This window comes from Hyperoodon ampullatus, assembly GCF_949752795.1.
Source record: "Hyperoodon ampullatus genome assembly, chromosome: 1".
Classification (NCBI taxonomy): domain Eukaryota; kingdom Metazoa; phylum Chordata; class Mammalia; order Artiodactyla; family Ziphiidae; genus Hyperoodon; species Hyperoodon ampullatus.
In genome coordinates this window covers 229897818-229969250 of record NC_136914.1, presented here as the reverse complement: position 1 = coordinate 229969250, position 71433 = coordinate 229897818, and the positions used below count along the sequence as shown (strand labels likewise).

Here is a 71433-nt window from a genome sequence, read left to right as displayed (position 1 = left end):
CATGGCCACCGGTGGGTGTGTCACTTAATATGCTGATATAGTAAATTCAGCATGTGATGAGACTCAGGGTCTGTTTCAGGTCACATTTGTTGCCATCTTGGTCCCAGCTGGTTCCATCTGTTTGTTTGTTTCTGGCTTCCTTTCTTACCTCTGGACCCCTTAACTTAAATACTTAGGTGAAATCCTGCTGAAGTTGGGGGGTGGAGGACAGCCCTGTGAAAGGTGGGTCCACGGGTTTTGAGCAAGGCCTGGAGCAGCTCTGACAACAAGAGGAGGCTGAGACGGGCAGTCAGTCTGACGCCCGCACTGGGGCCTGTGGTCGGCATGCGGAGGTGGTCAGCCACCAGGGGCACGTGTCAGGGAAGGTTCTCGGTGTTTACATAGAAGATGTGAACATGGGTCCAGATGCAGAGCTGCCTGCGGACGCTGGTATAGAAACCCCTGATTCTTTCCTGAGAAAATTTCTGGGCGGTCATTCAGACAACAGGGCAAACAGTTTGCTCTGGAGGCTCTTGTAGAGAAGTGGGGACTTAGCCACAGGGGCTCAGCCTGCATAACCCCAGAAGCCCCCCCAGGACAGCCCCAGAACTGCTTCTGGAATGGCAAGAAGTGAGTCTTCCACCTGCTAGACGTGGAGGAGAGGGCTGGGGTCTGCAGGGCCGCCCTCACCTTCAGGGACTGGCTGGAGGCTCACAGGACTTGGCACATGCTCGTGGCTTGCGTCCTCACAGCTGAGATGGGTCACAGCACGCAGTAGGTGTAACCTCGAGGCAAGTGCTCACGCTGAGTGTCCCGTTAGTGACACAGCATGGTAGGATGCTGACTTTCTCCTCGAGCAGAGTGACTTCAGGTACGAGGTCCTTGAAGAATTCTGAGCAGAGTGTTTTCTCATGGCAGCTCAGACGACGGCCATGATGAAGACTTCCATGTCACGTCAGACTGGCCACAAATGTGGTCCTGAGGCTGTTCGAGGGCTCTGGAAATGTAACTCTCCTTAAGGAATGTGCAGTGTGTTGCCCTTCACTCAGCACACACAGAGGGCCTCCGAGGGACTGACCTATGGGCCTCGAGGTTGCTCAGCAGGCCCACAGGGGTCTGGAGGTACTCAGTGATCTTGGAGGAAAAATGATGCACATCCAAGGGGCCTAGGAGTCCTGAAAAGGGTATTTCCTCTAAAATAAAGCAAAACAGTGACTAAGACCTCATGGAAAGAGCTACATGCCTCCCTTCCTGCACGGCTACTCAGGGCCTTTCCTCGAGGTCACTACTCACATTGAGTCTCCCTTTAGCTCTACAGCATGGCAGGATGAGCTCCACCCCGGCCATGGAAGCACCCGGTTTAGCTAGAGAAAACTCATTTTCTTCCCACAGCCATGCCTACAGTGGCTAGAGGCTTGTCAACAACAGTGAATTTCAGGTAGCTTCAAGGCAGCATGAATGCAGCTTTCAAAATGGGAAAGCAAGGCTAGTTCCATCAGGCCCCCATTTCCATGAGCACACGCAGCAAACATCCCTGTGGTTTCTAACAAGTCAAAAGAGACACAGGTTACCCAGTGGTTCATTCCCTGAATCAACTCCTCGAAGCAGGGTTTTCTGCGTCTAGAGAACTGCCTCAACGAAGGAGCGTCCTAGCTAGGCCTCCAGGCCTGTGGCTCTTCAAAAGCCTGCAGTGTTACACAAGGAACTGCGCTTTAGATGCAGTCGGAACGCAAGCCGACTTTCTCCTGGAGGCAGGGTGACTTCAGGCAAGAGGTCCTCGATGGAATGTGACGCCGAGGGTTTTTCTCAGTGCCGCTCAGACCAGGGCAATGAGTCAGGTTTCCACAGCACGTTGGACCTGCCAGAACGGTGTTCGGGAAACTGGGAGTGCTGGGGATTTCAACCTGTCCCAAGAAAGAGTGCAGTGTGTTGCCCTACACTAGGCATACACAGAGTGGCTTCGAAGGGCTACGGGACTGGATGTTGCTTAGCAACTAAGTCCCTAATGCTGATCCAACAAAGGCCCTGATGCTGCTCCTACATCAGGCCCTGACAGTGTCCTCAGCTAAGGGCCTGATGCTAGGCTTCACTCAGGACCTGTTGCTCTCCCTAAGTCAGGCACTGACGCTGTCCCTACCCGAAACCCTGACACTGGTTCTAAACAAGGCCCAGATACTCTCAGTAACTAAGGTCTTGACACTATCCCTAAGTCATTTCCTGACACAATACCTAAACTTTACCCTAACCCTGTCCCTAACAACTGTCCTGCCTCTTAAGCTAACTGAAGCCCTTATGCTGTGAATACCTCCGGCCCTGAATTTAGTCCCAATGCTGTGACACTGTCCCTAACTAAGGCCTAGATGCTCGTCCTAAATCTGGCCCTGACACTGTCCCTAACTAAGGCCCTAACACTATTCCTAACTCAGGCCCTGACACTCTACCTAACAGAGGCCCAGATGCTAGTCCTAACTAAGGCCTTGATACTGTCCATAACTAAGGCCCTGCTGCCGTCAATATCTAATGTCCTGACACTATCCTGAGCTCATTTCCTGACCCATCTCTTACCAAGATCCTGAAACTGTCCCTAAGTAAGCCCTGACGCTGTCCCTAAGTGAGGCCCTGAGGCTGTCCCTAACAGAGGCCCTGAGATTGTCTTTAACGAAGACCCTAATGCTGATCCTACAGAGGCAATTATACTACTCCTAAGTCATGCCGTGACACTGTCCCTAACTCAAGCCCTAGAGATAGGCCTCACTTAGGCCCTGTTGCTGTACCTTAGTTAGGTTCTGACGCTGTCCCTACATCAAGCCCTGACACTGGTCCTGATTAAGGCCCTGACGCTGGTCGTAACTAAGGCCCTGATGCTCTCAATAACTAAGGTCTTCAGGCTCTCCCTAGCTCATTTCCTGACACTATCCCTGGCCTAGAACCTGACTCTGTCCCGAGCTTATTTCCTGCCTCTTATCCTCACTGAGGCCCTAATCCTCTCCCTAACTAAGGCCCAGACTAGTCCTAACTAAGGCCCTGACACTGTCTCTAACTAAGGCCCTGAATCTGTCCCTAATATAGGCCCTGCTGCTGGCAATAACTAAAATCTGGACAATATCCTGAGCTAATATCGTGACCCATTTCTACCCAAGGTCCTGACACTGTCCCTAAGAAAGCCCTGTCGCTGTCCCTAAGTGAAGGCCTGAGGCTGTGCCTAACTCAGGCCCTATAGCTATGCTTAACAGAGGCCTTGACTCTGTGACTACCTCAGGCCCTGATCAGGTCTTTAACTAAGACCCTAATGCTGATTCAACAACGGGCCTGATGCTGCTCCTACATCATGCCCTGACAGAGTCCCCAGCTAAGGGCCTGATGCTAGGCTTCACTCAGGCCCTGTTGCTCTCCCTAAGTCAGGCACAGATGCTGTCCCTACCTGAAGCCCTGACACTGGTCCTAAATAAGGCCCTGATACTCTCAGTAACTAAGGTCTTGACACTATACCTAGGTCATTTCCTGACAGGATCCCTAAACTTTACCCTAACCCTGTCCCTAGCAACTGTCCTGCCTCTTATGCTAACTGAAGACCTTATGCTGTATTTAACTCAGGCCCTGAATTTAGTCCCAAGGCCGTGACATTGTCCCTAACTAAGGCCTAGATGCTCGTCCTAAATCTGGCCCAGAACTGTCCCTCACTAAGGCCCTAACACTATTCCTAACTCAGGCCATGACACAGTACATTACAGAGGCTCTGATGCTAGTCCTAATGCAGGCCCCGACACTGTGCCTAACTAAGGCCCTGCTGCCATCAATATATAAAGTCCTGACATTATTCTGAGCTAATATCCTCACTCATGTCTTACTAAGGTCCTGAAAATGACCCAAAGTAAGCCCTGATGCTGTCACTAACTAAGGCCGTGAAATTAGTCCCGAGGCCGAGAACCTGTCCCTAACTGAGGCCTGGAGGCTCGTCCGAACTCAGGCCCTGACACTACACCCAACTCAGTCCCTGACACTGTACCTAACAAAGGCTCTGATGCTCGTCCTAAGTGAGGCCCTGACACTGTCTCTAAGGCCCTGCGACCGTCAATATCTAAAGTCCTGACATTATCCTGAGATAATATTGTCAGCCATGTCTTACCAAGGTCCTAAAACTGTCCCTAACCCTAACCCTAACCCCAACCCTAAATCTAACCCTAACCCTAAACCCTAACCCTAACCCCAACCCTAACCCTAAACCCTAACCCCTAACCCGTACCCTAACCCTAAACCCTAACCCTAAACCCATACCCTAACCCTAAACCCGTACCCTAACCCTAACCTGTACCCTAACCCTAAACCCGTACCCTAATCCTAACCTGTACCCTAACCCTAACCCCTATCCTAAACGCTAATCCTTACCCTTAAATTAATTTTTTTTGTATTTTAAAAAATATTTTTCTGGGGTTAAAACAAATTAGCTGAAAAACAAAATTAAACAGAAAGTAACCTGAGTGTCCCTCAAAAAACTAAGTCTCAAATACTTGGTACTTCTGTTCTATGTACTGTTCTGTAGCCTATAAAATGTGTGAGAGCTAAATCTGTTGTTCTACAGTGAGAAAGATGGTGTTCCAGATGTAAGGAACACCTGGATAAAATGAGAAAGCTACACATAATGCTGGTCATTTCAGGGAGTGGGAAAGGATGGCAGGTGGTAAAATATTATCTTTTCCTTTAATCTTTTTAAATTTCATTTTTTACAAAGAACTTGAATTATAACTGTACTTTGAATAAGTAACAATGGAAATTTAAAAGAAAAAAATATATATTGTGTGTTTAATTACATTTCATAGAATTATTATCCCTGAATCATAATTGTTAGTACACCAGTATAGAGATTATTTCTTAATATTTAGGTGAGAACCATTTCCTTCTGTTTTTGAAAATAATTCTGTACACTCATTTCCAGTAATTGCACTCTTCCCCAAATCGAAGGTTTAACAACGGAGATGCAAGCAGAATAATCATGAAAACACAAAGCAATACAACAGCAACAGAAAAGTTCTAACTTCCAATAACAGCTCAATTTAGAAGAGGGTTTATATCTTCAGAACAAAAGCATTCCTCCTTGACTTTCTAACCAGTCAAAATCTGTGTATTCTACAGAAAATCTGTGATGTTATTCCCATAAAACTACACTTTACTGCTTCTGCCTCCATTAGATTTCCTAAGCACTAGTGTTTTAAGGTACCGGTTAAAAACAAAATCCTGATGTGATTTATTTATAATGTGTGTGTTCTTTGTCTTATCCTAGTGTCTAAAGTCTTCTCCTTGGCTGGACCCCAAATAATATTCCTTTACGTGCTAAGTGATATCTGGAGAGTGGGAGAGGTTTAATAAATACCCTAACCCTAAAGCATACCCTAACCCATACCCTAACCCGTACCCTAATCCTAACCTATACCCTAACCCATACCCATGCCCTAACCCTAACCCGTATCCTAAACCTTACCCGTACCCTAACACTAACCCGTACCCTAACCCTAACGCTAACCTGTACCCTACCCTAACCCTATTCCGTACCCTAACCTGTACCCTAACACTAACCCATACCCTAAACTATACCCTAACCCTAACCTGTACCCTAATCCATACCCTAACTCTAACCCGTAGCCATACCCTAACCTGTACCCTAACCCATACCCTAACCCTAAACCCTAATCCTAACCCAACCCTAAACCCTAAGCCTTATACCTAACTCTAACCTTTAACCCTTAACCCTAACCCTAATCCTAAACCTTAACCCCAATCCTAACCCTAACCCTTAATCCCTAACCGTAACCCTAACCCTGGAGACGTGCAGGAAGCCGGGCTGGCCCAGCTGGCCAGAGTAGGAGTTGGAGGGTTCCCAGCAGGTGAAATCACCATGCAGGATAAATCCCTTAGACTTGCCATAGGCCAAGGGCGAGTCTCAGGGCAACCCGCCCCTCTCTGGTCCTGCTTGGAGAGACCTCGCCAGGGGCCCTTGGCTACTTGTGAGAAGCGCGCAGGAGTGAGCTTTACACCAGCAGGCATTTTGTAAAATTGGAGGGGATAGGCTCGGGCCTGTTCTCAAAGCCTTTACTCAAAGGCGAGCCCTTCCTGCGGCCACCAGGTTAGGGGGCTCCGCGACTGTGCCGAACAGCTCTGGTGTCAGTCGTACTTCCCTCCTCCACCCACCCCCACCAAGCCCCTGTCCCCTTACCTGCGGTCCGCGGCCCTCCGCTCCGCGCTCGGATGCCGCTGAGGTGCCAGGGACCCACGGGAGGGGTCGTTCCCAGCCGCCGCGCGCTGGCTTTCTAGACCAGCGCCGGCTCACCGGGGGCGGACGGCAAGGAGCCCCGCGGACGCCCCGTGCCACGTGCGCTCTGGCCAGGACGCCCACTTCTGGAAGAGGCGCGGACGGCCGGCGCGCTCAGGTGAGCCGCAGCCAATGCCGAGCAAGACCCGCCCCGCCGGCGCCGCGTCCGCGCGGCACAGCACGGTCTCAGCACTCCGGGAATGGGCGCCTGGGGCCGGGCGTCTCCTCTCCTAAAAGCGCGAGGCAGGAAGCGGCGCCCCTGCGAGGCCGCTAGCGATGCCCCGGCGCGCGGGCCCCTGCGGCGCGCAGACCGCTCCAGGCTGGACTCACCGAGACCAAGGCCGCCAGCAGGAGCGCTTGGCAGGACCCGGCTTGGGCGGGGGAGCTGCAGGCCCCCGCAAACAACCCAATTCTTTTAAATGGAAAAAGGACTTGAAAAGACCCTTCTCCAGATAAGACATACAAATGGTCAACAAACACCTGAACAGATGTTAAGCATCGTTAGTCACGATGGAAACGCACATTAATACCACAACGCCATACCCCTCCACAAACACTAGAAGGCCTATAATCAAGAAAATTAAAAATAACGAATTTTGACAAAAATGTAGAGAAATTGATACAGTTTCCCATGCAGAAAATGAATCGGTCCTGGAGATGGATGGTGAGAATATTTGTACAACAATGTGAAGGTAGTTAATGCCACAGAACTGTATACTCAGAATGGTTTGAATGGTAAATGTTATTTTTAATAACAATGAAACAAATGAATGAAGCACTGATGATACATGTTAGAACATGGATGAACATTGAAAACATTCTAAGTCAAAGAGGTCATGCAGAAAATGTCACCCAGATCATACTCATCTCATGTGCTTTAAATCCATAAAGGTTTCGAAAATGAGGGAAAGTCTCAGTAATGGTTTCAGAAAAAGAAAACTGGATCACAATGGGAAAAGACATTTCCATACAGTTGGGGAAACGGTGAATGTTAAAGTGGGCCAGTGGGTAGGATTATAAGGTGGAAACATAAAATTTCCTCTTTGGGGCTTTATGTGCTGGTTCCCTGGGAGAGGAGCCCCGTATTGGGTAAAACACAATGGAGTATTTTATGGGAGGTGGTGTGTTTTGTACTGCAACTTACAGTTTTTTTGTACACTTGAAATTACTGGGAAGTAAATTACTTTTCAAATGAATCATGTCAAAACTATGCCCCCCAAAATGCAGAGACGACATCAAACTTCATTATAGAGGCCAAGCCTTAACCAGATGCGATTCAGCTAAAGTGGTGACGCTCATCATTCTTGTAGGAATCCACACGTTATTAAGAGGCACTGTGGGAAGATTATATTAGGAGCCACTATGTCTTGGGTGCTGTGGATGACCTGGTTGTAGTAGAAACAGTGGGATATCTGAATTCTAGTTTTCCACATCAAACCACCAAAAAACTGTTAGAACTAATAAATGAATTCAGTAAAGCTGAAATCAATACACAGGGTACGGGGCTTCCCTGGTGGCGCAGTGGTTGAGAGTCCGCCTGCCGATGCAGGGGACATGGGTTCGTGCCCCGGTCCAGGAAGATTCCACATGCCGCGGAGTGGTTGGGCCCGTGAGCCATGGCCGCTGAGCCTGTGCATCCAGAGCCTGTACTCTGCAACGGGAGAGACCACAACAGTGAGAGGCCCACATACCACACACACACACAAAAATACACAGGGTACAAGATACAAAGGGTACAAAATCAATACACGGGCTTCCCTGGAGGCACAGTGGTTGAGAGTCCGCCTGCCGATGCAGGGGACACGGGTTCGTGCCCCGGTCTGGGAAGATCACACATGCCACGGAGCAGCTGGGCCCGTGAGCCATGGCCGCTGAGCCTGCGCATCCGGAGCCTGTGCTCCGCAATGGGAGAGGCCACATCAGTGAGAGGCCCGCACACCGCAAAAAGGGGAAAAATGATCAATACACAAAAATCAGTTGTCTTTCTATACACTAATAATGTGCCATCAGAAAGAGAAGTTAAGAAACAATCCCATTTACAATTACATCCAAAAAGTACCTAGGAATAAATTTAACTGAGAAGGTGAAAGCACACCTGAAAACTGTAAGACACTGATGGAAGAAACTGAACAAACACAAATAAATGGAAAGATATCCAGTGCTCATGTTTGCAAAGAATATTCTTAAAATGTCCATTCTACCCAAAGCAATGTTCAAATGCAAAGTAAGCCTGGTCAAAACTCCAACGGCATTTTTCACAGAAACAGAACAAACATTCCTAACATTTGTGTGGAAACACAAAGGCCCCTAAATAGCCAAAGGGATTCTGAGAAAGGAAAACAGGCTGGAGGCATCTCGCTCCCTGACTTCACACTACATTATGAAGCTACAGTTACCAATAAAGTGTGTAATTGGCACAAAAACACACTCACACGCCAGAGGAACAGAATAGATAGCCCAGAAATAAACCTACAGGTGTGTGATCAGTTGATTCACAAGAAAGGAGCCAAGAACATACACCAGGAAAAGGACAGTCCCCTCAAAAAACGGTGCTGGGAAAACTGGACACCACACACCAGACAACAACACTGCACTCTGTCTACACCATACACAAAAACTGGCTAAAAAGCCAGTTTTCCACATCAAGCCCTTCCTCTCCTGGGTCCTCTAAAGACAGACACCCTCAGCGGTCAGCCATGCACAGGAACCTTCTCCTCACTTTTCCACACTTTTTCCCTCACGAGCATCACCTCCCAGCAGGTCCTGAGGAGACCAGGCTTCCATTACTGTGGCCTCGATGCCTGTCCTACTGGAGCTGGGGCCGTCAGCATGGCCTCGGCCCCGCATGTTCCAGAAGCCAAGGCTCCAGTGGGTCCTGAGGAGACCCAGCTCTTCTCAGCTGCTCTGGCAGAGCCAAGTCCGCAGTCAGAGCGGGTGTTCCCACGGAGGATCAGGGAGGCGGGCTGGCGTCCCCGCCAGCCAATGCAAATGTGCCGACCAAGCCTCCCTCACAGGTCAGCAGAGGCCCCGCCCCCTGAGAGCAGTTCTGCTGAATCCATTAAACTGCAGAAATTCAAACTGAAATACAGCCAAATATCCCATGACTTCTCCAAAATAGTTAAGTAACAATTAACTGGAAACCATATGAAATGAAATGACTGCAGACACAAACTTTAAAACTTACACCAAATTCATTCAAATTTATTCACAGACATTCAAAATGCAAAACTATCAAAATTATAGAGAAACATAGAAGAAAATCTACATGACCTTGGGTTTGGTCTGTAGATCATGAACTTTGAGATTTAACACACAACACAAAAACCCAATCCCCAACACAAAATAAATAATATTGTGGACTTTATAAAATTAAAGATTTCTACTCTGAAAGACCTTATTCGGAAAGTCAAAAGACAAGCCATAAGCTGGGAGAAAAATATTTGCAAACCTCATATCCAATAAAGGATTTGGACTCAAAATAGACAAAGACCTCTGAAACAACCCTATAAAAATGTGGGTAAGGATCTGAACACACACACAGCCAAAAAAGATATACAGATAGTAAAAAGCAAACAAAAATATACTCAACATTATATACCATTAGGGAATTACAAATTAAAATCATGAGATATCACACCACACCTATTAGGAATGCTTAACTCCAAAAATGTGACAATACCAATTGCTAGAGGGTGAGGAACAACAGGAACTCTCCCTCCTTGCTTTTGGGATGCCTGTACAGTCACTTTGTAAGACAGTTTGGCAGTTTTCCTTTCCAAAGCTAAACAAGTCTCACCTTGGGATCCAACAATCATGCTTTGAAAATCTATGTCCAAATGCAAACAAGGATGCAATTATGCACAGCAGCACTATTCATAATGGCTAAAAACGTGAAGAAATCAGGATATCCTTCAATAGATGCATGCAAAGCAAATTGGGGTACATCTATGTCAAGATGACTAGAATATGCCACCCCAAAATATGTCTCTCTGACATAAGGATTATCTCAGTCTGCTTTTAAAAAAAAAGGAATCTGAATCCCTGTTTGTGAGTTATAGGAGCCTCAGGAACTGAGGATGGGGTCCCTGAGGATAGGCACGAGATACAAGATTATAGGCATTGGGGCTTCCCTGGTGGTGCAGTGGTTGAGAGTCCGCCTGCCAATGCAGGGAACACGGGTTCGTGCCCCGGTCTGGGAAGATCCCACATGCCGCAGAGCGACTGGGCCCGTGAGCCATGGCTGCTGAGCCTGCGCATCTGGAGCCTGTGCTCCGCAACAGGAGAGGCCACAACAGTGAGAGGCCCGCGTACCGCAAAAAAAAAAAAAAAAAAAAAGATTATAAGCATAACACGACTGCATTCTTCTTTTCTTATTTTATTTTATTTATTTATTTTTGGCTGCACTGGGTCTTCGTTGCTGTGTGCAGGCTTTCTCTAGTTGCGGCAAGCGGGGGCTACTCTGCATTGCGGTGCATGTGCTTCTCACTGCAGTGGCTTCTCTTGTTGCAGAGCATGGGCTCTAGGCGCGCGGGCTTCAGTAATTGTGGCTTGTGGGCTCTAGAGTGCAGGCTCAGTAGTTGTGGCGCACGGGCTTAGTTGTTTCGCAGCATGTGGGATCTTCCCTGACCAGGGCATGAACCCATGTCCCCTGCATTGGCAGCCGGATTCTTAACCACTGCGCCACCAGGGAAGCCCGACTGCATTCTTCTTAAACGAGCCTGACCTACACTCACACGAGATGGTTTTCTCTTGTATGCACACTGACATAGGCACCTTCAGTCTGAACTGCAGACCTTTGGCTTCACCACCTCCACTGACAGCATTAGCTTCACCTGCTGTGAACCACCTCCTATACGATTTCCAGAACCAGAAAGCATCGAAGAGCTCATGCTCACGTGTAATCATGTTTCACAGGACCAGAGACTGTGCACTAGCGTCTGGGCAACTGTTGCTGTCCTTCCTTGATGGCAGGAAGCTCTTCCACTTGCTAAAATAGCAACTGTGCTGTTGGTGGTAAACTCAAGGCTCTGGCTTTGGGCATCGGGTCCTCACATCAGAGACTGGCCCTGATTGCCCTTGTGCCTCAAAAGGCACACAGACTTCATTTGTGACTCTGGGAGGTGGGAGCCCAGGAGTCACACCTTGCCCCTGGCCACATTAATCACCCATCCTTGAAGAATAAAATTGCTCATTTTCCAGTCTTTTCTCTCTCCTTTCCAAAGAGCAGAGACCGAACACTGGGTGGTAAGGAAACTCTAGCTTAGTGAAGCAGTAGGAGTTTCAAGGGTTATTCCATGTCACACAATCCACAGTTGGCAAGCTTTCTGGAGGACACAGGGCTGAGCCCTAAGCTCACGTGGCTCACGTGAGACCACGCGGCCCCAGTGAGAAACTGCACGTTGGGAGGCCCAGCGGCCCCCATATCCTTGAGTCTTAACGAGTATGAGTGTCAAAAGTTTATTACAACTGGAAGGCCAAAGAATTGTGGGGTAACAGTCTGCTGTTTGTATGTTGTGGCCAGGGCCACACTCAGTGTTTGGAGGGTTATTACTTCTCTTGGCAGGCTATGAGGCTGTGAGGGAAGAGACACTTCTCTCAATCACATGGATGTAGGGAATTGAACCACCCAGGGGGCTGTCTATGCTGTCCAGGTAGCTATTCAATTGCACAGTAACATGGTCAGCTCACTGACTGGCAACAAGTGTTTGACAGGGCCCAGGCTGGCCTGAGCTAGAGGACTGCAAATGCCTGCCTGGATGGTTGAAGGTCAAGGGCTGTCCTGGCTAAGACCTGACTGTCTACCGCTGGCCACTTGAATAGGACAAAGGACCTATTCAGTCTCAGGAGGGCCCAACCAGCCTTCAAGTATGCAGCACGTGGGGGCTGGCAGGGCGCTACCCCCAGTCCTATATAGATCCACACGTGTCTTCTGAGTGCTCTGTGTGTCAGGGCTGTGCTGGAACCTGGGGCTGCCCAGACAGAGTGGGCATACAGAGGGTGGGAGGACAGAGGGACACCCTGTGGGACTTCTGGGCCTTCCACAACACTTGACTGAGTAGAGTTAGATTTGAAACCATCAGTGACCAGAGTAGACATTTCATTCTTCTATCAGAGCCCAGTACTGGGGTACAGAAAATCAATGGTTCAGCTTACCTTCCTGACTCATGTGTAAACCTGGGCCACTCCTGCCCTTCGTGGCCTCACAAAGATGGAGAGTGAGGAGGGGGAAGAGGACCAGTTATGGTTAAACCTAACTCTAACCCTAATCCTCTAACACCCTAATCTATAACCCTAATCCCCTGATATATAACCTTAAACTGTAAAAACCCTAGCCCCAGACCCCTAGACTGCGGACCCTGACTCCCTAAGCTCTAAATCTTAACCCTCCAAACCTCTCTAATCCTGACCCATAACCCTAAACTCTGACCCCGACCCCAGCCCTAAACTCTAGCCTAGCAGTGACCCTGATCCCCAACACTGACACTGACCCTGGATTTTGAGCCAGAGCCCAACCCTAACCCTAGGGGTTAGGGTCCTTAACCCTGACCCTAACCCCTAACCCCAGGCAGTCTGTACAAGACGGGTTCTGGCTTCAAGGGTCATTTGAACCTTTGGTCTGTCCATATCTTGCATGTATCAGTTCATTCCCAAAGAAGTAGCCCCAGTAGCAAGGAGATCATGGTCCATTCTGCCATAGTTTGGGTCAGTAGTCCCTGACTTGAACCATGATCTTGGGCGGGAATGGCCATGGTCTCGAATCTCTAATTCCTATCCCTGTCCCTGACCTTGATGCTGATCCTAACAATGAACAGTGACTCTGAATCTGGCCTCTGACATTGACTCTTGACCCTTTCCCTGACCTTGGTCCCCAATCAGACTTTTGCTTGGACCCCGAATCCTAATTCTTACTCTGTGACTTTTCACAACCTTATCCATATCATGAGAGCTATGGATTTTTAGACAGCATATTCACATTGATGTGACAGTTCAAGCTTTGAAAACTTCAGAAGGGTGCATGTGGTAGCGGTGACAGCCTTTGTAAAGGCTTAAGGTGGGTTTGAGCCTATTTATCTTGAGGAAGGAGGCTGGTGGCTTGAGCAGAGTGAGTGAGGGGGAGCCCAGCCAGGTTGTCCTTTGACAGGATTACATGAAATAATCTCCTACCATGACGGGAACAGGAACTGTTCCGGCACAGGAAGCCCTCTTTATATGTTAGTTCTTGTTTGCTATTACTATTCCTAGACTACAGATGAGGAAAACTGACGGCAGCTCTTAGAGCAAGACTTTGCACAGGAAGTGCTCAAAACTGCTCCTCACACTTCGCTGTTACTGTCGTGATTGGATCCCGGTCAACAGGTGAGGAAGACGAGGGGTGGGATGTCTTGAAACAGGATTTGTGCACAGTGAACACTCAGATGCCCAGACTCAGGCTGGTAACTGTCATCTGCACCGCCTGCAACCAGGTCCACCGGCCTCCCCCAAAACGTGAATTCTGCCCCATCCAGCGCCGGCAGAGAGCCTGGCTGAACCTCCCCTCCACATGCAGCCCTGAGGTCCACCACGGTCCTTCCAGACCCACAGAGGAACGCGGCAGTTCTCCACCCACAGCCCGCCCTACAGACCCGACATCGTCCACCCTTCGGCCCCGCCTCCCTTGAGAATGTGTCACGCTAGGCAGGGCCAGCCTCGGGATCACGTTGGGAAGAATCAGGGTCTCGCTGCACCCTTGCGCTCTCCTCCGCGTCCAGCCGAGAAGAGCGACCAAGATGAGTCAGGTGGGGCCAACTCACGGCCTCGGTCCAGAACGCCCACGCGGAGGTTTTGGGTAAACCGGAAACCTCGCCTAAGCGTGCAGAGACGGAAATCAAACTCGACTCCCGCCCACCAGGCTCTGGCCCACTAGCCGCAACGCGGGTGACGTCACGTGGGGCGGGCTCTAGGGAGGCCTCTACACTCTCGCAGGTCACCGGCTCCTCAACCGGCCAATCGCAAGCCTGGAAGACCAGGCGCCGCCCTCGCCTGCTCTGCGCTGAATCTGCACCGGGAGGTCTCAAGCATGCGCACTGGCGCTTGCCCAACTGTCTACTCCGCGGCCCGCTCTCGAAGGGATTCGGCGCGGGGCGCACTGCGCAGGCGTGCTGAGGGAGCCCCGCCCCCGGCGCGGGTTCCGTCTAATCCAAGCTGAGGCGCCAAACTGAGAGGCAATGGCTGGGCGCTCGGGGCCTTCGAGCGCGGAGCAGGCGGGAGCCGTGGGCCGGGCTGACGAAGCCGGAGGTAGAGCCGGGGCCGGCGGCGGCCTCTGTCGAGGCCTACGGCGGGAGCCGGGCGATAGAGGGCTGGGCGGGCAGGGAGCGCACGCGGGCGCCGCCTCGAGTCAGGGCGGACGTGGGGAAAAACGACTTCCGTCCCCTCCGGGAGGGTGTCGCGGCTCTGCCGGCAGCCGCGAGGACTCACCCACAGGCCCCCGTCCTATCACTCACCTCTCGCTGGCCTCGTTTGCCCCATCTGCGCCGCTTAAGTAGCTAAAAGTAGGCAGAGGACATCCTTTCAACTTGATATCACACTCAGATGATAGGAAGACTAGTGGGTTAAAGGCTTTGCAGTAGCCCATCTGGCACAAATTTTAACATTTAAATTATTTTTCCCCCTTTTTGGCCACCTTCCTAGAGGATCACACAAAACATATAGATGCATGGACTGGATAGTCCCTGTAGCCTAGATGGTGGTACGAAAACGTGGGGAGGGAACAGCTAAATCCCATGCACAGTTCTCTACTGATGGGCGTTCACGTTTTTTTCCCACTTTTGACATAAATATTGCTTCAGTGTCATTTAACATACCTTTTATCTGATGGATAAATTCCTAGAAGTGGAATTTTGTCTTCAAAATGTTGATGTAGCCAGACTGGCCTCCAAAAGGTTGCATCAGTTTCCACAGTCTGTCAGTGTTACTGCCCGTTTCCCTACATCATCACAAACACTGGGCCTTATCAGATTTACTAATCTTTACCAACCTGCTAGATGCAACATATTATTTTCATCTCTTTAATTATGACTGAAGTAGTGTACGTCTTTTCAAATATTATTAGCCATTTGTGTAGTTTTTCGTTAATTGTTCTCTCCATTTCTCCATTCTTATGTAGAAATGATTATTTACCTTCTCTATATTGTTTGATTGGTTGCTTTATTTTTTTAAAACTTTTTATTATGGATAAATTTAAGCATATACAAAAAAAATATACAGGCACATGAAAAGATACTCAACATTGCTAATTATTAGAGAAATGCAAATCAAAACTGCAATGAGGCATCACCTCACACTGGTCAAAATGGCCACCATCAAAATGTCTACAAATAATAAATGCTGGAGAGGGTGTGGAGAAAAGGGGACCCTCCTACACGGTTGGTGGGAATATAAACTGGTGCAGCCACTATGGAGAACAGTATGGAGGTTCTTCAAAAAAAAAAAAAAACTAAAAATAGAGTTACCGTATTATCCAGCAATCCCATTCCTGGGCATATATCCGGCAAAGACGAAAGCTCTAATTCGAAAAGATACGTGCACCCCAGTGTCATAGCAGCAATGTTTACAGTAGCCAAGACATGGAAGCAACTTAAATGTCTATTGACAGATGAATGGATAAAGAAGATGTGGTACATATATACAATGGATTATTACTAAGACATAAAAAGTAATGAAATAATGCCATTTGTAGCAACATGGATGGACCTAGAGAGTATCATACTAAGTGAAGTAAATCAGAGAAATATATGATATCACTTATACGTGGAATCTAAAACTGGTACAAATTTACAAAACAGAAATAGACTCACAGACACAGAAAAGAAATTTATGGTTGCCAAAGGGGAAAGGGGTGTGGGAGAGATAAGTTAGGATTGGGATTAACAGATACACACTATTAAATAGAAACAAGGACCTACTCTATAGCACAGGGAACTATATTCAATATCTTGTAATCTATAATGGAAAAGAATCTGAAAGGTATATATATAGTATAACCAAATCACTTTGCTGTACACCTGAAACTAAAACACCATTGTAAATCAACTATACTTCAATTAAAAAACTTTTTTTAAATATGTACTTATTTATTTGGCTGGGCTGGGTCTTAGTTGCAGTACATGGGATCTTCATTGCAGCATGTGGGATCTTTAGTTGTGGCATGTGGGATCACGTTCCCTGACCAGGGATCAGACCCGGGTTCCCTGCATTGGGAGTGCAGAGTCTTAACCACTGGACCACCAAGGAAGTCCTAAAAAAAAATTTTTAAGTCAAGAACAAAGTATAATTACCCCATGAACTCATCTTTCAGTTTTAACAATTATCACCTCTTGGCCAATCTTGTTTCCTCGTTATCCTCACCCACTCCCTACCACCTACTCCACTGTTTCATTTCGAAGTATCCCAGGCATCATAACATATCATCCATAGATATTGGGTTGGCCAAAAAGTTCGTTCGGGTTTTTCCGTTAAGATGGTATGGAAAAACCCAAACAAACTTTTTGGCCACCCCAATATTTGCATATATCTCTCTAAAAAGTAAGCACTCTTTGCAGAAAAGTAACCACAATAGCATTGTCACATCTGAATAATGGCTACAATAATTCCTTTGTTTCATCAACTAGTCAGTTTTCAAATTTCCTTGATTGTGTCATCACTGTTTTAAAAAGTGCTTTTGATTGAATCGAAATCCAAGTATGGTCCATTTATTGAGATTGGTTGATATGTTTCTTTAATCTCTTTTTGTCTGTAAGGGTCTTCCTTTCTCCCTTTTCCCCCAAAATGTATTTAAATGAAAGAAACTGGGTTTTTCCTGTGACGTTTCCCAGTGTGGATGTTACTAATTGCATGCCCATGTGCCACTTAAAATGTTCCTCTCTCCCTGTATTTCCTCTGAATTGGTTATTTACATTGAGAGGCTTAACAAGTATTAGTGTCATTTTTTTACAAGAATCCTACATTGAATTTTTACATTACATAGCTCATAATATCCAGTTATTTTTATTGTGATGTTAATGCCATTAATAATAATTGCCTAGTTCTACTAAGTCATCAAGGAGTTAAAAATAAGTGCCTATATTGATTATAAGCAAGTTAATATGAAGTATTTTACTTGGAGGCTGCAGAATAACAATTGTATATAGGAAAGCTATTTATATTTATATATATTAAATGAGACATCTTATTAGATTTTCTCACTATTCCTTGTAAGGTTTTTTTGGGTAATATTCTCTAGAAATTTCTGGTTCATTATGCCACCTACTAGTTACAGTGATTTGTGACTCCTTGCTTCCAGTTTTTAATACCACTTCTTTTTTTTTTTCTTTCATTATTACATCCTGAGCCTTGGCCGAGCCTTGAACAGTATCAGCAGTAAGAGTGTACCCCTTTCCTTGCCCTGAGTTTTACTAAGGGGAAATCTGTGGTGTCATTTCACCCTTTAGGAAAATCTGCCCATGAAGGGCCAGTTCATCCCTTGTGCAGTGTCTCCCTCAGGGCAAGGAGCAGACGCACCACTCTGGCTGGAGACCTGCCCTCAGCCCACCTCAGTCCCAGCCCAGTGTTATCAGATCCTTCCTCAGGCTTCTCACTCCTACATAATTCTTTTTTTTTAATCTTTCTTGGATCCTACATAATTCTTAAATGTTTGGTTTTCTCTCCACAGGGCAGGCCAAGTCCTCACAGAAAATTGAAGACTTGATGGAAATGGTGAAGAAGTTGCAGAAAGGTCACATGTCTCCTCTGTAACTGGGGGTCAGCCTGAGATTTGGGGTCAGGCAGAAGTGGAATCAATTCCAAGGCCCAAAATTCACCACCTTGGGAAGTTAACTCATTTGTTCTCTCTTACTTTTAAAACAATTTTTTGAAGTAAAAATATGAACCCATGATTCAAAATTCAAGTATAAGGGGATAAAGTACAAACGTTTTCCCAAAACTCAGCTGCAGTCCCCTTGCTGGCCGTCCATTTGGTTCCCATGCACTCTGCTGGATCCAGGGTTTCACCTTCCCTCCACCTCACCTCTGCTCCTCTCGCTTGCTCACCAGGCACCTTCCACCCGTGTTTCCACCTTAGGGCAGGCCTTTGTACTCACTCTCTCCCACCCCCACCCAGGGAACAGCAAGGTCTGCCCCCCTCACTTCATTTGGGGCCCTCAAGGGGTCTTGCCATATCTGAAGAAGCACGTCCCACTCCACTTTGTAATCTGTTGCCCCTCGTCTGTTTCTCTTGACCGCACTTAACCACAACCTGACTCAGGTTCTTCATCTGTTCCTGTCTCCCCCCGCCCCTGCCAGAATGTGAGCCCTGGGAGGGCATCCACCTCCCTTCACCTGCCCTGTCATCTTCACTCAACCTCCTTGTCTCCCTGCAGCCGGGAGCCTAGAGCCCAGGATTGAGGTCCTGATTAACCGGATCAATGAAGTTCAGCAAGGTGGGCTCAGGACCCTGGCTTGTCTGCCGGGTGCGGTTGCGTGACTGGCAGCGCCCGGGGCAGAGTGAAAACGTAGGGCCCCCTGTTCAAAGTTACTGTGTTTTGAAACAGCAGAGCATTAAACTTAGCATGGGTTGGTCGGGCCCATCTAAACTCAGGTGCTATACTCACATGTTTTATTAACCTGTTCTGCTGTCAACTGAGCCCCACAAGAAGGGCTTGGGCTCTGGAAGCCTTGTTTCCTGCTCTGTAAAATCTGGGCCCCTCTAGGTTTGCTTAAAGACAAATGTGAAATGTTTGCAAGGACAGACACTTACACGATGTCCTACGGTTTGGCACAGCAAAAAAGAAAGCCAGTGAGGAGCTAGGAGAGGCCCGGACTGTCTGGGAGACCCTGCAGAAGGAACTGGACTCATGTAAGCTTGTGGGGGATGACCCCCACAGAGGTCCCCACGGTGTCGTGCAGCCTTGAACCCAATATTCCAGTCAGCATCCTTGCCGTGGCCAAGGGCTCCTGCCCCCTCTCCAACCTCAGGTCCTACCAATCTCCCCGCTCCAACTCTGTGGGTGGGAGTGTTCCGGAAACACCCTCCAAGCGTACCCCCACCCCTTAGGGGCTTTGCTAGGAGGTTCCCCCAGATGATACAGGTTCCTATCGCCTCACATCATCATCCAGTTCTCAGCTCAACTGTCCCCTCTCAGAGAGGCCTTCCCCAGTTACCCCACCCAGAGACAGCACCCTGCCCACACCTCGTCACATGCCTCTTAACTGCTTGATGTGTCTCTTCACAGCCCTTATCCATGCAATGTGTTTATTTTTCCTCTTCCCTCCATGTAAACGCATTGCCATTCCACAGGGTCCTCACAGCCACCCTTTATCAACTTGAGGGCCCTTGTATGCTTACAGGGAGTATGGGCCCAAGAGGGGAAGGGGCTCACCTCGAGGGGTCTACATCTGGGGTTGGGGGTAGGGCTGTACCAAACCACGCATGTGACCATGGGCAAGCCCGGTCCCTGAAGGTTCAGTGTGTGGACTCTGACGCCTGAACATGTTACTGCTTTTTCCAGTGAGTGGAGAGAAAGTACACCTGAAAGAGATCTTAAGCAAAAAGCAAGGTAATTGCAGTTACTCTATCTCCAGGTTTTTGCCTTTGCCACCCTGCAGAAGCCCACTCTCTCTATAGAAGTAGAAGCCTTTTGAAACCTGAATCACCTTGCATCCCTCCTGTGGCTTCCACCAAACGTGCAGTAAATGACTAAGTCCCATCAACTCCAGGAGACCCCGCATGATCTGGCACTTTTACCTCTGCCCAAACCTCATGCCTTGATGGGCTCTCATGGGGCCCTCACTTCCTCTCCCTGCAGAGACCCTGAGGATCCTCCGGCTCCACTGCCAGGAGAAGGAAAGTGAGACACAGAGGTAAGAGCTTCCACCTGGCCCCTGCTTGGCGCTGTCCCTTCATTCTGGTAGAGAGAGAAAGCAGAGGAGATCGGTCATAGACCTACAGCTCTCACCTTCCCCCTAAAACGGGGAGGCCAAATGACTGTCTTCCCACCTTGACTCCAACAGTAGGCAGTAGTGTTAGGGGTACTCATTCACTGGGACGAGCATTCATTTGCTAGAACGTCCAATGCCTTCGGCTGGTTTTTATTCTGTACCTTCATACTTTCTGCAGGCTGTCTTGGCTGTCTACTCATGTGCCCCTTCATTTAGGCGTCAAGCCAACCATCTGTGCACCAGTCTCTCTCCATTCATCCATTATCCCTCCATCCACCCAACTACTTGTGCATCCATTTCCCTACCTCCTGAATCTTTATTTTGCTCATTTTGTGACCAGAGGCCCCAAGCCCCTAGCATACCAACTTTGAAACTGTTTGAGAAATTCACATGAGACTAATATGTGTGTGTGCCTGTACTTGTGACCATGCCCACATTGATCTCCCCAGTCTTCACAATGACATTTCCAGAGGGCATGAGCTCATTCCCCACTTCCCACAAAGTTACAGAGAAGGACCTTAATCTAGAAGGTTAGAACAGACCTCAAGAGAAGGACGCGGAAGCCCCACCCCAGGCCCCTCCTAGGGAGACATTCAGAAAACATGACGGCTGCCTTGCCTCTTGCCAGGAAGCATACCATGCTGCAGGAGTGCAAGGAGCGAATTTCTGCCCTGAACTCCCAGATTGAGCAGGAGAAGAACAAACAGAGGCAGTTGAGGTAAAGCCCATTGCCCAAGGCCTGGGGGGCCGGATGCATTGTAAGTGGGGGGAATACTAAGAATGGGGGTTAGAAGAGGAGCGGGCTGAGCTGAAGCTTGGAGGGTCAAGGAGGCAAAGGTGCTCCCAGCAGAGTGAAGAGCATGGGCGAGCTTCCCCGTGTCTCTGCATGAAGACCCCAGCCTGAGCTAGGTTGGGGAGGGGTGTCTCTCAGCCCATGGCCGCTCATCCTGTGTGGTTGATCCCCAGGTTGGATTTTGAGGAGCAACTGGAGGATCTGATGGGCCAGCATAAGGACCTCTGGGAATTCCACGTGAGTCACTCAGAGCCACTCCTTCCACCTTCCACATCTTCTCTGGCAGCACCAGCCCAAAACTCAGGGTCATCCTCCAGGCCTCCTTCCTCTCAATGGCCATACCCAGTTCCTGAGCAAGCCCTGGCAGCCGTGTGTTAGAATCATGCTCAGTCCAGTTCCTCATCACCCTCACTGCCACCCGGTATTGTCCTCTTCACTGGCCCTGCCCACCCATCCCTGATGCCCTCCCAGGGGCCTTAAGTGGTCAGGAGGAACCCTGATGAACCAAGGAGGGGTTATCCATCAAGGAGATTCATGGGTGTGTTTGGGGCCATCACAGACACAGGGCAGATAGTGGGGAACCAAGCAGGCCAGTGTTTGCCACCTGGGGATCCCAAACAAGAAAACAGGATGAATGTCAGGACGGAAGGGCTCAGTGCGGTCAGAGTGGGAAGAGAAGGAGCTGCAGGGCTGGGCTGGTAACTGACTCTCCAGAGAACAGCCTCGATTTGTGGTGTTTGCAGGATGCCCTGTAGCGAATACCCCAGGGCTGATTTCAAACCTTGCAGAATTCCTGAACACTAACCCTCATGAGCCTCTCCAGCATAGCACCACAGGTATCTGGGGTGAAACAGCTCCAGGTGGACAGAATGGCCAATGGAAAGGCCCTGAGGCTGGTCCATGCCTGGCATGCATGGAGGGCCAGAGTAGCAGGAAGTAAGGCATGCAGAGTAAAGACCAGAACCAGATCGGCTTCTCTGAGGCACATGGGAGGAATCCAGGAGATGTGGACAGGCCGCCTTTCTACCCCTCAGAAGCCAGAGCAGCTGGCCCTGGAGATTGGCGCCCTGGACAGCAGCAAGGAGCAGCTGCTCAAGGAAGGTGAGGCCTGGAGAATGGGGATGCCCTGCCCTACCCTGCCCTGCCCTGCCATCTGTCCCTTGCTGCTGCAGAAAAGCTGGTGGAGGCAAAGCTGGAGGATGTGAAGCATCGTCTGTGCTCCCAGTTTGGAGCCAAGGGCTGCTCGGCAATCACTGAGGGGCTCTTCCTGCGCAGCCAGGAAGCAGCAGCTGTGGTGTAAGAGAGGGATGGGGGGGGGCGATGGGGAGGGGGAGGTGCTGCCAGCACTGATGCCCACCCTCAGGCATCTGTTTGAGGAGGAGAACAAGAAGGCCCAGGAGTTCCTGGAGGCTGCTGCCCAGCGCCAGGAGCAGCTGCAGCAGAAGTGCCAGCAGCTGCAGCAGAAGAGGCAGAGGTGGGCATGGAGCCCTTCCCTTCCCCCCGGTCCCCAAGGGGAAGGTGGCTAAGGGAGTCTCTGCTCCCTCCTAGACTCTGTCACTTGGTCTCTTTACAATCCTACCCTTCTCCCTCCCCACCCTCCTACCCTACCCCCCTACCCCTTTTTGTACAGGCTGAAGGAGGAGCTGGAAAAGCTTGGAGTGCAGGTCCCTGCTCAAGGCCAGAGCAAGCAAGAGGAAGGGGCTGGCCCAGGAGAAGCTGTGAGTTCTGGAATCCGGTTCAGGGAGCAGAAACAGCTTATGAAAGGAGCTCTGGGTGGGAAGGCAAGGGGGGTGGTCCGCAGAGTGCTCAGAAGATGGTCTTCAGGGAAGGGCATTTCCCAAAGGGGCACAGCCAAGGCAAAGGTGCAGACGCTGGCAGCGGTGGGGTGAGGAAGGGCAGGACCCAGGGAGGGTGTGGGCATGGGGCTGTGAGGAGACTCCCACATCACACTCTGACCTCCCACAGGCCAATCCCAAGCCCCTTGGAGTCAGTGAGGAGAAAGACCCAGAGCCGCCCACTAAGCAGAGCCTGATGCCCTCCTAGGCAAGGAGGACCCACCCTGCACTGGAGCTTATGGGCTTCAGGAAATAAAGGCACTGTATCAACACAACTGCCTCAGCTGAGTCTGTGCTAGGTGGGGGGTTGTCCATCCCAAGACCCCTGGCACCTGAGACTAAGTGAAGCCTTGGCCACACTCTGCCTCTTGGCTTCAGCCAGAGTCCCACAGCAGGCACTCAATAGATGCTTCCCTCACCTCACAGTCTCTGGTCTGCTCATCTCTAGGACTTGACATGTTCTGGGTCCCCAGGCAGAGGGATGCAAGAGTGAGACCCTCTCACAACAGGCCCAGGGGTTCTGCAAACCCACCCTGTGATAGTTTCTTCCATTCCTTATTCAGGCCTAGACCACAGAGTCTCAGAAATCCCAACAAGGACCAAGGGTCCTCAGCCAGTCAGTTCCATGCCCACAGTCCCCACTGATTAACTGAGAAAAAGAAATGTAATTGGAGCCTAAATGTAATTTGTGCCTGCATAGGCACAAAATCTGTACCTGAGACACTTGTCACAAGAACATAATATGTAGAAATCCTCAGTGTCCTGGAAGTCAATCACCTAGGACGGTTGGTGCTTAGGGCATGTTTCATATCCACTGGAGTGCATCACCCAAGCCAGGGCAATGAGGGGAGTCAAAGTCTGTGTTCTTGGGTCAAAAGACAGTGAGTTCAGTATGTACAAAGAGATTCCTTCTCTTGAAAGGCTCCCCCATCCAGGTAGGACAGTGACACAGTTGGGTAGACAAACCTCAACAATCCTCATTTCTGAATATATATATATATATATATATATATATATCCATTTCTGTAACTGGTCATGGAATCACAGCTGATTATAACTATCTTCACCTTCTTCCACCACCCATTCTGTTTCCCCTTTGCCTTCATCAAGCAACTCAGCTGTCTGTGCCTTTTTACCCGGTGGAGTGACCAAAACCTTTATTCCTGAAGGATCTGGGCCATCAGTACTCTTGCTGGATTGGATTATTATAGTTTTTCATTGGCATTAATCACAGGGCATGGTCATACTAAAAGAAGCCCTAAGGTATCTCCTGTATCACAGACATGGTTTCCTTACCTCCACTGTGGAGAAGTAGTCCAATTTCCCCATGGTAGTCAGGATCAGTCACACCAGCCAGCACAGTAACTTCTTTGCCTGTTGATTCACAGGCATGAGAAGCCCAAAGTGGCTGAGCAGCAGTCTTAACTTCCAGTTCAGTGGAATCATTATTGTATCTCCTAGTGGAAGCATTCCTCCCTCTGGGACTAAGACCTCTAGGCCAGTGGAATATACAGTTGTGGGGACAGGAAGCAAAAATTTTCCAGCTGATCACTAGGGATAACAGTGAGTGTTACCACTCCCATTTCCACCCCATGATTTCTGGACCTTAGAGCGCTGGCCATGGGAGACAGCACCATATATTAGACACTGATTCAGAACATATGCAACCTTCTGGAGAACCCTGTCCCAGCCCTGCAAGATATTGCCACCTAGCTGGCATTGTAACTGAGTCTTCAAAAGACCAGTCCACCATTCTGTCAAGCCAGCTGCTTCAGCATGATGGGAGCATGGTAAGACCAGTGAATTCCATCACAACTTGGGCCCACTGCATAACTTTTTTTTGTTGTTAAAGGAACTCTTCAATCAGAAGTAATGCTGTGTATGAGACCATGATAGTGAATAGGAATTCTTAATTCTGCAGATGGCAGTTTGGGCCGAAGCACTGTGTACAGGGAAGGCAAATCCACATCCAGATTTAGCCCTACCCTCATTCCTTCTGGGGTTGCAGGCATTACTGATATTAACCAAGGCACATAGTTCACTTCTCAGAATACACAATGTTAGACTCTTTTAAAAGGTCTTCAATAGCACTTTTATCTTCCTGATAGGTTCTTGATAGCTGATTCAACTGAGAGAGATAATGGTCTCCTCAGACAATTTTTCAGATTCCACTCCAGCAAATGGACACCTTATATGGCTCTCTGTCTTGTCCCAGGCCTTAATCTCTTAATTCAAGGCCCCTTGTGAAACCATACCCTGTAATTTACAAGGTCCACGTAGTAGAAACAAAATGATACACCAAGAACACCAGGGAAACCACAGATAGGGAAACAACTTGCTGATGCACAGGCACATTGAGGGACGAGGGTGACTGATAGTGAACGTTAGATGTCACAGGCCAAAAATTCAACCCCTGTTACACACCAGACACCCTGAATTTGCACATATGACACATGAAGGGCAGAGCAGTAGTGCCTGGGCAGAGAACTCAATACTTCCATTGAAACTTACACTTACTTTCCACCAATCATTTCTGAGCTCCCTGCCCCTCTTTCTCCCTATTTCCAAGATAAATACACCACTTTGCCTCCTGTCTCCTTGCTTGGCCACCCTGCAAAAAAGCCTTTTTTTTCTGCAAAAGACTTGTCTCAATATTTGGTCTTTTCTACTGTGTAGCAGGAAACAAGCCCACACGCTTGGTTACAAATTTGCTGACATCTCCATGTACTCCAGGACTGTTCTCACAGGCAGTGTGGACTATGGAAAAGATAAATAGAAAACTCCACTTAGTAAATGAAATTCACATTTGGAGATAATAAAATCAAAACCATATCCCATAAGGATAAAACCAGAAAACCTCTACCTGTTACTGATACATGCTGGAGGAAAATCAACATCAAATGACAAAAGCCAGTCAAGTGAGCTGTACACCACTCTGTTGAACGTCTCCTTACTGTTAGTCTGGGTGTTTTCATTGGTTTGCAAACCAGAGTCCCAAACCTTCCAAGGAAGCCATGGTTTAAACCAACATGGTGAATGCAGGCCCACATGCCATCACTTTTGACTAATACAAGTTTTACAACCCAAAGACTCTGCAGGCTAGCCTGTCACCATCCAAACCAACAGCTGAGGCAAAGGGACCTAGTAATTGGCCAAATTAGAGGGCCTGTCTAGAGGGTAATGCCAAAGCTCCACAGCCACAGATATTTTAATTGTCAACCGGACACCCTGTTAACAACATACACCCAAATCAGGCCATATGATTTAAACCTATTTGCAACAGAATCCAACTCATCACCCATCTGGGAAAAACCCTGGAGAGTTAAAAACTCAGACTTGGCCATCTTTAATGGAGCCTTTAACTGTGCCAGTTGAGTGCTGGCACTTTGGTTCATGATGACAGTATCACAGGTGCCAACATCACCTTGGCTAGCTGCACACCCACCGCCCCTTAAAAGATATTTGCAAGTCAAGCTCCCAGGCCCAACGTTGCCTTCAAATTAGACAAGTTGTTCAGCATCTTTATAATGCCAAAGAGTCAGAAAAATAAGACTCATACCACTCCAAGTGGGTGTCCACTTGAAAAGGATCCCCCAGCCTCACATTCTAGACAATATTGCTCTATCCAGGAGCTCAGTGTTGGAGATGACATCGCCCCCTGAGGTGGAGACAACTCTGTCCTGGACACTAAAACCTCTGCTCCAGGGATGCCCAAGACTTGCCCCATCCAAGGTGCTGGCAAACTAAGTCCAGGACATTCATTGCTTTTCTTCCTTTGACATTAGGGATTCTATTGTGTTTCTTGAGCTCCCGGTCTGCTTATCCCATAATCCAAGTATACTCTCGCTCTCTGCAAAAACATACATCCCTACACTTGTATGCCTAAAGGGAAATCTGGGAGAGATTACGACTGTCTGTACCGTTCTACAAATTAATGGAGACTATTGCCTTTCCCAGGAGTTAACTGCCACATATCAGTCAATTCCTCAACCTGCTTGGGAAAGGACAACACACTCCCCAGTGCCTCTCCTACTCCCTGCCCCAGCTTTCCACCACTAATTCCCACCTGGAGTCTCCTACCATGAGCACCACGACCACTGCTTTCTACTAGTTAACACACAAATACAACGAATCTCTACACTGACTTCACTAACTCCATACTCTCCAACAACATAGTGGCCAGACCTGCCACACTGACCCGAGAAATTGACCCTATGCTGTTTAGGGCAATGTATGTCCTACACTCTAGAAGTCTCCTCATTTATTCAGGCCACTCCAATACCCCAAATAATTGAGCTCAGTATTGACTCAATTTTGTGGCCCTAGCTGGATGAGTTTACCCTCTTAAACAGCCAATTAAGTCCACACTCCCAAGCACCTGCTGAGTTGTACCCTCACACTCTGCACTACTGTACACCTGCCCTAATTGCCCTAGGGCCAGGTAGCAGAACAGTCAGGGACAGCCTCAATGCCCCAAAGTCCACTGAAAATATTCACATTAGCCAATCCTAAGCCTGCTTGCAATGCCTATCCCCTTCCTTCTTGCTGAATCCACAGTACAGGCACTGGTCCACAGTTCCCCCTCTCCTCTGTCTACCTCTGAGTGGCCCTGCATGGTGTGCTGTTTCTTCCCAGGAAATTGTAACTAAGCTGTAAAACTCTTTCTGCATTCTCTCTCTTGTTCTGCAACCTCATGCAAGGCAATAGGATTAAAACAGGATCAGAGTGATAACGGCCAATTGTTAGGCCACACACACACCCAAGTGTCAGCTTCCCATGCCTATTGGGTCAGTTGAGATGTACATGACCCAGCTCCTTACGGAGTACCCAACACGATGGCTGTCAGCTTGTTCACAGTGGTCACCAGCTCAGTAGCATACACCTTACTGGCTTTTCCTCCTCTCCTCTGTCATTTCCCCCACTACCTCATTCCTGCTTTTTGCAATCACTTCCCAAATAAACTGCTTACACAAGCTCGTGTCTCACCTGTGTTTTGGAATACAAAACGAAGACAACAGGAAAACCAAGCAAGGCAACCCAGCCCGTACTCTGATCAAGTCAAAGACAAATATAGGGACTCCATCCAAAAATAAATTGATACCCACCTTAACACTCCCACCAAGAATTAAGGAGTGGACAGCTCCCCAAGCTAGCAATCCCAACACAATCACCCAGCAGAATCAATTATCACCACCAGGAGAGTCAGTAGTACTTCTGTTGTGGTTTTCAGAACATCTGATTTGTCCATTAACAGCTACCACTTAATGCTGGGAACATCTGCTTGGTGGAACCTGAGTCAGATACAAGATTTTAGCTACAAGGGATACTGGTTTCCATTGCTGTGTAAGAAATTACTGCAAACATAATAGTTTAATAAAAAGAAATGTACTCCCTCACGTCTGGAAGACAAAAGTTCAAGATCAGTGTCACAGGGCTGAAACCAAAGTGTCAGCAGGGCCAATCTCCAGAGACTCTAGGGAATTATCTATTCCTTCCAGCCTCTGCTGACTGCTGGCATTCTTGTGGCCACATCACTCTATATAATCTATCCCTTGGTGGTTTCAGGAATTTCTTCTCTAAGTGTCAAATCTTCTTCTCTCATTTATAAGAACACTTGTGATTGCATTTAGAGTGTGCCTGGACAATCCAAGATAATCTCATCGAACAATCCTTAATCTGTACAACTCTTTCCATATAAGGTAACATACAAAGATACCAGAGATTGAGATCTGATATCTTTGGGGGCCATTACGCAGCCTTCCATATCTGGGAAAGAGCTTTTACCTTTCAAGCTTATTTAATGAGCAAAGGCCTGCTGCCACAGTGTTGGACTGGTTGCATGTTAAGTGAGCCAGTATACATTATCTACTATACTCCCCCAACAGCAAAATTAGTCATCTGATAAACTCTCATCCACAGACCCAGAAGACAAAAAAAGGCATGGCAAGCCAGGAAGGGGCTCAGCCCTGACTTGGAAGAAACAAGAAGTTTAGCAACTCTTGGGACAAACACAAGGTAAGCTGAGAAGGAGGCTGAAACTGAGGGACAGGAGGTGGAAGGTGGTGGGGGGAGAAGGTATCAGAGAAATAAAAGAAGGAAAATAGGAGGAAGAAGACTCCAGTTTCCCAATGTGACAAGAGCTCCTGGGAAACCAAGGGCTGAGTGTTGGGGAGAAGTTGTTGAGGTGGAGGCAAGGGATCAGGACTGGGAGAAGAGATAGCTACCTGTAAGATGTGAGCATCTGCTTCAGTTCAAGGTGGAGGAAGGAAATGTGTTCCAGAGGAAATGTGGGCGTGGCTTTCATCTAATGGAATGGATCACAATTTGACATATCGTGAATCCCAAAACTTTTTTTTAAGGATTTCAATCAATTTGAAATAAAAGGTTTAAAAACAGTTCAAATGAAAAGAGCCCTCTGGGAATTCCCTGGCTGTCCAGTGGTTAGGACTTGGCACTGTAACTGCCAGGGGCCAGGGTTCGATCCCTGGTTGGGGAACTAAGATCCCACAACCTGTGTGGCATGGCCAAAAAAAAAAGGAAAAAAAATTTTTTTAATTTAAAAAAAATTTTTTTTAGAGAGGAAAAAACAAAAGAAAAGAAAAAGAGCCCTCTGGGCAGGAAGTAGGACTGAAGCAACTAGTTAGTTATAAAATCAGGCTTTGTCTCATGGAAAAGGGAAGATGACTTCACTCAGCACAGAGCCTTGGAAATCATCCCCTGAAACACTGTACCCTAATCAAGGAACTGATGGTGTGTCCTGCTAGACTTAGCCAGTGATGGCTAAGTGCCTCCCCATCCCACTGCCCCTTGAACGGACTTGCTGTTGGTATCCCAACTCTGTGTTACCACTGCCTGTTGAGTGTTTGCAGGGCAGGTGACTGGTCACTTCAGGTCACACATCTTCAGATTCAGAGCAACCATGAACATGGAACTGTGCCCGAAGAGCCTATGTGTACCCAGACCTGATACAGATGACAAGATCCTAGATTTCTGAGCCAACGGCTTTATAAAATGAGATTTGGGGGAGACTTAGTAGAGTATGAGTATTCTTTGTATGTGGAAGCTATGTGAACTCTGTGGCCATACAGTGGACAGCATCATACTATATTTTCCAAAGACGGTCGCATTAACATGTCCCATCCTGCACACTCTTCTGCAATGTGCCCTTGCAACATTTCCATCAAAGACGGAGAGTCTATTTCTCCACTCCTCAGAACTTTCATGGGCCTTGCAACTTCTCTGAATATGAAAAGGCAGAAGTGGCACTGTGCTGGTAACCAGGAGTAGCACTGCCAAATGTTCCTTTGGAGGCAAAATCATCCCCATTAGAGAACGGTTCGTCTACAGTCTTAAAATTTTTTTTCAATACATTAATATTTCTATCTGAAAAATTGCATTCACATTACCTAAGCTGATAGTTTTCTTTTCATTAGAAATTCTCTGATGTACATAAAGTTGTTTTATTGAAAACTCTGACACATTAAAGATATTTATAAGGCTTTACTTTATTCTCAGTGTTCGATGAGTTCTCTCTGATAAAGGCATTCCTACATTTCTTGCATTCTTTGTCTCTTCATATGACTTGATTTTTCCATCAATTGACTGGGGATGAAAGATGACACCACAAGAAATTGTGTTGAATTTTCTACACAAGGACTGGTAACTTCTCACAGAAGTCTGTCTCAAATTCATAAAATGAACTGGCCACAATGGACTGGTAGTGTTGTAAATAGATTACACATGGGAGGGCCCAACAGTGAATATTTATTTCTCACTCAGGTAAAGCACAAATGGACATTTTTTTTTGGTAGAGTTGGGAAAATTTCTGCTGTCCATAATCATAATCATTTTTTTCTGTCTTAAGTCATGGTTGCCATCTCCACCCGGTGGCTCCAAGGCAAACTGGGGTGGGGGTGTGGGGAGCAGATTTGCACTTCAGAACCACAGGGCATAAAAAGTCAGCAGGAATGCATGGAAGGTTTTGTTTTTTTTTTTTCTTCTGGCCTGGCCTGGCATTAATGTTTACTGCTTGTGTTCAAATTCTCCTGGCCACAGCTCAGTTACATGGTCCCACCCACAGTAAAGGAAGGCTGAGAAATGCAGGCTAACTGTGTGCCCCAAAGAAAAAGAAAGTGAGTTTGGGTGTACATACAGCCAGTCTCTGCCATACATTTCTCCTCTGTGTGAGTCCTCTGATGTTTGCTGAGGTGTGATTTCTGGCAAAAGGTTTTTCCACATTCATTACATTCATAGGGCTTCTCTCCTGTGTGAGTTCTTTGATGTACAGTGAGGGCTGACTTCTGGAAGAAAGTTTTCCTACATTCTTTACATCCATAGGGCTTCTCTCCTGTGTGTGTTCTCTGATGTCTATTGAGGGTTGACTTTTCACAAAAGGTTTTCTGACATTCGTCACATTTATAAGGTTTCTCACCTGTGTGAGTTCTCTGGTGTACAGTGAGTTTTGACTTCTGGTAGAAAGTTTTACCACATTCTTTACATTCATAGGGTTTCTCACCTGTGTGAAGTCTCAGATGTACAGTGAGTTTTGGCTTCACACAGAAGGATTTCCCACATTCATTACATTTATAAGGCTTATCTCTTGTGTGAGTTCTCTGATGTACAGTGAGGGCTGGCCGGTGTCCAAAGGGTTTCCCACATTCTTTACATGCATAAGGTCTCTCTCCTGTGTGAGTTCTCTGATGTGCAGTGAGTACTGACTTCTTTTGGAAGGTTTTACCACAATCATTGCATTCATGAGGCGTCTCCCTATTGTGAATCCTTTGATGGACAGTGAGGGCTGACTTCTGGCAGAAGGATTTCCCAAATTTATTACATTCATAGGGCTTTCCTCCAGTGTGGATTCTCTGATGAATAGTATGGTCTGATTTATGGCCGAAAGATTTCTCACATTCATCACATGCATAGGGTTTCTCTCCAGTGTGTACTTTCTGACGTTTTGTGAGATTAGACTTTTTATAGAAAGTTTTACCGCATACATCACATTCAAACGTTTTCTCTAACTGAATTCTCTGAAGCTGAGTGGGATGTAATTTCTGGCAGAAATTGTTCCCACTTCGATTACATTTATGCTGTTGCTCCTGGAGATCAGCTCTGTGAAGATTCAACTGTGTTGGTTTCTTACAAAAGGTATTCCCCCATTTGTTACATCTATAGTGATTCTCCCCTATGTGAGTTCTCTCTTGGGCAATGAGAGCTGACTTACCACAGACCTTCCAATATTTCTTATATTTGTAAGCCATCTCACCCATATGAAACATCCTATGTGTAAAGAATATTGCTTCCTTGATGAAGTCTCTCCCTTGTCTGTTGCATTCAAAAGGTTGCTGCAGAGTTTGATTCTTTTTCTGATGACTAGGGTACTTAGCATATCTGAGGGATTTCCCAGTTCTATTACTATCCTCCAGTTTCTCTCCAGCATGCATCTCATCAGGCTCACTAGGGAGAAATGTGTTCTTACACATATTCAACATTTCTGGCTTCATTTCTGAATAGTTACCATCATTTATCATCAGTTTTGAAATATGAATTGGGCTCAAATTAAATGTTTTTCCTAAGTCAGTTGTCCCCTTAGTTGATGTTTCGCTGCTGGTGATTACAACTTGCCACAAACGTCTACCATGATTTTCCTGGCTGGTCTCAATCACGTCATCCACAATCTGGACATCTAAAAGGAGATAAAAATAATTACAGGTCATACATTTGAATCACATATAAGTATTTCCTATGGAATGGTTTGTAAAGGTAAAGAAGTTTCTTTTCATCCTAGCAGGATATGATTCTTTAAAAAATCAATAACGGGGGCTTCCCTGGTGGCACAATGGTTAAGAATCAGCCTGCCGATGCAGGGGATATGGGTTCAAGGCCTGGTCCTGGAAGATTCCACGTGCCGCAGAGCAACTAAGATCCTACATGCTGTGCACCCCAACTACTGAGACTGTGTTCTAAGGCCTGTGAGCCACAACTACTGAGCCTGCGTGCCACAGCTATGAAGCCCACATGCCTAGAGCCCGTGCTCTACAACAAAGAGAAGCCACCACAGTGAGAAGCCCACGCACCACAACAAAGAGTAGCCCCCGCTCGCCACAACTAGAGAAAGCCCACGTTCAGCAACAAAGACCCAACGCAGCCAAAAATAAATAAATAAATATTTTAAAAATTCAATAATGGGTACCGATTTTATAAGTATGTGATTTTTCTCCCTAATGAACTAATGTAAGAAACTTCATTTATAGGTTTTCTAATGTCAAATCATTGGGTTTTTTGTTTTTGTTTGGTTTTGCTTACGTTTTTTTCCTTTCTTTTAAATTCTTTTCAATGAGGAAGTATTAGGTCAAAATATTTACTTTCTGTCTAAATGTAGATTTCAGCTGACAGCTTTTCATCTACCATTGGTTTTCCATTCATTATCTCTACCTTTCTTCTTATAATTGTGGGTAACTTGTGCTAGCCCTTTTCTGATAGCTCAGCTTTGAAGATGGCATGATTTTCTTGGATAAGCTACTTACAGGATATGGGAGAGGGCCACTTGTCTGTCACCTAAACAAGAATATTGCTTAGAGACAAAAACTTTACAACCATGTTTGTTTAGTTTTTAGTTCTCCCTGGGGAACAGCTATAGGCACCTGTGGGTTTTTCAAAGGCTTAATCTTTTTTTCCATGCTAGACAAGGGAGCTTTCTGCAAATTCCTAACTTAACACTATACCCTTGGCTTCTCAGAACCCTAACAAGTTCACGAAACTCTAATTCATCACTTTGTGCAACTCCTTCCTGCTGGCCTGAAGGATTTAGGTTCTACAACCCAGCATGTGCCCACTATCTTCAAAAAGCTTTTTCTGGGTGCTTCTGAGACCAACAGCCAAGGCATTTTCACCTCACTTCATGGTGCGAGTGACTACTTGATAATTCACTGCTTCTGAAGATATTAACTATACTGTACTTTACAGTTTCAGCTGTCCCTTAGTTGAATTGAAACTGGAGTCCCATGTACACTTCTCATTCTTTTTTTTTTTAACAGTGATCTTCACAAGAGAAAGTAAAAAATGTTAATTTCAAGCTCCACTCCCAAAGTATGAAATTCTTGGTTTCACTGGCCTTGGACCCACAGTCTCTAGTTTATCCTCCCATGTCACAGGCCACCGCTTTCCACGGTGAACAGTTTTCTGGGTCCTTCTCAGCCTCATGGTTTCTGATGTAGTGATTCATGAGACCTGTGCCTGGACCACTTCTCTCGTGATCTTAATAGGTCCGTAGGCCACCTCCTCTGCTCCTACCAGTCTTGAGTTAATGATTTCCTAATTTGCATCTCCAGCAGTGATGTCCACCTTCTACTCCAGATTTTACACGCATGCATATGTTCCATGTCAAAATGGAATACAGTCATCTCAAACGTAAGCTCTACCAACATAAACACTTAACCTCCCCTAAATGTGCCTCCTTAACACCCTTCTGGAAACACTATCCTCTTATCTTCCTCTCTCTCATCCTTGTTTAACACTTTTGTGGCTCTGATTTCACTACTAAACATGTACATTTGTTTCATTTTTCTCTTTCAACAAAATATAAGCTCTATATAAACAGGACATTTTGGGACTTCCCTGGTGGCACAGTGGTTAAGAATCCGCCTGCCAATGCAGGGGACATGGGTTTGATCCCTGGTCCAGGAAGATCCCACATGCCACAGAGCAACTAAGCCCATGTGCCACAGCTACTGAGCCTGCACTCTAGAGCCCATGAGCCACAACTACTGAAACCTGTGTGCCTAGAGCCTGTGTTCCGCAACAAGAGAAGCCATAGCAATGAGAAGCTCATGCACCACAACGAAAAGTAGCCCCCGCTCACCACAACTAGAGAAAGCCCGTGTGCAGCAACAAAAACCCAATGCAGCCAGAAATAAAAATAAATTAATTAATTAATTTTGAAAAGGACATTTCTTTGATTACTGCTGTTATCCACACATTTACAAAATTTACCAGTGTGTAAAACTTCCCAATTAACATGTTAAAAGAATAAATGAATGTACTACTAAATGCCCAAAAGAAAACAGTCTCTGAGAATGAACAAAAAGGAAGCCTACTGGGACTTCCCTGGTGGTCCAGTGGTTAAGAATCCTTCTTGCAATGCAGGGGATGCCGGTTCAATTCCTGGTCGGGGAACTAAGATCCCACATACTGTGGGACAACTAAGTCTGTGCGCCTCACCTAGAGAGAAGCCCGTGCACCACAAGAAATCGAAGATCCCACGTGCTGCAACTAAGATCCGACACAGCCAAAAAATAAAAAAATATTTTTAAAAAACCAAAAAAGGCAGCCTACTGAGAATCTAGGGACAGTGACTAACCAAGAAAAAATTCCAAGAGGAGGCAGGTGGGCACCGGTTTTTGGTAAGTCTAAGAAAATATTCAGCAATTAACAAAAAGGGGGAGGTTTACATCTGAGAGCCATATTTGGAGACTGAACAATGCATGAGTCTGATACATGCAGGCTACAGTCTGTCCCAAGGTATGAACTTGGAGAAAACCACTGTTGGAAAATAGCTCAGCATGGCCAACATCTGCTGTGCTCTCCTCTTCCCAGCCTCCCTGCTCAGTATGCACTGACTGACCTGGAAAACCCTGGTCTGGGGTTTCTTTTACAGTCCATGGTGCTGCTCCTTGCTCCAACTTGATGATCACCTCAGGTTTGGTAATGCAATGCCCTGTTGATGAGAAATAATGTAGGACTTTCACCAAACTGTTCATGTTTCACGGGCTCTTAAAAAATGCCAACAGCACAGCTACAAGAGTCGTGCAATGAAGGGCCAATCTGAACCTCTGACTGGAGGGGTGAACACACGTTCTTCCTGGCCCGGAATCTTAAACCTAAGTAGCATTTCATTTCACAAACTGTACATTTACCAATGAAGAAAAAAGTGCTTGCACTTGGCAGTTACTAGGGGAGTTTTGCTCACCCAGTGACACCAGGCTACTGTAGTTCTCCAGCATGATATCCCTGTATAGGGTCCTCTGAGCATCATCCAGGTCCTGCCACTCCTCCCAGGTGAAGTTCACAGCCACATCCTCAAATGACACCAACCCCTGTAATGGTACATTTTTCCTCAATTCAAGGCATCAGCCTGGGTCAAAAGAACAGGAAGTCTAGGAATTCATTCTTATGTGTGTGTTTTATCTTACACAGGATATACCATACCATGCTTTGTACTCTATATTGTGGGATAAGGAGAAATCACAGTAGAAATACCCTACATCTGTGTTAATTTAGTAGTTCTTCAAAGTACTATCATAGTTTCCCTTATAAATCTGGAATGGTCCTCATTGCCAAAGATACAAGGAACATATGAGCTGGTATGGAGACATAAGTACACACACTTACCTGGAATAATGTGTTAGATGAACCAGGTTACACACATGTTTAAGGTAGCCTGGGGTATCAAGGGAGAAGAATAGTTGTACTTTGTACTGTCAGGTTGCACTTCACTGAAGAGCTAAACATGTCAGCTGTTCAGTGTGAACCACAGGTTCTCATGAACATGAGGCAAGAGCAGAAGTCAAGCTGAGAGGGCAGAAAGGACAGACGCCACTTTAATAGAAGTACAAGCAGCACCACATCCAGGTGGGTGCTCCTGGGCTGAGATAAGAGATAAAGACAGTAAAGGTATTCAAGGAACTGATCATAAAGTTACCCTGCATTTAAATATATGACCTAACTCCATCAATAAAAAACCTTATGTGCTCACCATTTTTTTTAAAATGTACACATGCATCCTAGAATTTTCTTATTACCTAAGGAATTGCTTATGTCTACCCAAGAGTGAACATGACCCACTTCCTAAACAACAGGGAGTGAATAATGAGGGGCTGATAATGAGAGGTAAGCTACATAACCAGATGTGCCCTTTAACAGTCATCGTCCAGCAGGAGAATGGTGAAGGGCTTAAGGGAGAATCAGAGGAGGAAAAACCAGAAGGAGAAATGACCAACTATACTAGGTAACAGAGGTAACACAGGAAAATGAATACAGAACAGGGGACTAATTCCAAAACAGAAAAAAAGAAAAAGAATTTGGTACTCATTTGCTCTGAGAAGGTGAAGGGAAAGCTTTACTACCAGGCTGTCTGCACAAGCTGGTAGATACTAGCGCTATAAACTGATATTGGGATAAGGACAAATAATAGGATTTGCAGAACAGACACAGATCTTGGACATAGCATGTTTGAAGTTTGAAATTTCTGTGGTCAAATATGTGAAGATGTGCAACTAGCAAATGGATATATGCTCTTGAGCTCAGGAGAGAGATACAAGATGAAGAAAAGGATTTAGGAAACAGCAATATTTTAGTGGTAGCTGAAGCCATCAGAGTGAATAAAATTGCTCAAAGAGAACCTAAGAGATTGAAAGGAGAAAACGAACAAGTATGGTGTTTTAGGAAACACTGATATTTACTGACAGAGAAAGAAAAACAGACCATGACAACGGAGAAGAAATTTTTAATTATTCTAGCAATAGAGAAAGCCTCAATATTAAGAAATCTATTAATACAATTCATCACATTTGTAGTTTGGTGGAGAAAATTCTAGATGCTAAGTAGACATCTATAAAAATACCCTCTCATTTGTAATAAAAAAAAAACTTAAAAGAGGATTCACGGGATTTTTCCTTAACATGATAAATGTGTATGTCTTAGCCACAAGTGAAAGCCAGCATCACACTTATGGGGAAACATGCAGAGCAAGGATGCTTCAGCACCATAGTTATTAACACTGTATTAGTAGTGTCAGTCAACACAATTAAAGAGAGAAAAACAGCACTGAAAATGATGATGGCTTCCATATAATTCATACTTGGAAAACTGAAGAGAATCACATGACATCCAAATGCTCCACATAGGAAGATTTAATAAATTAGTAGCTTATATAGTAGTATAGTAGCTTATATAGCTTATAACTAGTATAAGGCTTTTATATAAACCTTCATATACATGAGGACACTCACACAACCACAATAACAAGAAGACAAAACACCTAGCAATACATTTAACAAAATAATGTACAAAATTTATGAGGGGGGGGAACCCTGAAGGATACAAAAAAGAACTAAACAAATGAAAAGACATACCATGTTCACTGATGCAAATTAGTACACATCATGGCAAGCTGATTTAAAAGTTCATGTGGAAAATTAAGAATAAACATGTGGTAGGTTATATTTCTGTCCAGCTAAATTCAGTGCCATTGACTGGGTGGCTTAAACAACAGAAAACTCTTTTCTTACAATTCTAGAGGCAGGGAAGTCTAAGATCAAGGTGCCAGCCAATTCATTTCCTGGTAAGGGCTCCATTCCTAGCTTGCAGATGGTTGCGTTTCTGCTGAGTCCATATATGGCAGGGAGGGAGGGAGAAGGAAGGAAAAGATCTCTCTCTTCCTTTTCTTATAGGGCCACTAATTCTATTGGAGTAACGGCCCCACCCTACGACCTCATTTAAACTTGATTAAATGCATTGGGAGTTAAGGCTACAGCACATATATTTGGGGGAATATAATTCAGTTCATAGCACTCCTTGCAGTGCCTTTCTCTGTAAAAGGATGTATATATCCCCTTGCGCTGGAACTCACATAAACAGATTTGTAATTCCCCACCTGTCTTGCTTTGACCAATGACATATGAATGGAAGCATCACTCCTAAACAGAACCTATTTAAGAGTCACACAATGATCACCGTATCTCCCCTTTACCATGTTCATCCTCAGCAATATTACAGAAAGAAATACTCCTCTGTCCGGGATGCTGCATGATGCTGAAAGGAACAAAACTAAAGCTGACCCATGAAGGACAGGTAGTAATAGCACTGAGAAAGAAACCTTTCTTCCTGACTGAACTGGTAACTGAACCAGCACCAAACCAAACAAAAACAAACACCACCAACAATGGCAACACGTAGTGCAAAGAAACTGTGAGGATGGTGTTATAATGGACCATGGTGTTACTTAAGATAACTGGTAGTTATATACTTACTGTTACTTAAGCCACATGAGTCATACTTCTTAAATCAAATAATGTTTACATCATGGACTTAAAATCTTAGAAAAAGAGGCAGGAAATCAAAATGTTAATAGTAAATCTCAACTACTAGTCACCACTTCTGATAAAGCAATATAGGAAAATGATGAGCTAAGGGGAGGAAAAAAAACAGATTACAAGGAGGGATGAAAGAAAATAAGCAGAAGCTAGAAATTTGGGGTCTTGTAGAGTAGGAAAACTCTCAAAAATTTTTTAGCTTTTATTGTGTTAAGGCATAAAAAGTTGCCTCTTTCAGTTCTTACAGAAAAAAATACAATGAGAAATACTTTAGGAATCAAAAGTAGTTATACTGAACTGTATGGCAAGTAACAAATGAAGAATATAACTATGATAGTCACTGTTAAAACTTAAGAATGGCTTGAGCTGGCCCACAATAAATCCCTTCTGTTGCACAAAATGGCACAGACTAAGGATGAAATACTTAAGAAAAAACAAAAACTTACAGTCTAAAAAATAGATAGATACATGAATACCAAAAAAAAAAAAAAGAAAGGTATGTCTCAAAGAGCTCAAACTGGCTGAAATCAAAGATATAAATCCAACTACATTTTTTAGGGTTGTACTGTCAAAAACCAACCAAACTGAACTAAACAATACTGACAGTTGAAGATTTAAAGAGGCTGCTTGAGACTATCGACAAGAAGCATATCAAAAAAAGCAGCCCAGCTACTGAGGAAGGCATATTTATTTTTTATTTTATTAGTTTTTAATTTTATACCTAATCTTACATTATTCCATTTTTATTGAAGTATAATTGACAAATAAAATTATATATATTTAAAGTGTAGGGGGCTTCCCTGGTGGCACAGTGGTTGAGAATCTGCCTGCCAATGCAGGGGACACGGGTTCGAGCCCTGGTCTGGGAAGATCCCACATGCCGCGGAGCAACTAGGCCTGTGAGCCACAACTACTGAGCCTGTGCGTCTGGAGCCTGTGCTCCGCAACAAGAGAGGCCGCGACAGTGAGAGGCCTGCGCACGGCGATGTGCGATGAAGAGTGGCCCCCGCTCGCCGCAACTAGAGAAAACCCTCGCACAGAAACGAAGACCCAACACAGCCAAAAATAAATAAAATTAATTTAAAAATAAATAAATAAAGTGTATAACCTGCTGATTTGATAAATGTATGCATTATGACCTGACTACAATCAAGTTACTTAACACACCCATCACCTCACAGTTACCCTCTTTGTGTGTATGTGTGAGAACACTTAAGATCAATTCTCATGGCAAATTGCAACTAAACAATAAAGTATTATAAACTATGGTCTTATAGTCACCATACTGTACATTAGTTCCTCATAATTTATTCATCTTATAATTAGAAGTTTGTACCCTTTCACCAACCTTTACCATTTCCCCCATCCCGACAACCACCATTCTACTGTTTTCATGAACTCAACTTTTTCTATTTTTCCGTCCATAGTTAAGTGATACCATAATGTAGCCTTTCACTGTTTGGCTTATTTCACTTAGCATAATGCCCTCAGGTTCATCTATCTTGTTGCAAATGGCAGAATATCTTCCTTTTTAATGGATAAGTAACATTCCCCTAGATATATATACCACATTTGCTTTATCCATTCATCTGATGACTGACACTTAGGTTATTTCTGTATCTTGGCTGTTGTAACACTGCAAGGAACACGGGTGTTAAGATATTTCTTTGAGATACTGATTTCATTTCCGTCAGAAATATTCCCAGAAGCAGATTTCCTGGATCACACAGTAGTTCTATTTTTAAGGTTTCTTATTGTTTCTTTCTTCCTGTCTATCTATCTATCATCTATTTGGCTGTGCTGGGTCTTAGTTGCAGCACGCGGGATCTTTGTTGCCGTGTGCGGGATCTTCATTGTGGCATGCGGGATCTTTAGTTGTGGCATGTGGGATCTAGTTCCCTGACCAGGGATTGAACCTGGGCCCCCTGCATTGACAGCACGGAGTATGAGCCACTGGACCACAAAGGAAGTCCCTATTTTTAAGTTTTGAGAAAATCTCATATTGTCTTCTAAAATGGCTGTATAAATCCCCACCCTAGCATAAAAGGTTTCCGTTTAACTACATCCTCACCAACACTTGTGGTCTCGTCTTTTTGATACTAGCATTAAACAGGGGTGAGGTGATATCTCATTGTGGTTTTGATTTGCATTTTCCCAATGATTAGTGACATTGAGCACATTTTCATGTACATGTTGGCTATCTGTATGTTTTCTTTGGAAAAATGTTTATTCAGGTCCTTTGCCCATTCTTGACTTGGTTATTTTTTCCTATGAGTTGTAATAAATTCCTTATATTTTGGATATTAACCTCTTATCATATATGACTTGCAAATTTTTCTCATCCCACGAGTTCCCTTCTCATTTGGTTGAGTGCTTTCTTTGCTGTACAAAAGCTTTTTAGTATGATGTAGTCCTACTTGTTTATTTTTGCTTTTGTTTCTTGTGCATCTGGTGCCATATCCAAAAAAAATATTGCCAAGTCTAATGTAGAAGCTTTTTTCTGTTAGGAGTTTTATGGTTTCAGGTTTTACATATAAGCCCTGAAGTGTCTTGACTGATACAAATATCTTTGTTTAACCTGATAGCTTTGGGTCACACAGATATCCTATGCTAAAAATGTGATTAATGGTGGGAGGCCTTGTTATCAGCACATTTTATGAGCTCAATCTATGGAGGGACTAGAGATTAAGGTCAGCCACACAGATGGTCAACCAGGTCTACATGACAGGGCTCCAATACAAGCTGGATATCAAGGCTCAAGTAAGCTTCCTTACTTCTCAACATTCCATGCACACCGTCAAACCTTGTTGCTGGGAGAAAAAGGCACTGTCCACGTGGCTCCACTGGCAGGTTTTTGGAACCTTGCACATGAAGACTCCTGGACCCTGCTTTATGTGCCTGATCCCTTAACTGATTTTAATCTGCATCCTTTCACTGTACAGAACCATAAACATGAGTACAACAGTTTTTTAAATTTTATTTACTCATTTATTTAATTTTTGGCCGCACTGGGTCTTCGCTGCTGCACGGGGGTTTTCTCTAGTTGCTGAGAGTGGGGGCTACTCTTTGTTGCAGTGCACGGGCTTCTCATTGCAGTGGCTTCTCTTGTTGCGGAGCACAGGCTTCAGTAGTTGTGGCTTGTGGGCTCTAGAGCGCAGGCTCAGTAGTTGTGGCGCATGGGCTTAGTTGCTCCGCGGCATGTGGGATCTTCCCGGGCCAGGGCTCGAACCTGTGTCCCCTGCATTGGCAGGTGGACTCTTAACCACTGCGCCACCAGGGAAGCCCACAACGGCTTTTCTGAGTTCTGTTGAGTCCTGCTAGTGAATTACTGAATCTGAGGGTGATCATGGGGACTCCCAAAATTGAAGCTGGTAAAGGGCATGAGGGCACTCTGGGGACCACCAAAGTTTGTACAAGCAAGAAACATCAGGTAACTAACTATAACAAGGACCACTATAATCAAATTGCCTAAAATCTGAAGAAAAATGATATCAGATAGAAATCTGGGTATATATAAAGGAATAAAGAGCACTCGAAATGGTAAGTATATTAATAAATATATAATATATACTGTATTATGTAATATATATTGTATAATATAACATGATATAATATAATATTATATTATTTTTATGTTCAAACTCCTTTCAAGGTAATTGACTGTATGAAGCAAAATAAGAATGCATGTGGGGGACTTCCCTAGTGGCGCAGTACTTAAAAATATGCCTGCCAGTCAGGGGACACAGGTTCGATCCCTGGTCCAGGAAGATCTCACATGCCATGGAACAACTAAGCCCATGCACCACAACTACTGAGCCTGTGCTCTAGAGCCCGCAAGCCACAACTACTGAGCCCACAGGTCACAACTACTGAAGCCCGCATGCCCTAGGGCCTGTGTGCTGCAACTACTGAGCCCATGTGCTGCAACTACTGAAGCCTGCACGTCTAGAGTCCAGGCTGTGCAACAAGAGAAGCCACTGTAATGAGAAGCCTGTGCACCACAATGAAGAGTAGACCCCGCTCACTGCAACTAGAGAAAGCCGGTGCGCAGCAATGAAGACGCAATGCAGCCAAAACAAAAGAATGCATGTGGGAGTAAAAGGTATGCCGACGATATCACAGAAGCTGGGAGGAGAAAACTTTTGAAGTATACTGTTTTAAGGTTCTTATACAAATGGTATCTTATTTTAAAGTAGACTATGATAAATTAAAGATGAATAGCACAAACCTTATAGTAACTGCTTACAAAAGGTGTAATAAGTCAAAAAACGAGCTCATAGGTCACACAAAAATAGGTAGTAGCCACGTCTGACCTGTATGCCATAATTTACTGACCCTTATCTTGGATGAATTATTCCCATGGGAGAAAGAACTGAGTTGGGATGGTAATAAGATTGGGAGACTTAAGAGAGCTGAACAATAGTCCAGTGGAGAGAAAATGACGCTATGATAAAGACAGGCCAGATAAACTAGTGAAGGTAGATTTAAAAATATAAACATCATAAATGTAGCATGGCTTGTATGTTAATGGCAAAGTAGCTTGACCAGACTAACAATGTGCAGGAAACTATTATAAAAGCTGGACAAAATTTATAACACAATCACCTAAAGGCACTGGAGAACAACTAAAAGTAGGCAGAAACTAGATTTGAATAATCCATTAAAGGACAAACTACTTTGCAAGTTTATGGCATTTTACTAGAGGGCAATCTTCAATCTGCAAATAGATCAAGAAACTGAAAGCTGAAGCTTTACTGGCTTAGGTGTCAGAGCGCATAGTTCAGGGCTGCCAACAAAACTGGAAAACTTAGTGGGGGTGGGGGGGTAGCCCTGGGAGAGAAGCAGCAAAAGAACATAATGTACCAAATTTCCACACAAAACCAACCACAGCTGTTGGCTGACTACTAAACTACACATATGTGGAAGACCTCAGAGGGCCCAACAAGAAAGCAGCCTCTCAAAGCTGAAGGAAATGAATGAAGAGTCAGTTGCTGGTCACTATAAGAAATGAAGTTTAGAATTTGAATCCAGCCAAGTTAACTGCCTTGTAGAACAAAATCACTCTTCAGAGAAATATAACAGAATCCAAAAACTCTTGCAACATATGATTTACAATGTTTAGTACATAATTCAGAATCTCAACACATGTAAAGTAAGAGGAAAATGTGACTCATATTCAAGAAGAAAAACAGAAAACGACAAAAAACAATCACTAGAAACTAATCCCAAGGAATCCCAGATGCTGCACGTAGCAGAAACATAGTTAACCCATCCATAAATACATTCAAGTACTTAAAGGAAGATAAAAAATAATGTATTGGCGGAGGGGGGGTTGGGGGGGAGGGGCAATATCAGTACAGAAAAACAAACTAGAAAAACAATTAAATGGAAATTGCAGAGCTACATACTACAGTAACAAAAAAGAAAAACCTTCTGATGAGTTGAACATCGGACTGGAAACAGCAAAAGAAAGCCAATGAACTGAAAGATCAGTAGATATTTTCTTATCTTTTTAAGAGAGAAAAAAATAAAGAAAAATGAAAAGAGGCTAAGAAACAATTTAGCAAACAGTCTAACATATATGTAATTGTAGCACCAGACAGAAAGGAGAAAGAATGGAACATAATATGTATCTTTAGAAATGGTGGCTAAAACCTTCCCAAATTTTGTGAAAGACACGAATTTACAGATTGAAGCAGCTCAATGACCCATGATCAGCTTAGATTCAAAGAAAACTACTCTGGGGACTTCCCTGGGGGCTCAGTGGTTAAGAATCCGCCTGCCAACGCAGGGGACACGTGTTCAAGCCCTGGTCCAGGAAGATCCCACATGCCGCAGAGCAACTAAGCCCATTCGCCACAACTACTGAGTCCGTGTGCCACAACTACTGAAGTCCACACACCTAGAGCCCATGCTCCACAACAAGAGAAGCCGCTGCAATGAGAAGCCCGCGCACAACGAAGAGCAGCCCCCACTCGCCGCAACTAGAGAAAGCCCACGCGCAGCCAAAAATTAATTAATTAATTAATTAATTAATAAAAAAAGAAAAGAAAACTACTCTAGGCACACCAGTCACACTGCCAGTATCCAAAGGTAAAGAGAAGATCTCGAAAGCAGCCAAAGGAAAAGATCACATTCAGGTACATCTGCACATGAATGATAGATGACTTCTCATCAGAAACAGTGGGAACCGTCTTTAATATGCTGAATGGAAACATCCTTCAAGCTGTAATTATATCCAGTGAAACTATGCTAAAAATAAAGATGAAATAAAGACATTTTCAGATAAAGAAAAACTAAGCTAATTCATCATCAGAAGATAGCACTAAAAATGATAACGGACATTCTCCAGGATGAAAGAAAAAGATACCAGATGTGAACCTGACTCCATAGGAAAGAATCAGGATCATTGGAAATGGTAAATGTGTGGGTAAATATAAAGGATTATATATATATATATATATATATTTCTTCTCTTAATTCCTTTAAAATAGATATGATTGTTTAAAGAAAAATTATAATAACATACAGGAGACTCATAATGTATGTAGACTCAATACGTAAATACACATGTATAAAAACAGAAGTACAAATGATAGGGGTTGTAAATGGAATACTACTACTCAAAGGTCTCTACATTTTATGTGAAGTAATGCACTGCTCCTCTAGTATATTCTGATAAAGACTCATATTGTAAGCCTTAGAGTAACCAATTATAAAGCAGTAGAATGAAGTACAGTGTATTAATTTGATAGGGCTGCCATAACAAAGTACCAAAATGGTAGAGCCACTCTAGAAGACAGTTTGGTACTGTCTTCAAAATTAAACACACACTTTTAACATATGATCCAGCAACTGCGTTTCTGGTATTTATCCAAAGGAACTGAAAACGTATGTCCACATAAAACCAGTACACGGATGTTTGTAATAGCTTTATTCAACAACTGCCAAACTTGGAAGCAACCAAAATGTCCTTCCGTAGATGAGTGGATAAACTGTGGTACAACCAGGAAATGTAACATTATTCAGTGCTAAAAATAAATGAGCTATCAAGCCATGAAAAGACACAGAGGAAACTTAAAAGGATGTTAACAAGTGCAAGAAGCCAATCTAAAAAACCTACATAACACGGTTCTAACTATATGACATTCTCTAATAGGCAAAACTATGCGGACAGTAAAAATACCAGTGGTTGCCAAGGGCTATGAATTACAGAAGGATGAACAGAAGGAGCACAGAGGATTCTTAGGGCAGTAAAACCACTCTGTATGACTATAATGGTGAATACATATCATTACACATTTGTCCAAACCCATAAAAAGTACAGTACCAAGAGTGAATTATAATGTAAACCAAGGACTTTGGGTAATAATGATATGTCTGTGTAGGTTCATGAATTGTAACAAATGAATACCTGATACTGATTATGGGGAGGCAGCATCTGGGGGCAGAGAGTACACTGGAAATCACTGTAACTTCTGCTCAGTTTTGCTGGGAACCTAAAACTGCTATAAAAAAATAAAGGTCTATTTAAAAAATGTGCAAAGAGGATATACAAATGGCCCATACACACATAAAAACATGCTCAACATCGCTAGTCATTAGAGAAAAGCAAATCAAAAGCACAATGAGATATCGTCTTATGCCCATAAGGATGTGGCTCTTAATTAAAAAACAAAACAAAACAGGAAAGGACAAGTGTTGGCAAGAACATGAGGAAACCGGAACCGTGTGCACTGCCGGCGGGAACGTAAAAGAGCGCAGCCACCATGGAAGACAACATGGTGATGCCTGAACAAATTAAATACAGAATTACAACGTGATCCTACAACTTTACTTCTGGGTGTATAAGAAACAAAGTAAAAGCGGGAACTAGAAAAGATATGTCTACACACATGGTCATAGCAGCATTATCCTTTATAGCCTAAACGTCGAAGTAACCCATAAAACCATTGATGGATTAATGGATAAATAAAACGTGGACATACATATAATGGTAATATTATTGAGGCTTTATAAGGAAGTGAATTTTGACATGCTACAATATGGATAAACCTTGAAGACACTACACTAGGTGAAATAAGTCAATCACTTAAGGACTGCATGATTCCACTTATATGAGGTTCTTAGTCATCAACTTCATAGACACAGAGATTAGAGTGGCTGCTGCCAGGGGCTGGGGGAGGGGAGAATAGGGAGTTAGGGTTTAATGAGTAAAGTTTTTTTGTTTTTTTTTTGTTTTTGGCTGCGTTGGGTCTTCAGTGCTGCGTGCGGGCTTTCTCTAGTTGTGGTGAGTGGTAGCTACTCTCTGTTGCGCTGCACGGGCTTCTCACTGCAGTGGTTTCTCTTGTTGCAGAGCATGGGAGAAGGTGCTCAGGCCTCAGTAGTTGCAGCATGCGGGCTTCAGTAGTTATGGCGCATGGGCTTAGTTGCTCCGTGGCATGTGGGATCTTCCTGGACCAGGGATTGAACCTGTGTCTCCTGCATTGGCAGGCAGATTCTTAACCACTACGCCACCAGGGAAGTCCCGAGTAAAGTTTTATCTGGGGAGGATGAATCTGGATATTCTTAGTGGTGATGATTACACAACAGTGTGCATAAACTAAATGTACTACGAGTACTGAATTGTACTCTTAAAAATGGTGAAATTGCCAATATTAGCTTATGTATATTTTATCACAATAAAAAAAATTAACCAACATTAGGAGAGTTCTGCTCCATAGTCATAGTTATGAATAATGCACACATTCACTTCTCCCTATTCATTTTTAAGTGATTCACTGAAATAGCAGAAGAATTAAATAGTCTTTAACAGGGTTTGGAAAAAGGTCGTTTTTGAACTAGCAATACGCAATTATATCATAATAAAAGCGATAGAATCGCGACAAATTTATATAAATGAAAGTTAAAAATTACAAAAATCTGTAACCCTTGTTTTTAGACTTTGTGTAACTTTGTCCTGACCCTTGTTCACAATATGTCTGAATAACTCCTGAATTCTTTCTCCCACTGGACTCCTAAGGCTGTCACCACACATGCTGGCCAGTAGCACAGCTCGAGGGGAATCTAACCAGATCACAGCAAACACATCCTTCAGGTTTTGCCAAGGATGACAATTCCAACATAAGAAAGAAAGTTACTGCGTTTGTTAGTGAGCAACAATGCAGACATCAGATGAAATTAAAAGCACAAACAGAAGTAGCAGGACTTTACCTGAGATGAGATTAAAGCTGAGAGAGAGGGAGGGGTCCAGGAGAAATCCCATTTTGGTGGTCTGACTCACTGGCTGGATGAAAGCAGTATCATATGTATGGGAAGAAAGAAGAATGTGGTTTTCATTTTGGATTTGTTGAGCTTGTGGTACCTTCTGGATAGCTACAAGAAAGCATTCAACAAGGAGCTGAACCTATGGTCTAAAGGTAGGGAAGAGGCCCAAGCTGGAGAGAAACAGGACTGTCAAATCACAGAGGGCCAAACAGGTCAAGGAGAACTGCAGAGTGTGAAGAGTGGGGCCCACGTTTCAACACTTGGATGAGCAACGTCCAGGAGCAGAAGAAAAAGACAGAAGCATTCGGGAATAAACCATCAGAGGCCACAACAGAAGCTAATGGACAAGAATTTCCAGGAGATCATGGACAGTGGCTTCAATATGGCAGAAGGTTCAAGTAAGGCAAAGACTACAACATATTCATTGAACCTAACTATAATTTAGGTTATTGGCAAGCTTGAGAAGAAATGAATTAAGGCCATGTTGAGTAGGTTAAGCTGCAAAAGAGCAGTGGAAACATTTGCCAGAAAATATAACCTTGAACAGTCTGCTATACAACCTGCATACATAGACTAGCTGAGAGAAATGAGTTATTTAAAGGACCTGCAGGGCCCGTGAGCCATGGCCGCTGAGCCTGCGCGTCCGGAGTCTGTGCTCTGCAACAGGAGAGGCCACAACAGTGAGAGGCCCGTGTACCGCAAAAAAATGAATGAATAAATAAATAAATAAATAAAGGACCTGCAGTCAATTCAATCCTCCAGACATTCCACGTTTTATCCATGCATCAAGTAGGGCCTTCCAAAAGCTGTCTGGGACCACACTCTTTTAGCAACTCCAGAAAAACCTGATTAAGCAAGTTCTGCTTCAGCACTAGGTAAGCGTCACCATCGCAGAATGCATGAAGTGTTTATTTCCAGACTGGCAGTGAAACACTGTCCACTCCATCATCTATGTGACCAATTAAGACACTGTTCAGACATCTGTGCATGCAAGTTCTCATGTCTCAAGGGAACGTAGCATGCTTTCTTCTAAGGGCCCATTCTGATCAGAGAACAGTTGTACCTGTGTTTTTGCCATTGCACTCACCTTGGACCACTCTAAAGTCATATTATGTGCCTATATCCACATGCCACCTTTACCTTGTTTATGTATATTGCCCTGAAGCTGAATCTTACTCAGTTTTACTTTTCCATTTTACTTTAAGGACCCTCATAAAGCTCATATAGTAAAATATAAAACAAGTTGAGGAAAAAAAACAACTCACCAGAGATGTATTCATTTCCTGCTGTTCTTAGAAACCCACAGAGGACTCTGGAAATAGAGCTGGGAGAGAAGGTGAATGGAGGGGCATCAATTTACATTTTTAAAAATGCTGATTTAAATAATGGTTGTTGCTTTATTTAAACAATGGTTGCTTCTCTGATTTAAACAATGGCTGCTTCTCCGTATTTCCCTGTGAAGTTCCCTACAACTGATGTGGGCTCTGCCATTTGACCTGCTTTGGTTAAAAGGACATAGGATACAGCAGAAACTAACACGACACTGTAAAACAATTATACTCTGAAAAAGATATTAAAAAAAAATAAGGACATATGATGCAAACACAGATGAAAAGCACTTTCCACTACAGCTTGCCTTCTGGGGCTAGCCTGTTAGGGACACATGGTTTAGCCAACAGCCAGCACAAACCACCAAAAAAGTAAATGAAGTCATCTTAAATCAAACAGCCTCAGTCAGGGCACCAGATGACTACAGCTTCATTTGTGAACCAGACAACACTAACATAGGAACTGACCAACTAAACCTAGCCCCAAAATGCTGAACCACAGACCTAGAGATTGTCATACTGAGTGAAGTAAGTCAGACAAAGACAAACATCATATGATATTGCTTACATGTAGAATCTAAAAAAATGGTACAAATGAACCTATTTACAATACAGAAATACAGTCCCAGATGTAGAAAACAAACTTATGGTTACCAAGGGGAAAAGGAGGGGGGGAGGAATAAATTGGGAGATTGGGATTGACATATACATACTACCATATATAAAAGACATAACTAATAAGAACCTACTGAAGGCACAGGGAACTCTACTCAATACTCTGTAATGACCTATACGGGAATAGAATCTAAAAAAGAGTGGATATATGTATAACTGATTCACTTTGCTGTACAGCAGAAACTAACACAACATTGTAAATCAACTATGCATCAATAAAATTTAAAAAAGTAAAAACAAAAAATTTTAAAAACCCAAAATGCTAAACTTTGAGCAAATCTTTTTTTAATATATTTGTTTATTTATTTATTTTTGGCCGCGTTGGGTCTTCGTTGCTGCGCACCGGCTTTCTCTAGTTGCAGTGAGCGGGGGATACGCTTCGTTGCAGTGTGTGGGCTTCTCATTGTGGTGACTTCTCTTTGTTGTGGAGCACAGGCTCTAGGCGCATGGGCGTCAGTAGTTGTGACACGTGGGCTCAGTAGTTGTGGCTCACAGGCTCTAGAGCGAAGGCTCAGTAGTTGTGGCACACGGGCTTAGCTGCTCCATGGCATGTGGGATCTTCCCGGACCAGGGCTCGAATCCGTGTCCCCTGCACTGGCAGGCAGATTCTCAACCACTGTACCAGCAGGGAAACCCCCAATGTTTTTTTATTACTTTTTATTTTTGAAGTCAGTAAATTTGGGTTGGTTCATTACTGAGCAAATGCTAAATGATATGTGTAAGTCCCCAAACTCAATGTTTTTAACAAAATTACCTGGGGAAAAAAGTCTTACATTACATGCTGAAATACAATCAACAGAACTTCACAACCACATGTAGAACTTCTGAAAGGAAAACAAATGTCACCCGGATGGACCTCAGTAAGGTTGTTGCAAATAAGAGACCACATGAATTTTAAAAAGCAATTGTGTGCAGACCAGAAAACTATGTTTTAACTTTTTTACACCATAACATGAGTCTGTTAATTTTATGGGGGCATATGCTGTGTTTTATTTACATTTTTAAAAAATCAGTTTGGAGCCAATTAGAGTGAAGTGTGATTCACTCTAATTTTCCCATTTTAAACAGTGGAAATAGGCTTCTGTTATTGTGCTGTGGAATTTATGATTATCAAGAACAGATTTCTGATGTTAAGTGGGAAACACTTGTATTATTAGTCCCCGGAGCTCACTTAGTCCACAGAAAGAATTAGGGAAAATAAGATAGGCATGTTTAAGTCAAGGTCTTCTAAAAATTATTTGTTCTTAAGTTGACTGCATTTCTCAAAAATGGTGTCAAAAGTAAACGTGTTTGACTTAATGGTGGCAGAGTGGATAATATTATCCAAAAGTCAAGATGCCTGATGTATACAAAAAATCACGTGAGCCTGGCACATCACTCATGTCCTCAAATCCTTTTTCCTCTCCTCCACCCACACCCTGCTCACTCCCCAATCTTTCTCATAAGGCAGACATACCCTGACAAACCCTTCCTGAACTAACAGAAAGAACTGCTAGGAAGAGCGAGCATCAGCATACCTCTAGATACCAAACTTGACGGTATAATAGGCTTGAGAGAGTTCAGATAACAGAAACAGTGGGAGTAGAATGAAGGAATGGGAATATTTAGGGAGCACCATAGACAGATTCTCTCAGCTGTGACAGGTTATCCCTCCACCCCAGACCACACCCTCGGGACCTCTCCAATAAGTAACATTTCTTTTGGTCTCTACCTACCCCTCTCAGCCTAGCTCAGGTCTCCTTCTGAAAGTCGATTCGGACCTCCCATTATCACCCAGTCTTTGACAACTTCGGGAGGAAGCAGCGTCACCCATATCTCGTTCACTCTGCACTGAAGCATCAATAACTGCTTGGCCATGCAAAGCTAGAATCTTCTCTTTTCTGTGACTTCTGCCTCTGCTCTGAAGCGCTAATAAGCGGGTTCAGGTTTCAGGGTTTGTCTTTGGTTCACAGGGCGCCTCCCCTTCGTGCTTCATAATAACTACCTTGTTCCAAAGAAAAGGGGTCAGTCATTCAGAGCCCAACGATCCCCCCTGGCACTCACGGTCCCTAGAAGCTAGGACTTATGTAAACTGTAAACGAAACCTGGTGCTCAGCAGGCTACACAGCGCAGGAGGGGACCTGACACTTCACCTGCTGAAAAGACTCCGAGAGACCCCAGTAACAACTACCACATAGTAAGACTCCTTCATGCACTTCACACTGATTTCTCCGGCAATCGGGGGCAACTCGCTAGTCCTTAAGGCGCTCGCGTCACAGGTGAGCAAACCGAGTGTCACAGAGCTTAATGACATCGCCCGGGAGGCTTGCTTCGGCGGCACAGCTGGACAGTGCACGCAGCCCGCAGCCCACCCACGCTCGCTCGCGTGGTCTGCAGACCCGCCCCGGCCTCACAGTCACCTTGGACTCCACCCCCAGGTCGCGAAGCCTCCGGAGGCGGGTGCCCGGCTGTCCGCAGTGCACCGTCTTCTGACCAAGCAACACTCGAAGCACGGCCCGAGCCGGCCCTTTCCAGCCCTGGACCAGCGGGTCCTAAGGCCACAATCGCCTCCCGGCCCCTGCCCAGGCCGCGGCTCGTACCTGCGCCTCAGGCCGCGCCGCTCACACCCGCCGACCTTTACGCTCCCACCGACTGGAGCAGCATCCCCGCCCCGCCCTGCGTCCCCGCGCCGCGGCCGCCTTCCACCCTTGCACCCACCTTCAGGGACCCAGAATCCCAGCCAGCACGCGAGCGCAGCTGCCGTAGGGCGGTGGGGCCCGGAAGTTCCGGACGGAAGAGGGTGAGGTGGGCGGGACCGCACACGCGCAGGAGAAACCCGGAAGACTCCATCCCAGAGGCGCCTGCGCGTCCTTGCGTGGGGAGAGTGCGTGCGTGTCCCACACGCGTCTCCGTCCGTAGGCGCCGTCGGGGAACGTTTTGTGTATCGAGGGGTAATGGGTCTTACTGCCCTGAGCCCCGGATGTGATGGATGAGACTGTGTCTCGACCCACGTGCAACCACGTGGAATTCTGGTTTGTTATTAAGTCCTAGTTTAAGAAGCTGAAAGAGATGTTGTGAGACGAATGGGTAAATTCTTATGGGGGCCGAGAATCCGATGATACTATAAGTTAGCTTTAATGTTTTTGTTTCCTATAATGGCATTGCGGTTATGGATCCCACGTCCTTTCTTTTCTTTTTTTTTTTTTAACACTTGCATACTACAGCATGAATCGTGAAATATCACAATGCCTGTCCTTATTAAAGTACTTAAACCAATATTGCGACTGTTGTGACTTTGTTAAATTAACAGTTTAAGTGTATATCCTGTGTGCGCGATGGTAAACCACTGTCAACAAAGACCACAAGGAAACGTGAAATAGAAAATTTTATTACACGTAGGTCTGTCTATGCATGCCTGTATGTGCCACAGAGGAGTTCAAGGCAGGCGGTGTGGATGGGAAAGGGACAGGGCATGCTGCTTGGGAGGGCTCTGGGACATTGCAATGGTCGCAATGTGACATAGTGATAAAAGTCCTGTAACCCTTTGTTCTGGCAATGCTGGCCCTTAGAGTTTATCTTGTTCTTTGTCCTTGGAGTGCCAAATTTCCCCCTCTCTTTATTTATAGGGACAATCCTTTGGCCCTGTTGGACACCCTGCTCATGTCTACCTATCTGCCTAGCTCCTTCTCAGGCCTTCAGGAACCCTTTTTGTTAGGAGAAGAGGCAGGGGCGTCGTAGGGGCCCTGGGTTCCTGATGCCTGCTCTCTGTCAGAGTATTCCTAGAGAGGGGGTGGGGGCTCCATGGAATGTGATGGAGGCTTGTTCAAGTGTTGTCTGGGTGTTGACTGGCCGGTATTCTTGTCACCTTACCATCTGGAGGTTCATTTGTTGTATTCTAGAAGAGACAAACTTAGCAAGGAAGTTAAAAATGCATGGCCTGAAGATAAATAGAGTAGGAAGGCTGCTATAGGACCTAGAAGAGGAGTTAGCCAAGAGAACCAGGACCAGATATTAGTCTTGAAATCCCACCAGTCGAATCCCTCTGAGGCTCCCTTCATATAAAACCCTTTAGCTGTTTCCATAATATTCCAAAGTTTAGTTTGAATTTTGCCCAACTGGTTGACAAAAAAACAGCAATCTTCCTTTAACATTGCACAGGTCCCACCTTGTTTAGCCGTTGGTAAGTATAAAGCTCTCCTATTCTGTAAAACCACTGCTGCTAGAGAATTTATTTGTTCTTGTAGAGTGTTAATTTGAGCTGCTGGGTAGGCAATCTGTTGTGTAAGTTCAAGAAAAAGCTGTCGGGCAGTGAAAATAAAGTTTAAAAGTCCAGATGAGCCTGTTTCTATCCCAATGATAATCTCTAGGACTGATATTACAGTGAGGGCTGCCCGCTTTTGTTTACGTGATTGAGAGTATAAGGGAAGTGGGATGCTGTCATTTATAAGGGTAATATTAGGAATAATGTATGCAAGGGTACAGGTCCCCATCCAGTTGGCTGGAAGGCATAAATAGGCATTGGATCCACAAAGGAAATAGGTGCGATTTGTAGGGGCTGGGCAGACGTCTAAAGTGATGTTGAAGTAGGGTTTTCCTAAATGGGTGCGGGAATGTTCTATGCCCTCACAGGTAGTAGCTAAAGTCATTCCAGCTAAAGGAGAGAGGCAAACAACCTTTGAGGGATGAGAGGAAAAGTTATAAGCCCAGTTGAAAGAAGGAATAGTAAGTTTTCACCCAATGTCATAATCCTCAGGTATCTTGAGTTTTTTGCAGTCTTCTTGCTTAATATTTGAGGGTTGGAACCAAAAATTGTGGTTCTGTTAGGGACAACTTGGGGATGGGGTGGACTTTAGCTAGAGTAGTCTTCGTGGTGGCTGTTAAGGCCATATTTACTGGTGTAAATGATAAAGTCGCTTTAAGTTTTGTTAAAAGGTCCCAGCCTAACAGGTGTAGGACAGGCCAGGAGGACTAGGAAAGAGTGTGTGAATAAAGTATTTTCAAGAGACAGGGTAAGGGAGGTGTAAAATGGCCGTAAGAGGGTTGTCCGTCTATCCCTGTTAGGAGGATCGAGGAACGGCGAGTGGGACCAGAGAAGGAGGTCAGAGCTGAATAAGTAGCCCCAGTGTCAATCAGACACTGATAGTAGCCCCTGCCACATCCAGGGTTACCCGGGGCTCCTCCAGTCTTATGGAGAACATAGGGGCCTGGAGGTTGAGCCCCAGGCACCTTAAGTCGTCCGCATCCAGGAGCCCCAGATCCAGAGCACAGTCCGCTTCTCCTTCCTGATGGTCACTTACCACCGACAGGGGAAATTGGCCTTGACTTTGGCCCAGGGGGCCGGGACCCGAAATACCCTGGAAGTTGGGTGGTCATGCTGTTGGCCTACCTGCTTGAGGACGGAAGGGACAACTCCTTTTCCAATGGCCCTTTTGGTGACAGTAAGGGCATGGGGTATGGGGTGGCAGGGTGCAGCATTTCCAGACAGTGTGCCCCTGCTGACTGCACTGGTAGTAGGTCAGCAGTGGTCTTTGAGAAGGAGAGGGGATTCCTGTAGGTCCCTGTTGTGGGGGACTGAGCAATGGCAACGGCCATGTATTGAGCGAGTCGCTTTAATTTTTCCTCCTCTCTCACTTCTCGCCCATTCCTGGAAATTTCCTCCCTGTTGCTGAAGATCTTAAAGGCCGTGTCAAGTAGGACAAAGAGTGGAGTTTGCGGGCCCTGTTCTAGTTTTTGCAATTTTTGTCTGATATCGGGGGATGCTTGGCTTATAAAATGAACTGCAAGTATGGCCTGACTTTCAATGATCCAAAGAGGATCATTCTCAGGCTTTAAGGTCTTGTCATTTGCTCTGCTAGGTTTTGGATTTGCTTGGGACCTGACACCCTTTCCTTCTTTCTAATCTGTGAATGTTACCTAACATGGTAGATGGGACTTTGAATATGTGATAGGGTAAGGATCCTGAGAAGGGGAGGGATTCCAGGGTTATCTGTGTGAGCTCGATGTTATCACAGGACCTTATAAGTGAGAAGCAGGAAGGTCAGTGAGAGCTGGAAGATGCTGCACTGCTGGCTGTGAAAACTTACTCACTTTACTAAGGAACATGGGGCTTATATGCTGCACAGTGTTCCAAAGCTCTGCATCTTACCCGTTCAGCCCTCACACTCTATGCTGTGGAGAGGGGCTGCTGACATGCCCATTTTACTGATGGGGAAGTCAAAGCAGGAAGTCTGGGCATACAGTGGGTTTCCTGGTGTGTGCCCTCTGGGTGGAAACAGGGTTCTTGTCCCAAATTCTTCTTCTGTTTCACAACATTGAGGCTTAGTTCACAGAGCTGATTAATGATTTCCTCGTTTCTGCCTCATTCTGCACTAGGGTCCCCATATCCTTATGAGTTCCCCTTCCAGGCACAAAGACTTAAGAGATAATAAGAGATCTCTATGCTGACTTTTCAGACATATTTTAATCTTAAAATATAGCACAGGATAACGCTATTAGTGAGCCCAAAGGGATGACTTCACATCCTAGGGAAGGATGTCAGGGGACACATTCAGGACATGGCTAACAAATCCTCCGAAGGTATATTATTTTTATTTTTTCCAAACAGCAAAATAGTGTCTGTACTCCTTTTTGTGAGTCCTTTACAGGAGATGCTGACTCTGGTGACTGGGTAGCTCTACTTTCGCAGAAGAGTTTAGTTTAACCTACACTGATATGTTCTTACTTCTCATGGTTTCTAGGAACTCCAACACAAACTAAGTCATAGTTTGCTTTAATTACTTTAATTAGTTTGACACAATCTTTTATGGACTTTGTTTCAAATTCTATCTGAAGAATGTGCTTGGCCTGGAAAGCAGCCTCTCTGGCCCAGTTGGTTCCCTGTGGAGCCCTGGCTAGCCTTGCTGAGGGGGTGCAGGGAAGCAGGAGGCCTCCAGGCCAGCATCAAGGGACCCGCGGTCTACAGAGAACGTGTGCCTCACACTTGTGAGCGGGGAATGACACAGAGTTTGTAATGGGGAGGGACCTTGGCAAACCCAATTGTGATGGGGCTGAGGTCAATATCCATGGGGTCTACTAGCGACTTCAAGTTAAAGTGCTGCAGGATGGAGGCCAAGAGCAGGAACAGTTCCATGCGAGCCAGGCCTTCTCCAACACACACCCGCTTTCCTGGAGGGGACAACAGCACTAAGACCCCGCCCTGGGCGAGACAGCAGGGGCAGAGCTGGGTGGGAGGAGACTGTGCATCAACAGCCACCCGAAGCAGAATTGACCCCCGTCTGCCTGTTGAAAGGGAGCCCAGAGTGGATTTCAGTGTAAGAGTATCAGCGACAGGTGTGCTCAGGGACCAGCCTTCACACAGCCTCAACCACCAGGACTCAGCTGCATGAACCTGTGTTAGGTTGGGAGAATGGGCTCTGCCCAGTGCTCAGCCTGATGTCCTACAGGAAAGAAGAGCGGCCCCAGGTGGAAGCCAAAGCTCTCGTGTTGGTGTTAAAGTTATCGAGTTGGCTTCAGGTCTTCCATCATACCCACACCAAGGTCAGGCCCTGGAAAGGCAGCCAAGGGCTGGAAAGGTTAGATGGTCCTATGATGAGTCCAGGTAACCAAACGTTAAAATTTGCTTAGTAACCCTTGTTTAAAATTATGGAGAGTCAGGTAATATAGTTTTGAAAGATTTTCACTAAGTTCTATTAAATGAAGAGCTTTAGCACTGAATGAAGTGAAGTATCTAAGGAAAAAAGAACTCGTCTCAACTCATTCCCAGGACTTCTGGTGAGAAGATGTCATTTAACCTCTCTGAACAGGGAAGAACACACTTGGGTCATGTTGCGGACAGAAATCAGGGACACGATGCTGATCACACATGGAACAGCAGGAATTAGGGACAATCCCCAGGGAAGGTGCTACACATGACCTCTTCTTACCTGTGGAAAATGGCTTGAAATGGTCACTGTACTTGAACTTTCCATTTTCATTCAGAAAGTGCTCTGGCTTAAACTTCTCTGGTTCAGGGAATTCTTGGCTGTCATACAAGAGGGAGTCCAGTGTCGGAATTATGACTGTGCCCTGGAAGGAACAGAGGCTGCCTTGGTCAGTCAAGTTAACACAACACAGGCTTTCACCTGGGAGCCAGCAGTTGAATTTTACGTTAGACAAGATGGTATGTTCCCAACCCGGGAAGGTGTTGGCCTGAGGGCAGACAGAGAGCAGGTGGAGGTCACGACCAAATGACAATGACAGCTCTCATCTTTTCAGGGAAGTAGCTCCTCGGACCTACTCATCCAGGGCTGGATGTTACTGTTGTTGTCTGTTTCTGCTGCTGGAACACACCTCAACCCCAGGCACCATCTGAGGAGCCCCTTTCCCAGATTGCCTCCATTTCTGTGGTCACCAGGTCCCCACAAGGCCTGCTGGGGGAGCAGCACTCTGCAGGGTAGGGATGCTGGCCCAGCCCCCAGTGTTCAGCCGCATCTGCCAAGAGGAGGTGTCCTTGGTCCCCGTCCTGTTCCCTGGCAGGTGGCTGATCTGCAGGGTGGTGCTCAGGGGTGCACTGCAGGCTCACATCTGACCTTGGGGATGACGTATCCTCTGAACACTGTGTCCCGGGTTGCTTCGTGGGACAGGTTGGAGGGAATGATGTCAATGAATCGCTGAATCTCATGCACCACGGCATCCAGGTAGGGCATATCCAGCCTGTCCTTGATGGCAGGGATTCGGCTTGGCCCAATCACCCTGTCAATTTCTTCATGAAGTTTCTCTGCCAAGATATGCATGGAATAAATGCGTGAGTCCAGGCTGGCGACACATTCATGCTCCCATCCATATACCCAGTAGATGCTCATGGAGCTTTGGATTATTGGATAATTCATCTACATGCGTCAGTAAGAACAGGGCTCAGCGAGGTTAGAGACCGTCTACAGCATTTATGCAGCTGTTTATTTATGGCCTCCATTACCTTAGCTGGTCATGGCTAGTCCCGTTCTGGTCTTCATGCCAGGAGTAGAGAATAAGAAAGGGTCTTGGGGATCTCTAGTTGGAGGGAAACTCTGTGTTAATGGTTACCCCAGGCTGGTTTGTTGCAGGCTTGTAAGGAGTATGGAGGCGAATGGAGACCGGAAACTACATGCACGCTGTGCTCCTGAGCAGCCTCTGGCAGTTGCTTGGCCTCTCTGGGTTTGAGGTTGCCCATGGGCCTTGTAATCTGTTGAGTGCACTGCAAAGCCCCTGCAGCATGGTGACTGAGTAACAATTTTAAACACATGTAACAAGATGGATGGTATGCTGATATCTACTAGATGGTAAATATAAGAAGTAATGCACAGGGATCTCACATAGCAGTCCAGGGATACTGTGGAGTTTGGGGTGGGTGGAACGCAGGGAGGCGAGGAGGGGCCTGGGCTGGCTCTGCAACCTGCTTTCTTTCCAAGAGCTCTGAGCCAGGACTGAAAAATGTCAACACATGTTAAATTTGGCAATGGATGTGTGGGTGTCAGTCATATTTACTTTCTTTTTCTCTGTATTGGAAATTCCTCATAGTCCATAATTAAAACAGTCTTGGAGTCTGTGGCTCCCCTAGTACAGAGTGGTCAGAAGTTCCCTCAGAACTGCCACAGACCCGTGGAGCCTTCACTCCCTGGACCTCCGGCTCTTTCGCCTCACCTTTCTGTCAGGTAGAAAAGCAAAGGCTTTGGAGTCGGACCAGGTCTGACCCTGGACAGGTCACATATACACATTCCTAGGGGAAGTAACCTCATGCCCTTTCCATCAGCCCTCAAGAATACAGTGTATTAAAGGGCGAATCCCCATACCCGGCACACAGCAGGAGCTAAATTATCATCATTAGCAGCAGCCAGCATGGCTCAGGTCGTGAGGAGCTCCTTGCCGTGGGGACCCCCCCACCCCAGCTCTGTGCCCAGCCCAGTGAAGGGCGGGGGCTCCAGGCCTGAGCACCGCCGGGGAGGGCACCCTGGCCCCAGGCGACGGCTCCTTTGCCTCCTCTTTCCTTGGAGGTTGGCACCGATTGGCCTGTGGATATATGGTGTTGCTCACATCGCCTCCACTGGCCCATGTGGGTGATTCTAGCACCTCGTGCTCTGTGCATGCAGCCCCCAAAGCCATGCCTGATCCACCCTGGGTCCCACCCGGTCCAGTGCTAGGGAGGAGCCCCGGGAGGGAAGGCTGGGTCCAGGGCAGCAGGCAGACTTGCGGTGCTTTTCCTGGGGTTCCTCCTCTGAGGCCCACTCTTCCAGCCGGGTGAGACATGCCAGGAGGCCTTGCTCCTGCCCCCTCCTCCCTCTCAGCTCTGCCTGGAAGGCTGGGTCTGACTCAGGGGCGATGTGCACATTTTTTCTCTGTCATAAATAGATCATGGCCTGGAGTGGATGCAGAGAGCATATGGCATTTCTCCACTGGGCTTTCTTCCTGCAATCTGGGGTTTGTCAGTGGGTGTGGGAGGGCTGAGTGCCGGGGCCTGTCATGTACAAGAACACTTCCCCTAAAGCATTCATCCAGCAATCCCAGTGTCACAGCTGCAAGGGTTAACAAGCAGTGCCAGTCCCCGTTTTGCCGACGGGAAGCTGAAGCCTAAATGCTCCAGGCTGACCGTGCAGGTGCGAGGGCCACATGATCCGGTGTCCTTGCCTGTCACTTGTCCTACCTTCGACCTCCGGGTATTTCATGAGAATCAGGAGCCCGTATCTCAGGGTGGTGCTGGTGGTCTCTGTCCCTGCAAAGAGCAGGTCAGCCACGGTCACAGCAATGTTTTCCAAGGTGTACACAGGGTCTGTACTGTGTTTTTCCTGCAATGTGAGAGATAGGGCCTCAATACAAGGAGGTCTTCAGGTGGATGAGAAAGAGACCCTGTGTCCCTCAGCAGAAGAGCACCTGGCAGCCCCGCCAGCTCCACAGGGGGCCCATCCTGCACAGACACCATCGTCTCCATTGCAAGGCTAGGGAACAGAGGCTCCCAGAAAACCGACCACGGATGGGACTGTGCCCTCACCTGGCTGTGGGGTCCGTGCTCCTTCTATGGCACCGAGGGCCCTCCTGGGCGTGGGGCTCCCCCTGGCCCTGTGCCACGACCTCCAGCAGCTCAGGGCTGAGCTGTGGGGCCTCTGCAGGGCTGCCCTCGGCCTCATTCCGCCCCACGGCCGCTGCCTTAGGTCCCAGGAGGCAGGAAAGTCACAGGGGAGCTGGGCATAGGGTGGGAGGTGGGAGGGGTGGGAGGAGGCCCAAGTGATGGAGGAGACTCTCAGACACCCAAGGCAGTCTTCCAGGAAACCAGGTGTGGAGCTCATGTGTGGCTCTAGAGCCATATGTGATGCCAAGGAAAGAAGAGAAGCTTGACTGATTTGGGTGGGCGACCCAGAGGGGTGCCAGAGAGGTGGTGCTGGGAAGGTCTGGGCCCCTTTGAGTTCGTGCACGATGTGGGGGTTATATGCTGCTGAGGAACACTGAGGGCCTCTCCCCAGATGAGATGTGGTCATTAGTCAGTTGATCAGAAGCGGTTAAGAGGCTGGGCTGGAGGAAGCCAACGTGAGGGTCCCACTCACCCAGTCCCACAGCCCCTGATGGCTTCCCCAAGAAAGGCCATCCTGTTGGCCGGCACAGTGGACAGTACAGTGGAGCATAGGGCGGCCAGGCAGGCTGGCTGTGTGTCGACGTGTGGTGGTCACGCTCAAGCCTGTGTATTTGTATAAAACTAAGAGCATCAGAATGTACACAATGTGGGCAGTGTGGACACTGCAATGCAGGTCATAATATAAATCTGGAAAATGCACCCTGCCCCCAAAACCCCATCTCCTAATGGCTGAGGGCTCGGCTCCGCCTGGTCTGGAAGCTGCGAGCTGTGAGGGTACCTTCTGCATTTCCATCAGCATGGTGTCAGTGAAGTCTCGGGGGCAGCTGGGCTCCAGCGACTTCTGGTGGTCCTTCACTCCTTCTAGAGCATACTCTTTTATTTCAGACACATTTTTCATTAGTTTTCTATGGCTTCCAGGCAGGTAACGTATGTAGCCTGGGAAATTATTATAAAGCTAGAGAGAGAGTGAGGGAGGGAGAGAATTTTCTTACTATATATATATATTTTTTTTTCTGGATGCAATAGCATTTGGTGTACTAGGCTGGCAACCTTCTCCAAACCTGAATTTATGGCTGTCACTATTGTATTATTTAGAATATTTTGGCTGAAAGTATCTTTCTGGGCACCACTCTACGAGGTCGTGTGAGTTCCGTGGTGGGAATGTGAGCACATAGGCAGAGGTACCGTGTGTCTGGTGAGGACTCATTTTAAAGAGTGAAATGGTTAAGTGTCCTGAGGTTAGCAAGGGGGAAAGGTGGACCCCATGGAAGTGTCCAGAAGGAGTGTTCAGGCTCTCTAGTCTTGTGTGTCTGTCTGTCCACACACAAGTGCCCCTTCTTATCCTTTCCCTGCTGTAAACCCTCGACTGAAGCCGGGTGCAGACCAGGCAAGAGGGAGGAACGTGCTTCACCTGGATCCAGGGGGTACTGAGCAGGTAGAAGTTCTCATTGAACAGACTCAGCATCTTCAGAGCCGCCTTGTCATTGTAGTCAAAGCGTTTGTGGAAGAGGATGTCGGAGATGACGTTGTAGGGCGCGAAGCCGATGACAAAGGTGGGGTCGAAGGGCTGGCCTGGAAAACAGGGGAGCCATCAGGGCGCTTCGCTCGTGGGTGTGGCAGGAGGGCCGTTTCCAGGGCTTGTGAAGAGACACCCTAGGACTGTGAGAATTCTCGGGAGGTGGTGACTGTGAGCCACTTGGGTTTTCTCCACTTCTCAGTTATTCAGGACACACCAGCTGCACCCTCGATGACCACGCCCGCTCCCTGTGTTACAGAGGAAACTGGCTTGTGAAGTGGTGTCTGGGGATAACATGGGGAGCTGCCTTGTCGTCAGGGGCCATGGGGCCCAGGCCAGGCTGTACGCACCATGGGTCTTCCGGAGCGCCCCCAGCAGGAGCTGGGCCTCCCTCTGGATCCGCTGCTCATTGCCCTGTTTCCCCATCCCGAAGTCACGGAGGGTGGTCAGGGAGAACCGCCGGGTGTCCTGCCAGGTCGGTCCATTATTGAAAATAATCCCTAAGGAAGAGGGAGCAGCAGGCTGTCACTGCAGACTCTCCTCTCAGGAGAAAGGGGCAGGAGTGATGGGCGCCCGGCGCTCTGCTCTGCGTGGGAGGGACCGAGGGGCCGCACTGACCGGCGCAGTGACAGATGCTTGGGTTTGGAGAGAAGCCATTGGGGTCGGCTGGCTCTCTCCGTTGCCCCTGTAAGCTCTGCAACCACCAGCCTGCTTGCTTTCCCCACTCTGCCTTGTGTCCTCTCCACAGGAGGGAAACCACACCTGACCACTGAGAAAAACCTCTGCCTCTTTCCTGTTTACTGACGAATTTCCTTGAAGCCATTCTGTTTCCAATGATTTTTTACCCTCACTCTATAGACACCTCAGCTCGCACTCCGTGGCTTCACAGCAAGTCCTTACTAAAATCTGAGGTCACAGGGCCCCCGGACCACGGAGACCTCCGGATCCGGGAAGATCTTGATCTGGTTCCCTCCTGCATGTGGAGGCCTGAGGAAAGCCATGGCCCCGGACATTCCAGAAGGAAGTCTGGCTGGACCTGAGAGGTATAGCTGAGGAGGGCTTCATTCTACCCCAAAAGGACACCTGGACGGCCTACAGGGGAAGCACAAGGCAGGGGTGGGAGCAGAGGGATGTGACCCAAGGAGGCTGCCATGGAGTCAAGCCCGGGGATGGACAGCATGACCACTGATGGGTGTGTGGGCACCGAGGAGACCCATTTACAGGTGCCGTTCACCAGGTTAAAAGCACAGGTGACACTGAGTTCAGGGTCCTGTGTTCAGGTGTCCTGGTGCCGATTCCTGTGGGACATTGCATAACAGGCCAAGTGGATGCTGGGTACATGGCACAGCAGCCCAAGAGGGAACCTAGGGGAGGGATGGTCCAAACTCGCGGGTGTCTATGCCATCAGCCCGGCCAGGCCTCGGGCAGCTCCAGCCTTCCAAGTTACTGACCCAGGACACAGGACGGACAAGCAAGGGGTGGCAGGGACCAGGGAGTGTGTGCTGAGGAGGCCAGAGGACAGAACAGAGGCTGTGCCCCTAGCCCTGAGGACCAGAGAAGCCGGAAGGAGGGCAGGAGGAGAGATGCTGGGGGACCATCCTGCACGGCATGTGATGGGGGGAAGAGGTGGTTGGGGAGGGAGGGGCAGAGGCGCAGGTGATTTTAAAATGTTCCGGCGAGAACTGTGTAGACAGAACAGATGGAAGACACCGAAAACTGTGAGAAGAGACAGACAGAGACAGACAGAGACAGAGACGGAGAGCGAAAGAGACAGAGTCAGAGAGACAGAGAAGGAGGGAGGAAGAGACAGAACCCAGAGGCGCGCCATCGTTTGGGATCCAAACGGGCTGAAGCGGGGCAACAAATCTCCTCTCCCAGAGCTCTGTGAAGACTGACTGAAAGGACGGGCGCGGCCCCCTCGGCACCTTAATACGCAGCCGCTGCCCCGCACGATGGTAATCTCCAACGTCCACATCATTATTCCTGGGGACGGTCCAGGGCCTGGCTGAGGTCCAGGGGCAGCCCTGGGCCATGTGGGACGTACAGAAACAGCACCTTGGAGCCCTCGGGCAGGAGGCAGGCAAGCCCCTCGTGTCCCACCTGCAGGATGTGGATGCCGGCCCCTGCCTGACTGCTCTCAGGGGCCCAGGACTCGGACCAGGGCTGGCAGGTAAAGGGTCCCCAGAGCCAGGATGGAGCTCCTTGACCCCAGAACTCCTGCCCTCCTGGCTCCCTCCTCCAGTAAGTCTCCTCTTGTGTTAATGACAAAGATTAGGGTGGTTAATTTTGCTTTGAGCCGCCGCCAATAACAAACCCACCCACAATATCTAAGAGGGACAATCAAATGCCATTGGTTGTGGCAGGACATAACCTCAGAAATGTCGACTGGAAAAATAAGGCAAGAAGCCCGTACACAACTGTAAACACATCAATTTGAAAATTCTACATAAAATGAATAAAAGTTTTCTAGAGGCTCATCAGCAAAGTTGACTCAGGAAGAGCTAGAGGCTTCCAAGTTTTGCTGGGTTGGTGGGACACTGTTTCCTTCTCATCTGCTTTGGATCTCAAACACCAGTGAGCAAATGATAAAGGCCAAGCAGGTGAGGTTGGAGGACAGCAGGTGGGGCAGGGAGCTTTCAGAGCTGAGAGGTGGGGGAGGGGCGCCCCCACCCAGGCTCCAGGACCTCCTTGGAGACGCGGAAGATGGAGTCTGAAGTCAGGAGTCTGGAAAACACTCAGATAAAGACCAGTTAGACCCCACCCCGCCCCTGCCCCGCCCAGGCCTCCTCCACCTGCAGGAGGGGAACTCGGGGCTCTGGAGACACCGGAGGGGGGAGGGGCAGAGGAAAGAGGTGAGGCTGGGGAGACGGGGTCACTGGGAGGTCTCAACACCCCCTTCCTGGTCTAAGAACAGCCCCAGGTAGGACATCGGGAGGCCCCCTCGATGGAGAAGCGGGGTGCCCATAGTAGGTGAGGGGCCCTCGGTGGATGGAGCCCCAACACCACGAGTAGTTGAAGCTGTGAGTGGAAAGAGCTCCCAGGGGAGACTGAGGGCCCAGGGAGGCGGGAAGGTCTGCGTGGGGAGGCCCGGCCCAGCCGTCAGGAGCAGCTCCCTGTGTCCTATTTCTCTATGAACACGTCTGTCCTGATGGTCGGAGGGTGGGTGCTCCAGGTCTTGTCCACTCTGGGTCCATCAAATGGCACAGAGCAATGACTGAGTGGGTGAATGCACCAGCCTTCACCTGAGTTGTCTGCGATCGCTTCACCTTTCTGTCTTTAGCACGTTGTTACTGTTATTTCAGTACCTCCCCCCAACATCTTCCCCCACCCCACATGCACCCCCCCCCCCCAAGTAGGACGCACCTTTGTCCTGGTGCACCTGGAACGCGGGGGTTTCTCCTCTGCCAGAAAACTCATTCCTGTAGTCAAGCAGGACCTCCTTCACGGCCTTGTAGCCGTGCAGGACCACGAAGCGTCGTGAGCCCAGGTACAGGGTGAACACAGGGCCGAAACGCTCTGCCAGCTGCGGAGACCACCAGGCTGGGGAGTGAGCCACCGTGGACATGGGGAAGGTGCCTCGCTTTAAAGTGCCCCCCAAGGTCGCTGTTGTTGGCCAGGAGAACCCAGAGTGATCTGGGGAAGACCTCCCCAGAGGCTTCTTCTGCCGGGAGCGCATCCAGCGCACGGCGCACCTGGGTATGCCTAGCTGCCCTCCCTCCGGGGAACAAGTAACTGGGAGGGCCGATTCCCCTGGTTCCCCCTGAGGCCTCTTTGCCCATATCCGCCCCACCACCCCCCGTCTGCTGTCCCCAGTCAAGGTCCCGGACCCCAGGACGCTACTGGAGGCCCCGGAGCCATACTGTTCAGAGGCCCACGAGCACGTCTTCCTCTGCCGGAAGCTCGTCAACGCCTTTCAGAGCGGCTCTGTGCCCCGTGGCGCTCTTTTATTAACTCATTTAATAGACTCATTAACGCGTTTCGTTTTTAGATTTGTTAGCGTAGTGGGATTTGTGGGGTGGGGGTGGGGGGTCAAACACTTCACGTTCCCCCTGTTCTTTGGCATCTACGGGGAGCTGCAGGTCGACACGCAGCCAGTGCGTCTGGTCTCAGTGCGCGTCCCTCCTTGCATCCCGGTGGCAAACAGCAGCAGCCCCGGCCACACTGCCCTGGCCAAGCCACCCAACGACAGCACGGCAGTTAACGCTTTGCTCAAGCGAGGGCCTTCGGGGCCAGCCATGGCCAAGGCCCACTGTGCTCCGTCCCCAAGCTATAACACTAGCTAAATATTTTGAATATCACTCTTGGGTGCTACTGGTAATTCAGCTAATTCATAGCAAGCTGGTATTGAATTACAATTTGTCTGAGAGTGAATTGAATGCACACATATTACATCTAATTCCTGAAAGCTCCTCCCTCAAATCAACAATATTTCTCTTACCCTGGTGAAGGATTTGGGAATATTCTTAATTTCCAACTGGAAAATGTTCCCAACGATGGGCAGTGGGAAAGGGCCAGGGGGCAGTTTCCAGTTGCTGTAAATGTGTTTCCAGATGGAGATGAGCAGCAGGGTGGCCATCCACACCAGCAGGGCGACCATGATGCCCAGGGCGGCCATGGTGCCTTCTGGGGATCTGCCGACTCATGCGGACGCTCTTGGGGAGAGGCAAAGCTTTTATAATGCATCCTTGAGAAGGAGGGTGACCAGCCAGCCAATGTCACCTTCCTTTTCCTCTGGACCAAGATATTAGTTTATTATTAGCTGCTGTTGGCCATCATTTCAAAGGCTGATCCCTTCAGTGTTTGCCGCTTAGAACTCCATCCAGACACCCACCTGGCCACGCCTGGGCTCTGCCAGCACTGGCTACTGACACCTGCACCAATGTCAGTAAACTTGGCATCCAGGGGAGCTCCACCAACCCACACATCAGAACATGGGGTGATGGCCTGTCCTCCCTTTGACACTGGTTGGGCAAGAAGGAGTACGGTCCTGTTTACATGGGTTTGTTTGGGGTAGGATTTACGTAAGGCAACATCAATTATGTGCTGACAGTCTCCATGGCAGAGTGCCTGATCTCCTGGTTCAGGTCTCACCTCTGAGCAGGTTTGTCTGAGCAGCCCCAGTGGCACTGAATCACCAGCAGCCAAATTCATAGGCCAGAGAAGGAAAATTCAGCATCTGACATTTATTCCACTTTGTCAAATCAACTGGCAAATTCAGTAGAAGAAAAAAAAGAAAGAAAAAGAAAAGAGTTGACCAATTTTGAAAAACTTAACTACATTTTTAATGTAGAAAATTAGGGGATAATCACTGTTTAGAATCATTTCTTCAAATTAAAAAAAATACGTTAGGATTTTTATTGTGTTTGTTTAAATCAATGAACTATTTTGGTAGACTTTATGTTTTAAAATGTCTTATCTTGGTGCACAAAAATCACCTTCTGTATATTTACCTATGTAAAACCGAGGCTGCATTCCACATACTGAATTCTAACCCACTTTCCCTCCCAGTTTACTAGCAATGTGATTTTTCTGCGTCTAGACCTGCAGCCACGTCACTGGTGTTGGACTTGTTAACTTATTGTGCCATGTAGGGGTGTTGGCCTTGGCAGGAGTCTCGGGCCTGTTGTGTGCCCGTGAGCTGCTGGGCTGCAGGCCCTGCCAACTTGTGTGGGCTCTGGTCTTTCCTCCCAGGGGCTGGTGTGGGGCTGCAGGGTGCATTCCCCAGGATGGAGACTGAGCCACCTTGACCCCTCCTCTGCCCTCTTCTTCCACCCTGCCAGGCCTGCCAGACAGACATCCAGGTCCACGCGGCATTTTTCTTCTTGGTTTGTCCCTCTTGCTGGTGTTGAGGGTTGGGCAGGGTCAGCCTTCCCTGGGGCTCCAATTCAAGCCCTGACTGGTGGGCGTGAGGACAGCAGACGTTTGAGGCAGAGAAGGCCCTCTGCTCTCCCCCATTGGCCGAGAATAACTACATCTGGCAGCTTATCTGAGCGTGTGCGTCCTGCAAAGGGGCCCAAGGGCAGGCGCAGGTGAAACTAGACCTCACAGGGGTGCAGCCTGGGTGGTCTGGGGCCAGGCCCTACTATTCTAGGTGGTTACTTTTGCTTTGAGCCACCGCCAATAACAAACCCACCCACAATATCTAAGAGGGACAATCAAATGCCATTGGTTGTGGCAGGATATAACCTCAGAAATGTAGACTGGAAAAATAAGGCAAAAAGCCCATACACAACTGTAAAGACATCAATTTTGAAAATTCTACATAAAATGAATAAAAGTTTTCTAGAGGCTCATCACCAAAGTTGACTCAGGAAGAGCTAGAGGCTTCCAAGTTTTGTGGAAATGCCGTTGGAGGGCCAAACAACAACAAATTCTAAACGCAGGTACAGATGTCTTTTGAAAGTAAGGACATTGTTGAGTACTTCCTTTCAGAAGCAAGATCTTCTTATTCGTCTTGGATCTTATTCAGTAGCTTGCACCTTCTCGGACAATGCTGATTAATTGGGATGACAGAGGTGGCCTTGCCTTGTGCCTGGCGGGAATGGGTACTTCTCCATCAAGTCTATTGTTGTTTGGTTGTAGCAAAGAGACAATCACATTGGGACGATTTTCTTCTTTCTCTAGTTAGAAAGGAGTATTTAGCAGGGATGAGTGCTGAGGTAATGAAATATCTTTTTTTTTTTTTTTTTTTTTTTGCTGTACGCGGGCCTCTCACTGTTGTGGCCTCTCCTGTTGCGGAGCACAGGCTCCGGACGCGCAGGCTCAGCGGCCATGGCTCACAGGCCTAGCCGCTCCACGGCATGTGGGATCTTCCCGGACCGGGGCATGAACCCGTGTCCCCTGCATCGGCAGGCGGACTCTCAACCACCGTGCCACCAGGGAAGCCCTAGATTTTTATGTAGTTAAGAATTTCAGAACTTTTCCTTTATGGCTTTCAGAATTTAGATCGTGCTTAAAAAGACTTTATCGGACTTTCCTGGTAGGCCAGTGGTTAAGACCCTGCACTCCCAATGCAGGGGGCCCAGTTTCCATCCCTGGTCAGGAAACTAGATCCTGCATGCATGCTACAACTAAGACACAGTGCAGCCAAAATAAATATTAAAAAAAAAAAAGACCTCTATCTTGAGATTACAAAACACTTCTGTTATATTTTTGTCTCTGTTAATTACTATTTAATCGTGTAATTTAACACTTGTCTTAAATCAATGTGATCTTGTCATTTCTAAATAAGATGTGCTGACTTCTCACATTATAATCATGTTTTGTTAAATGCTGCTTTATTTTAAAAGTTACTTTGATATATTCAATGCACGTTAAGACTGGTGATTTATCTTTTAACGAATTGTACCTTTTAGCAGCAGAAACATATTTTTGTCCCCTTTGATAATTGTTGACACGTATTTTCTTTTGTTCATCCCAGCATTTTAAGATCTCTATGCCATTTTGTCCTTGATAAATGCCTGGTAACATCCTATAGCTTTGACATAATTAAAAATTCTTTCTTTTTAACAGGAGAATTATGTCACATTTATTGTGACTGCTGGTAAATATGGCTTTATGACATATATCCTTTCCTTATTATTTGCTGGATCTGTCATATTCTGTTTGTTCCTTTTCTTCTGTGATGCTTTGGTGTCTTTATGTTCTGTTGTTATTCTACTAATGATTACCCTTAAGTCTCTAAGTACACTTAGACTTATTAACCTGAAGAGTTTAATCAATATCTTTTGATCTGAGCAAAAAGAGACCTTCAGGATACTTTTCTTCTCCACTTTCCATGCAGTATACCACTCTGCCCCAACTCTCAGGGATTTTAGATTCATAATATTAGTTTTACGTTTGTTCAAATGTATTTTCTTTTATTTTTAAGATTTATTTATTATTTATTTATCTAATTTGTTTTGGGCTGCATCGGGTCTTAGTTGTGGCACGCGGGACCTTTGTTGTGGTGCCCGGGCTTCTCTCTAGTGGTGGCATGCGGGTTTTCTCTTCTCTAGTTGTGGTGCACAGGCTCCAGGGCGCCTGGACTCTGTACCTTGCAGCACGCAGGCTCTAGTTGAGGCACGCGAGCTCAATAGTTGTGGCACACGGCCTTAGTTGCCCCGTGGCATGTGGGATCTTAGTTCTCTGACCAGGGATCGAGCCTGGGTCCCCTGCATTGTAAGGCAGATTCTTTACCACTGGACCACCAGGGAAATCCCTATTTTCTTCTATTTTTGTAAGTCAGCTTTTGCAATTGCATGAATATTTATAGCCATCTTATCAAGTCAATGTATCCCACTCACTCAACTGCCAGTTGTCCTAGAACTCTTATGTATCAAATAAACATTAGCTATTTTTCTGTTTAATGTGCTGAAAATAATTTCTCTCAGTCTCTTGTTTGATTTGCCATATAGAAATTTAGGTTTTGCCATATGATCATCTCAATATATGCAGAGAAAGCTTTCGACAAAATTCAACACACATTTATGATAAAAACCCTGCAGAGAGCACAGGGAGATCAGCTCGGTGCTTTGTGACTGCCTGGAGGGGTGGGATGGGGAGGGTGGGAGGGAGGGAGATGCATGAGGGAAGGGATGTGGGAACAGATGTATATGTATGATTGATTCACTTTGTTATAAAGCAGAAATAAAAAAAAA

At 46.5% G+C, this 71433-nt stretch overlaps 3 protein-coding genes across 4 annotated transcripts; 1 reads left to right on the top strand and 2 right to left on the bottom strand.

Annotated features, from left to right (window-relative positions):
• The first annotated feature begins 14429 nt into the window (after window positions 1-14429).
• Window positions 14430-23126, top strand: SYCE1 (synaptonemal complex central element protein 1). Of its 2 annotated transcripts, XM_079712945.1 has the most exons (13): window positions 14430-14557; window positions 17970-18032; window positions 18676-18735; window positions 19077-19151; window positions 19804-19851; window positions 20101-20155; window positions 20862-20951; window positions 21200-21263; window positions 22061-22127; window positions 22199-22322; window positions 22390-22500; window positions 22657-22744; window positions 22992-23126. In XM_079712945.1, exons 1-13 carry the CDS (start codon window positions 14488-14490, stop codon window positions 23067-23069), a joined length of 993 nt encoding a protein of 330 aa, XP_079569071.1. In that variant the 5' UTR covers window positions 14430-14487; the 3' UTR covers window positions 23070-23126. The 2 variants fall into 2 exon arrangements, with proteins under 2 accessions (XP_079569071.1, XP_079569072.1); XM_079712946.1 differs by lacking the exons at window positions 18676-18735; window positions 19077-19151.
• Window positions 23127-24119: 993 nt separating this feature from the next.
• LOC307058691 (zinc finger protein 717-like) lies at window positions 24120-53051 on the bottom strand (the record flags this gene model as incomplete). Its single annotated transcript, XM_079712286.1, has 6 exons — window positions 24120-24235; window positions 32379-32546; window positions 35484-35576; window positions 35829-35955; window positions 52616-52753; window positions 52851-53051. 6 exons carry the CDS (start codon window positions 53049-53051, stop codon window positions 24120-24122), a joined length of 843 nt encoding a protein of 280 aa, XP_079568412.1.
• Window positions 53052-57174: 4123 nt separating this feature from the next.
• Window positions 57175-67409, bottom strand: CYP2E1 (cytochrome P450 family 2 subfamily E member 1; the record flags this gene model as incomplete). The annotated part of the gene is made up of 9 exons (XM_079701726.1): window positions 57175-57365; window positions 58124-58265; window positions 58769-58956; window positions 60856-60997; window positions 62057-62233; window positions 62690-62850; window positions 63145-63294; window positions 66158-66317; window positions 67233-67409. 9 exons carry the CDS (start codon window positions 67407-67409, stop codon window positions 57175-57177), a joined length of 1488 nt encoding a protein of 495 aa, XP_079557852.1.
• Window positions 67410-71433: the final 4024 nt, after the last annotated feature.

What these genes read in the sequence shown, in the direction of transcription:
- SYCE1 (XM_079712945.1), top strand. Translation starts at nt 14,488, where the DNA reads ATGGCTGGGCGCTCGGGGCCTTCGAGCGCGGAGCAGGCGGGAGCCGTG. An exon ending in AAGGAAAGTGAGACACAGAG is followed by an intron (nt 20,156 to 20,861) that starts GTAAGAGCTTCC and finishes GCCTCTTGCCAG; the next exon opens with GAAGCATACCATGCTGCAGG. An exon ending in AGGACCTCTGGGAATTCCAC is followed by an intron (nt 21,264 to 22,060) that starts GTGAGTCACTCA and finishes TCTACCCCTCAG; the next exon opens with AAGCCAGAGCAGCTGGCCCT.